Genomic DNA, 72,089 nt, shown 5'->3' on the forward strand with positions numbered 1-72,089 from the left:
TTTAGGTCTTCTGCCCATTTTTGGATTGGGCTGTTTGTTTTTTTTGATATTGAGCTGCATGACTTGCTTATACATTTTGAAGATTAATCCTTTGTCAGTTGCTTCATTTGTGAATATTTTCTCCCATTCTGATGTTGTCTTTTCATCTTGTTTATGGTTTCCTTTGCTGTGCAAAAGTTTTTAAGTTTCATTAGGTCCCATTTGTTTATTTTTGTTTTTATTTTCATTACTCTAGGAGGTGGGTCAAAAAGGATCTTATGTCAGAGTGTTCTGCCTAGGTTTTCCTCTAAGAGTTTTAGAGTGTCTGGCTTTACGTTTAGGTCTCTAATCCATTTTGAGTTTATTTTTGTGTATGGTGTTAGGGAGTGTTCTCATTTCGTTCTTCTACACGTAGTTGTCCAGTTTTCCCGGCACCACTTATTAAAGAGGCTGTCATTTGTGATGTATATTTTACATGTACAGCACATCTCAACTTCAAACTAGCCATTTCAAGTCTTTACCTGTCACACATGACTCTCAGCTTCCATTGTGGATAGTGCAGGGCTGAACTTCCCTCTCCCTGTGTCAAGCCTGTATGCACTTCCTTACTTCAACGAAGGCAGGAGAGGGAGCAAGAAAGGAAAACCTTTGTGCTTTGCACAGTGCCTCATGATGTTCTCTCAATTCCTGTTGATTTGTCCCAAACACACAGCCCCTCAAATACCCACTGCTTCTCTACAAGGAGCATCACTTCCAGCCCTGACCCTGGTGCCAGCAGTACGTGGGACAGAACAGAATTCCTTTCCAGACATTCTGCTTCCACACTACCATTTCAGGACATGTCCTAGGACCTTCTTCTTGGCCTGGCTGAATCTTGCTTCAGCTTTCTGCCTTCTCCCAGGGACAAAGCATTCTCAGTCTTCTGGCTCCTTCTTTGAGCCCTCAATATCCCTTGTCCTAAAGCATCTAATTAAGCACATGTTCTTCCTTCCTTCCCTTACACCTCTGCTCTGAGTGAGGCAGCAGGCGCAGGGCAGAATCTGACACTGACAGATTCTCATGCTGATTCCAAAGAGATGCCCAAACCAAATGTTACAAAGACAAACCATATGGGAGCTCTAGCACTCTGCATCATTAATAGGAATTTTTAAATGATTTTGATTGATGGTCCAGCTCTTACAAGTCCAAGATCAATGAAAATGCATCTTGATCTTTTGAACTCCCTCCTTTTTTCTTGGATCCTTTTCCTGTACAATGAGGCCCATTTCTGTGATGCCTAAAGGCATCTGGGGCCGTTCCAATGGATTTGCCATCCACACCCTTGCCAGCCTGCCTGTCAGTAGAACAGCAGAGGGTGAGGTGAGGGTCTTGGAAACCAGAATTCTCATCATGAGGTTAAATGCCAAACCAGGCCTTTCAGAGTAGAAATTCCACATCCTGCCTAGAAAAGGACTCTGGGCCAAATTAGGAACATTGCTCACCTTGTTACAGACCAGGGGGTAATAATATCAAGATAAACATTTATGTTATTGATTTTCTTTTACTGCACACTCATTTACCTGTGTATGAAAGGAACTCCTTCCCCCAGCCCCCTGCATTGTACTAAGGTATTGAAGAGGGGTTTTGGAGAGAATTGCCTTACTTTAGAGTCTTGGCCTTCTCTTCATATCTGAAGATTCGTTTCCTAAGAATACATATGCAAATGCAATTTTGCACCCAACTTCAGGACATTCACAAACCTCCTGTAACCCGTCCATGGACTTCACATTAATGACAATTGGTGCAGAGTAACTGTTACTGGGTTGAAGTGAAGCGGTCAGATTGAGGTGGTATACTGTAAAAAGGCAGGAAACCACATCTTTTTTCTTGTTTTATGTGGTTCTCAGAAAGCCACAACCATGCTTTACAAAAATAGGTTCCTTGGCAAAATGAGTTTGGGAAACACTACCGAATTGTTTCTCCACTTCCACTTTGGAAATTTATGATGGAAAAATCACATATTACATGCTCTAAGAAATCTTGGAGAAAATCCAAACTAATTTGACCAAAGAACCTTATTTTTGTGTAACACCTCAAACATCTCACAGAATATACTCTAGGAAATACTGGCCCACATTAAATCTGGACCAATGTGTAAGCCATTCCACATCTTGGTTTCTCCCATTGGAATTACTAGGTCCTACTCTTCTTTCCACTTCCAACTATGACGTGAGCTTCTGCCCCTTCTGTGTCCCGAGTAGCATGGCTAAGTGCAAGGAGGTAGGGCCATGAATGAATATAGTAGAGCTGCCTTTTTGCACACACCCAGGAGACATCATGCAATTGTTTTAGCTATAGAGGGTGCCATTCTCATAGAATACAGTGTTACCAATGTCCCCTGGAATTGTGCACTGGGGTAGTACTGAAGCACAGACTTAGTTCTCAGAGGTGTTCACTGGCCTTTGCTCTTTATCTGGTTTGTGGACAACTAGGATTTCCCTTTGGTGCCAGGTGTCTGGAGCCACCCGACAGGAATCACAGTTGTCAGGCCATGTGGGAGACCTGGCTGAAAGAGGGTCAAAGACAATGTCCCAAGAAGTTGGCACTGGAGGTGTGCCTTGAGAGCCATGAGAGGTGAAGGGCCTCCTTGGCAGGGAGGATGGTGTTAGCAAGAGTATGGAGGCTTGAATCTCATGGAGCCAGTGGTTCATGGAGCACATACTGGGAAACAGATCTATGCAACTCAGGGGCTTCTGACTGTATCTTTCACAGTTTATATTTTGGAGAAAGTGGCAGCAGAATACAAACTTAACTTCATGTAAGGCTCCATAGCTGTGGTGTGGTAGAAAATAAAGGACTTGACAGAGCTAGGTGTTTGGCGGAATATCCCAAATCCTCCTTCAATGGCCAAACATATTTTCCCTTCCTTTTTTAAACCTTTTTTTTTTTTTTTTGCTAATTGTTAAACCCTGGGCATTCTGTGGGAAACTTAATCCATCTGTTTCTGACTCTTTCACACTTAACTTATCGAAATGTTATTTTGTAAAAACTTTTTGGAGAGCCAAGCATCTTTCAGAACCATTTCCATAAGCCCTTAAAGCCCACTTACTTTGAAGCCGGAAGTTGCTATTTTGCCAAGAAGACATGGGTCTTGGGACTGAGAGCCCCACTGCAGGACATTCTGCCAACCTCATGGGGTTCCCCACCTGACCCAAAATGTCTCTCCATTCTGGGCACGAGGCTGCAGGATTTCCCCAACTTCCGTGACTTTGTAGGCAGAATGGATCCAATATTTTCTGTGCTTGCCATGGAGGTCATTGTACTTATGAGATTGATCAGTTTCTTGGCACCTTCAACTTGCTTAAAGCACCAGAGGAAGTGAGCTCAGCATGCAATTTTCAAATGCTTCCTCCAAATCAGATTTCTGCAAACAAGGTAACTCATAGGAACACGTGGATACCCATTTAGAGGGCAGCTGCCTCTCCAACTTCCCTTTGGCCATGATGTCAGGAACCATTTTTTACTTATCTCTTAATCTCCAATATTTAACACAGGGCTTGGCATAAGATAAATGTTCAGGAAATGTGTGCTCATGAACTGATTGCTGGCTAAGGGGTCAGTGTGTGAAAACAAAAATCACAGTTCTCTTCAACCAAACTAAAGTAAACTAAACCTTTCAAAAAAAAAATTCTCAAGGGATCCTTGCGTATATGAATACTAAAGCATATAACTGTTCTGGGGGCAAATTTTACCTTTACAATATAAAGAAAATAATTAGTGCTTCAGTGAAAAGAATATCATGCTTACCAGAATCCCAAGTGGTTTAATTTCCATGAGAGAAGATGGATGGACTCAGAAAATATAACTTTTTTTCCTATGGAAAGTGAAAAACTTGGGAGACTCTGTTGGTTCATGGTCACCAGTCTTTTGTCATAATGGTTTCGATTAACCTACTCAGAATTTCCAGGGGAATTTGAGAGTTTGAAATGTAAATGCTTCTGATCTGAGAACATGAAAACACCGAAAAGTGAAATCAGATTGAAGTTATGGACAGAGACAGCAGATAGAGGTGTTGACAACATAAGACTGAGTTTGATGATAATGGCCAACCCTTAGTAAGCACTTACCATCTATTAGACAGCATTCTAAATGTCTAATTTGCAATATTTGACTTAATGCTCACAACAACGTATGAGGAAGGAACTATGATTCTATTTTCCAATGAGGAAACCGAGGCACAGAGATGTTGTCACTTGCCTGAGGCCACACAGCAGAGGTAGGACTTGATCCAAAGTAGTTAAACTCCAGAAGCCATGTTTATAACCCCTGCCTAGTATCCTGCACTGCTCCTCAGCTATGCATTATTGAGCCTTAGTACTCAGGACTATGATGGGAATGATAATAATTGCTTTGTCTGTGTTACAGGGTAATTCCTGGGACTACTTCAGGTAGTAAATATAATCACATTTGTAATAAAGCCTGAGACACCAGTGCCTGCCTCAGAGTAATGCCTCAATAAATATTTTTTAAGTAAGAGAATGAGAAAGAATAATTTTATAATAAAGTAAAAGTTACTTTTCTCCCCAAATCTACTGTGCTATCTACTCACACAGGGTCTTTTAACAGATTTTAACACACAATAAATTTCTTTTTTCAAAGCTCTTCCCTGTGCCTCTGGAACTCAGTGTATAAATGGGAAATCCCCTTCTTCCTAATTTCCCTTTTACCCTCTTGTTTAACTGGCTCTTCCCTAAGGACACTGCTCCCTCTGCGGTCCTCTCTCAGGATGGCTGGTTTCTCTCCCACATCCCTGATGCCTGGGACAGGATAGGTGTCCTCCTTGCTTCTTAATGCTGGTCCCAAACCACTGTCCCACTTTCTTCCCTAAAAACATCCAGATTTGAAACTCAACCTCAGACGATGTCATCTGCCACTTTCCTTTAGGCAACCATCTGCTCGCCCCAGCATCACTTGCCCTCATTCCTGGTTCACAGTCACTTTCTCCATCACTATGCCCATTATATTCTTGGTGATTTCAATATCTATATAGCTGAATCTTCCAGGACACTGGCCTTTCAGCTCCTTCATCTCCTCTCCTCCAAAACATCTCATATTCCACCTTATCTCAGCCATTAACTCTCACAGTCATACCCACTTGATCCTGTCCTTACTAAGAATCTTATTCCCTCTAGAATCTTAATTTCAAGCATCTCAATATCTGACCACTACTTCTTATCTTGTTTATTTTGTATTATTTTATTTGTATCTACCTATATCTTCCTTCTCTATTCCATTTCCTTGCCTCATCTCTAGGAGTAACTGCTATCCCTAATTTTGTGCTTTTAATTCCCTTGGTTTTTTTTGCAGTACAGTTGATATATAATATTATAGTACTTTCAGGTGTACAGCATAGTGATCAGCATTTAACTGCATTACTAGGTGATTACCACGATAAGTCTAATAGCCACCTCTCTGCATACAAAGTCATTACAGTATTATTGGCCATATTTCTTATGATGTATATCACATCCCCATGATTATTTTATTATTGGAAGTTTGTACCTCTTAACCCCCATCACCTACTTCTCTCAACCCTCAACTCTTCTCCCCTCCTGCAACCACCCATTTGTTCTCTGTATCTATGAGTCTGTTTTCATTTTGCTTTGTTTGTTTCATTAGATTTCACATATAAGTGAGATCATGTGGTATTTGCCTTTCTCTGTCTGCCTTATTTCACTTAGTATAATACCTTCTAGATCCATCCATGTTGTTGTGAATAACAAGATTTCATTCTTTTTTATGGCTGAGTAATATTCCATTGTATATAAATAACACATCTTCTTTATTCATCCTTCTATCAGTCAACACTTAGGTTGCTTCCATACCTTGACTATTGTAAATAATGCTGCAATGAACACAGAGGTGAATATACACTTTTCGAATTCATGTTTTTGTTGTCTTTGGATAAATACCCAGAAGTGGAATTGTTGGTTTGTATGGTAGTTCTATTTTTAATTTTTGAGGAACTTCAATACTGTTTTCCATAGTGGTTGCAATAATTTATAATCCTACCAACAGTGCATGATAGTTACCTTTTATCCACATCCTCACTAAAACTTTTTATTTGTTGACTTTTTGATGATAGCCATTCTGACAGGTATGAGGTGATATCTCATTTTGGTTCTGATTTGCATTTCCCTGACGATGTCCTATAGGGCTGAGCAGCACACTCCCCTCTGGCCACCAGAGCTATATGCTTCGAGGTTGTCCCCTATGTGGGCTGCATGCATTCTTCTGTTGTGGCAAGGTGAATTACTGTGGGTGTGCTTGTAGGTGGAACTAGCCTCCCCACCTTGCCTCATGTGTTGCTGCAGAAATGTTGTTGAGCAGAGCAGGCCCCTGCTATAACTGTTGTGGGCGTGTTTGTGGGCAAGACAGGGCAGGGTCCTCGTGCAAATAGGCTAGTGGTGCCTGACAGTGCAAGTATCAGCACAGTAGGATGAGATCACAAAAATGGCTGCCACCAGTGTCTCAGTTCCCAGGAGGAGTCTCAGTTGCTCCCTCCCTCTCTGAGAGGCTCTCCAAGATCAGTAATTGGGTGTGGCCTAGGCACCTCTCAAACTACTGCCTCTACATTGGAAGTCATAGCATGGGAGATTTTGCCCTTGCCCTTTGAGAGCAGAGTCTTGATTTTCAAAGCCAGATATTTTGGGGGCTCAGCTTCTGGTGCAGGACCCCTTGGCTGGGGAGCCCAATGTGGGGCTTAGACCCCTCCCTCCTCAGGGGCTGACTCTGTGGTTGTGATATCCCTCCCACTTGTGGGTCGCTGACCTGGGATTGTGGGTCCTGACTACACCCTGTCTCTGCCACTCCTACCCATTTCATTATGGCTCCTTTATATCTTTATTTGTGGTAAATCTTTTCCGCTTGTCCTCATGTCATTTTCAGAGATAGTTGCTCTGTAAGTAGTTGTAATTTTGGTGTGGCCGTGGGAGGATGTGAGCTCAGGGTCTTCCTACTCTGCTATCTTGATCCCCTCTCCACATACAATAACTCTTGAAGTCATGTCTTACACTTGACATAAAAGTAGAATAGACCTAAACACCTCCCAAGGATCATCTGCATTTCAGTTGCAGTTCCGGGTCCTTCTTTTTTGAAATCATCTCATTTAATAGTGAGTGTCAGGTAAGGTGGCCATTTATGGACTTCTGACTAGAGAGAAGTAAGATTTGCACCCTAAATACTAGCAAACTTCATCTTCCACAGATTAAAAAATATACATCAAATATATGTATATTTATATACATGACATAGAGATAACCTATCTTGCCCTACTGGTGAAAATTTTTATAAATCAGAATTCAGGAGGTCGGTATCTCAGTGAAGAGCTCTGTGAGCTCCACGAGACCAGGAAATGTGTCTGTCTTTTTCAGGGTTTGATTGTTAGAGCCTAAAATAGAGGCTGACTCATAATAAATGCTCAGATAGCTATCGAATGGACTAATTTTATAGAGGTGATTCCTCTGTCTTTCCTCTTCCAGGTAGAAATGGGAGCCCAGGAAGAGGTCAAAGTTGGGGCCATAGCAGCAGTTAGTGGGACCCTGCCTGAGTGGTGTGTGGGGTGAGAGCTGTCCCAGAAGGCAGCCATCCAGGAGGCATTCATCCCATGCTCCTGCCTCTGGTGGCCTTCCTACTCAGCCACAGCCACTCAGCCCTGGCATGAGTGAGCAAGAGCACTGCTTTTCTTTTTATGAAGCTCCAGATGTTTTTGTGCATGCAGAGCTCTCGTTCAACAAACAACAGCTGAGTGCTAAGTGACAGGGTGAAATGCGCTTGAATAAAAATCAAGCTATGTATATCTGTGCCCATGCACATACTCGACACTTACGCATCCATATATACAACACGCACAAATACGTGGGCTCAGGCTGAACTAAATCAGCAACCCGTGGCTGAATTACTGAACTCAAACAGAAACCATCTATGAACCTCTTTCTGAATCTTGAACTGAATTGAAGCCTCTCCAACAATAATAATGACAATAAAAACTGCAACAAGTTAACCTTCAAGATGGTGGAGAAGTAAGATACGGAGACCACCTTCCTCCCAACAAATACATCAAAAATACATCTACATGTGAAACAACTCCTACAGAATACCTACTGAACGCTAGCAGAAAACCTCAGACTTCGCAAAAGGCAAGAAAATCCACATGTACCTGGGTAAGGGCAAAAGAAAAAAGAAAAAAACAGAGACAAAAGAATAGGAATGGGACCTGCACCTCTGGGAGGGAGCTGTGAAGGAGGAAAAGTTTCCAAACGCTAGGAAGCCTCTTCACTTGTGTGGACAGGGGCTAGGCAGGGGGGGAAGCTTCAGAGCCATGGAGGAAAGCACAGCAGCAGGGTGCAGAGGGCAAAGTGGAGCGATTCCCTCACATAGGATCAGTGCTGACCAGCACTCACCAACCTGAGATGCTTGTCTGCTCACCCACTGTAGTGGGTGGGGGCTGGGAGCTGAGGTTTGGGCTTCAGAGATCAGATACCAGAGAGGGGACTGGGGTTGGCTGCGTGAGGGAGTCAAGGAAAAAGTCTGGACCTGCCGAAGAGGCAAGAGACCATTTCCTTGGGGTGCATGAGGAGAGGGGATTTCTTTTCTGTGAGCCCACGGAAGGCAGAGCACCACCTAAGTGAGTTCCAGAGATGGGCGTGAGCCACAGCTATCAGATTGGACCCCAGAGACGAACATGAAATGGTAATGCTGTGGCCGCAGCCACCAAGAATCCTGTGTGCAAGCACAGGTCACTATTGCCCCCTCCCCCTGGGAGGCTGTGCAGCATGCTACTGTCAGGGTCCCAAGATCTAGGGACAACTTCCCCAGGAGAACACACAGCCCAACTCAGGCCATTGCAGTGTCATGTTAGCTTCTGCTGCTGCAGGCTCACCCCACATTCCAATTATGACTACCGTACCCCTCCCTCTCCCTGGCGTGAGTGAGCAAGAGCACCCTAATGAGCCACTGCTTTAACCCACTCCTGTCTGGGTGGGGAACTGATGCCTGTGGGCAACCTACACACAGAGGTGGGGCCAAAACCAAAGCTGAACCCCAGGAGCTGTGTGAACAAAGAAGAGAAAGGGAAATTTCTCCATGTGTCCTCAGGAGCAGTGGATTAAATCCCCACAATCAACTTGATGAACACTGAATTTCTGGAATACCTGAATAGACAATAGAAGTTCCCAAAATTGAGGTGGTGGACTTTGGGAACAACTGTAGATTTGGTGTTTGCTTTCTGCGACTGATTTGTTTCTGATTTTTATGTTTATCTTAGTTTAGTTTTTAGTGCTTCTTATCACTGCTGAATTTGTTTATTGGTTTGGTTGCCCTCTTCTTTTTTATTTTTCTTTTTTAATTAATTAATTATTTTATTTAAAAATATTTTTTTCCCTTTTTAATTTCCTTTTCTTCTGAGCCATGTGGCTGGCAGGGTCTTGGTGCTCTAGCCAGGTGTCAGGCCTGAGCCTCTGAGGTGGAGAGCCAAGTCCAGGACATTGGACCACCAGAGACCTCCCGCCCCATGTAATATCAATTGTCAAGAGCTCTCCAAGAGATCTCCATCTCAACACTAAGACCCAGCTCCACCCAATGGCCAGCAAGCTCCAGTGCTGGATGGCTCATGACAAACAACTAGCAAGACAGGAACACAACCCCACCCATTAGCAGACAGGCTGTCTAAAGTCAAACTAAGTTCACAGACACCCCAAAACATACAGCTGGATGCGGCGCTGCCCACCAGAAAGACAAGATCCAGCCCCCCCACCAGAACACAGGCACCAGTCCCCTCTGCCAGGAAGCCTACACAAGCCACTGAACCAACCTCATCCACGGGGGGAGACACCAAAAACAACTGGAACTACAAACCTGAGCCTGTGAAAAGGAGACCTCAAACACAGTAAGTTAAACAAAATGAGAAGACAGAAAAATATGCAGCAGATGAAGGAGCAAGGTAAAAACCCACCAGACCAAATAAATGAAGAGGAAACAGGCAGTCTATGTGAAAAATAATTCAGAATAATCATAGTAAAGATTATCCAAAATTTGGAAACAGAATGGAGAAAATACAAAAAACTTTTAACAAGGACCTAGAAGAACTAAAGAGCAAACAATGATGAACAACACAATAAATGAAATTAAAAATTCTCTAGAAGGAATCAATAGCAGAATCACTGAGGCAGAAGAACGGATAAGTGACCTGAAGATAAAATAGTGGAAATAACTATGGCTGAGCAGAATAAAGAAAAAAGAATGAAAAGAATTGAGGACAGTTCAGAGACCTCTGGGACAATATTAAATACACTAATATTTGAATAATAGGGGCCCCAGAAGAGGAAGAGAAAAAGACAGTGTCTGAGAAAATCTTTGAAGAGGTTATACTTGAAAACTTCCCTAACATGGGAAAGGAAATAATCAATCAAGTCCAGGAAGCTCAGAGAGTCCCATACAGGGTAAATCCAAGGAGAAACACACTAAGACACATATTAATCAAACTATCAAAAATGAAATACAAAGAAAAAGTATTAAAATCAGCAAGGGAAAAGCAACAAATAACAAACAAGGGAATCCCCATAAGGTTAACAGGTGATCTTTCAGCAGAAACTCTGCAAGCCAGAAGAGAGTGGTGGGACATATTTAAAGTGATGAAACGGAAAAACCTACAACCAAGATTACTCTACCCAGCAAGGATCTCATTCAGATTCAACAGAGAAATTAAAAACTTTACAACATGCAAAAGTTAAGAGAATTCAGCACCACCAAACCAGCTTTACAACAAATGCTAAAGGAACTTCTCTAGGTAGAAAACACAAGAGAAAGAAAAGACTTACAATAACAAACCCAAAACAATTAAGAAAATGGTAATAGGAACATACATATCGATAATTACCTTAAATGTAAATACACCAACGAAGAGACACAGACTGGCTGAATGGATACAAAACAAGACCCATATATATGCTGTCTACAAGAGACCACTTCAGACCTAGGGACACACACAACCTGAAAGTGAGGAGATGGAAAAAGATATTCCATGAAAATGGAAATCCAAAGAAAGCTGGAGTAGCAATTCTCATATCAGACAAAAAGACTTTAAAATAAAGACTATTACAAGAGACAAAGAAGGATACTACATAATGATCAAGGGATCAATCTAAGAAGAAGATATAACAATTGTAAATATTTATGCACCCAATATAGGAGCACCTCAATATATAAGGCAAATGCTAACAGCCATAAAAGCGGAAATTGGCAGTAACAGAATCATAGTAGGGGACTTGAACACCCCACCTTCACCAACGGACAGATCATCCAAAATGAAAATAAATAAGGAAACACAAGCTTTAAATGACACATTAGAACAGATGGACTTAATTGATATTTGTAGGACATTCCATTGAAAAACAACAGAATATGCTTTCTTCTCAAATGCTCATGGAACATTCTCCAGGATAGATCATATCTTGGGTCACAAATCAAGCCTCAGCAAATTTAAGAAAATTGAAGTCATATCAAGTATCTTCTCTGACCACAATGCTATGAGACTAGATATCAATTACAGGAGAAAGAAAACATAAAAAAAAAATTAAAAACTGTTAAAAAAAAACCCTGTAAAAACAGTGAAAAAGTGTAAAACATACAAATACTTGGAAGCTAAACAATACACTACTAAATAACCAAGAGATCACTGAAGAAATCAAAGAGGAAATCAAAAAATACCTACAAACAAATGACAATGAAAACACGACAGTCCAAAACCTATGGGATACAGCAAAAGCAGTTCTGAGAAGGAAGTTTATAGCAATACAATCCTACCTCAAGAAACAAGAAAAAACTCAAATAAACAACCTAAACATACACCTAAAGGATTAGAGAAAGAAGAACAAACAAATAGAAAAAAACAAAGTTAGCAGAAGGAAAGAAATCTTAAGGTCAGATCAACAATAAATGAAAAAGAAATGAAGGAAACAATAGCAATGATCAATAAAACTAAAAGCTGGTTCTTTGAGAACATATACAAAATTGAAAAACCATTAGCCAGACTCATCAAGAAAAAAAGGGAGAGAACTCAAATCAATAGAATTAGAAGTGAAAAAGGAGAAGTAATAACTGACACTGCAGAAATACAAAGGATCATGAGAGATTACTACAAGCAACTATATACCAATAAAAAGGACCACCTGGAAGAAATGGACAAATTCTTACAAAAGCACAACCTTCCGAGGCTGAACCAGGAAGAAATAGAAAATATAAACAGACCAATCTCAAGCACTGAAATTGAAACTGTGATTAAAAATCTTCCAACAAACAAAAGCTCAGGACCAGATGGTTTCACAGGTGAATTCTATCAAACATTTAGAGAAGAGCTAACACCTATCCTTCTCAAACTCTTCCAAAGTATAGCAGAGGGAGGAACACTCACAAACTCATTCTATGAGGCCACCATCACCCTGATACCAAAACCAGACAAAGATGTCACAAAGAAAGAAAAGTTCAGACCAATATCACTGATGAACATAGATGCAAAAATCCTCAACAAAATACTAGCAAACAGAATCCAACAGCACAATAAAAGGATCATACACCATGATCAAGTGGTGTTTATCCCAGGAATGCAAGGATTTTCAATATACACAAATCAATCAATGTGATACACCATATTAACAAAATGAAGGATAAAAGCCATATGATAATCTCAATAGATGCAGTAAAATGCTTTCAATAAAATTCAACACTGATATGTGATAAAAACTGTCCAGAAAGTAGTCATAGAGGGAACCTACCTCAACATAATAAAGGCCATATATGATAAATCCACAGCCAACATCATCCTCAATGGTGAAAAACTGAAAGCATTTCCTCTAAGATCAGGAACAAGACAAGGATGCCACTCTCACCACTATTAGTCAACATAGTTTTGGAAGTTTTAGCCATGGCAATCAGAGAAGAAAAAAATATAAAAGGAATCCAAGTGGGAGAAGAAGAAGTAAAACTGTCACTGTTTGCAGATGACATGATACTATGCATAGAGAATCCTAAAGATGCTACCAGAAAACTACTAGAGCTAATCAATGAATTTGGTAAAGTAGCAGAATACAAATTTAATGTGCAGAAATCTCTTGCATTCCTATACACTAACGATGAAAAATCTGAAAGAGAAATTAAGGAAACACTCCCGTTTACCATTGCAACAAAAAGAATAAAATACTTAGGAATAAACTTACCTAAGGAGATAAAAGCCCTGTATGCAGAAAACTGTAAGACACTGATGAAAGAAATTAAAGACGATACAAACAGATGGAGAGATACGCCATGTTCTTAGATTGGAAGAATCAACATTGTAATAATGACTATACTACCCAAAGCAATCTACCTATTCAATGCAATCCCTATTAAACTACCATTGGCATTTTTCACAGAACTAGAACAAAAAATTTCACAATTTGTATGGAAACACAAAAGACCCCAAAGAGCCAAAGCAATCTTTAGAAAGAAAAACGGAGCTGGAGGAATTGAGCTCCCTGACTTCAGACTATACTACAAAGCTACAGTAATCAAGACAGTATGGTACTGGCACAAAAACTGAAATATAGATCAATGCAACAGGATAGAAAGCCCAGAGATAAACTCACGCCCACATGGTCACCTTATCTTTGATAAAGGAGGCAAGAATATACAATGGAGAAAAGGCAGCCTCTTCAATAAGTGGTGCTGGGTAAACTGGACAACTACTTGTAAAAGAGTGAAATTAGAACACTCCCTAACACCATACACAAAAATAAACTCAAAATGGATTAAAGACCTAAATGTAAGGCCAGACACTCTAAAAGTCTTAGGTGAAAACCTAGGCAGAACACTCTATGACACAAGATCCTTTTTGACCTACCTCCTAGAGAAATAGAACTAAAAACAAAAATAAACAAATGGGGCCTAATGAAACTTCAAAACTTTTGCACAGCAAAGAAAACCATGAACAAGACAAAAAAAATTCCTCAGGATGGGAGAAAATATTTGCAAACGAAGCAACTGACAAAGGATTAATCTCCAAAATGTACAAACAAGTCATGCAGCTCAATATCAAAAAAACAAACAACCCGGGCTTCCCTGGTGGTGCAGTGGTTGAGAGAGAGTCCGCCTGCCGATGCAGGGGACATGGGTTTGTGCCCCGGTCCAGGAAGATCCCACATGCCATGGAGCAGCTGGGACTGTGAGCCATGGCCTCTGAGGCTGCACATTCAGAGCCTGTGCTCCACAACGGGAGAGGCCACAACAGTGAGAGGCCTGCGTACCACAAAAAAATAAAATAAAATAAATTAAAAAATAAAAACAATCCAATCCAAAAATGGGCAGAAGACATAAATAGAGATTTCTCCAAAGAAGATATACACATTGCCAACAAACACATGCAAGGATGATCAACATCACTAATCATTAGAGAAATGCAAATCAAAACTACAATGAGGTATCACCTCACACCTGTCAGAATGGCCATCATCAAAAAATCTACAAACAAGTGCTGGAGAGGGTGTGGAGAAAACGGAACCCTCTTGCACTGTTGGTCTGAGTATAAATTGATACAGCCACTATGGAGAACAGTATGGATGTTCCTTAAAAACTAAAAATAGAACTACCATATGATCCAGCACTCCCACTACTGGGCATATACCCTGAGAAAACCTTAATTCAAAAAGAGACATGTACCACAGTGTTCATTGCAGCACTATTTACAATAGCTGGGACATGGAAGCAACCTAAGTGTTCATTGACAGATGAATGGATAAAGAAGATGTGGCACATACATACAATGGAATATTACTCAGCAATAAAAAGAAACAAAATTGAGTTATTTGTAGTGAGGTGCATAGACCTAGATTCTGTCATACAGAGTGAAGTAAGTCAGAAAGAGACAAACAAATACCGTATGCTAACACATATATATGGAATGTTAAAAAAAAATGGTTCTGAAGAAACTAGGGGCAGGACAGGAATAAAGACACAGATGTAGAGAATGGACTAGAGAATACAGGGAGGGGGAAGGATAAGCTGGGAAGAAGTGAGAGAGTAGCATTAACATATATACACTACCAAATGTAAAATAGATAGCTAGTGGGAAGCAGCTGCATACCACAGGGAGTTCAGCTCAATGCTTTGTGACCACCTAGAGAGGTGGGTTAGGGAGGGTGGGAGGGAGGCGCAAAAGGGAAGGGATATGGGGATATATGTATACATATAGCTGATTTAGTTTGTTATACAGCAGAAACTAACACAATATTGTAAAGCAATTATACTCCAATAAAGATGTTAAAAAAAAAGACCACATATTTTATGATTACATTTCCAGGGAATGGAAGTCTATAGAGAAAATAGATTTGTGTTTGCTTAGGGCTGAGTGATGGGTAGTTGGGGGGAGGATAAGGAGATGATAGCTAAGTGTATAGAAGGTTTTTTTTGAGGTGATGAAAAATTTTCTTTTAATTGACTGGATGGCTATATTGATCTGTGAATACACTAAAAACCATTGAATTGTATACTTTAATTGGGTAGATGGTATGGTATGTGAATTATATCTCAATAAGACTAATTTTTAAAAGTCTATTAAAAAATACACTTTCATAAAAAAAATCCCGCAACACACACATATGCACACTGAAGAAATATAAACACTTTTCATTGTACAGTTTGAACTAGAATTGACCCTCATTTTCGTAAAAAGTGTTGAGCCCCTAGATCAAAATATTATCCAAACAGAATATTAAACAAATTCAAATTTCATTTATTTACATTCATTTAAATACAGCTACACGATATTTTATGCGAAAGGTATGTTCAGTGAAAGGTGGATACATCTAGTTTTTGTGAATCAAGCATGTTTTTAACAGTAGCAAAGGATGGGCTAAATAAAATAATCCCATTCTGAATAGTTTTATAGAGAAAGATTCCATTTGTGTCAGGGATAATTGGATACTGGTTTATCTTTTAAATCAATTTAGATTTGCATTTCTTGGCTTTTCTAAAAGTAGCCCCCATCATATACATGTAGATATATTTCAACACCCTGGATCAGGTTGAGTCTGGGTTTCCACTGCTCCTTGCAGCCTCCCTTGTCCCTGAACTCCAGCTTGACGTACTTTACTAAGCCGGGTCCAAAGAGATTCCCCTGCTATGGCCTCCTGTCCAGGTTTCTGGTCAAGGCATTGGGGACTACACAGCTAACTGCGTCTTGGGAAATGATGTCATTGTTTCCAAGATGTGAACCAAAGAATGCCTAATCACCATAGTGGTTGTATTGCCTCCAGCCCTGATCCAGAGGGAGCTGCTGCAACTCAGGATTTTATGAAGGAGTTAGGTAATAGTGGCATTCAGACTCATGCCAGGATACACTTGAGAGTGCATGTAGCACCACAACATACACAAAGTTGACTTGTGGCCTCAGGTCAGCCTTCAGTGATTCATAAACAAGTAAGTAGATGAACTGATTTCCCCACTGTGAAATGTCTGGTTTGTTTGTTTGTTTGAATTTATTTTATTGAAGTATAGTTGATTTACAGTGTGTTACTTTCTACTGTACAGTAAAGTGATTCAGTTATACATATATACACATTCTTTTCCATTCTCGTTTACCACAGGATATTGAATATAGCTCCCTGTGCTCTACAATAGGACCTTGTTATTTATCCATCCTATGTATAACAGTTTGCATCTGCTAATCCCAAACTGCCAATCCATTCCTCCCAAACCCCCCTCACCCTTGGCAACTACAAGTCTGTTCTCTATGTATGTGAGTCTGTTTCTGTTTCGTAGATAAGTTCATTTGTGTCTTACTTTAGATTCCATATATAAGTGATATCTTATGGTATTTGTCTTTCTGACTTCATTTAGTATGATAATCTCTAGGTCCATCCATATTGCTGCAAATGGCATAATTTCATTCTTCTTTATGACTGAGTAATATTCCATTGTATATATGTACCACATCTTTTTATCCATTCATCTGTTGATGGACATTTAGGTGGCTTCCATGTCTTGGCTATTGTAAATAGTGCTGTCATGAACATTGGGGTGCATGTATCTTTTCGAATTATAGTTTTCTCTGAAAAATGCCCAGGAGTGGGTTTGCAGGATCATATGGCGACTCTATTTTTAGTTTTTTTGAGGAGCCTCCATACTGTCTTCCATAGTGGCTGTGAAATGTCTGTTCATATATCCCTGGCCTGATGAAACTGTGAAATGTAAACCGTTAACTCATCATATTGCTCTGTCACTGAAATTCACCAACCTGATTCCTTTCTTTTGTAGGACATCCTCACAAACTCTACAATCATTTTCTAAACTTCATGAGTTATTGTTATATAAGCCTGGATATCTGTCAGTTGTGATTTTATGAAGGTTAATATATTTCACTCAGCACTATCTTGATACTTTTTCTACCTTAAGTAATTTTCAAACTGAATTTTGTTTTCAATTTGTTTTGTGATCATTACTCTTTAATTTTAATTTTTTACAGTTTCTATTGGAGTGTATTCCCCCTAGTTCATCTGTAAAAATTCACTCTAGGGATTCCACTGAAACTACCTGTTTGTTGTATCCCACTGTCCAAAGTCACAATTTTCAATAAAATTTTCCTAGGAATTTTATCTGGGTCTATACTAGAGAATCACAGTAAATCAGTTGTCTATCATTTTCAACTTTCAGAGAATCTTAAAGTTCAATGCTTATTTCTCCTACTCTGAAACTATAGCTTCTGGAGTTTTCTCTCTATAGATTTTCTTAAAAATTAAAAATAACTATACATTTAAAACATGAAAAATTCTTGCTGTAAAAATTCATGCTATATCTCTAGTAGAGAGTTATTATTTTCTTTCTTTCTTCAATTCCTTCTCAAGAAAGATCCTTGGAGTCTAATGGCCCTTGTGCCCAAACAGTTAAGTTTGTTGGAGTTTGTTATGTGAGTATTTCTAATACAAGAACTGTTCACTTGTTCTGACACTGTTATTCACTGTTTTACTACAATAATTATGGCTCTTTTAACTGAAGTAAATTCTCATCAGTAATACCTCCATCTTCTACTATTTAATGAGTCCTATCTTATGATTGACCCTGTTTTCTTTAGATCTATATTTTTAACTGTTTTATTTGCATTATCCCTGTTTGAAAGATGAAGGATATGAGACTCAGAGAGGTTAAGTAACTTGCCCAAGGTCATATAGGCAGTAAAAGGCAGAACTGGCATTGCAGCTTACTCTGTTTGACTCCTAAAATCCATGTGTGTATCAGTGGTATGATGAAGCCGGCTCATGCCAGTTTACAACTGTGGATTCTGCCCACCTCTTTCCAACTCTGCCTTCAGTGACACTACATTGGTAGTTTGAAATCCTATATTTACACCGTGGTTATCTGCAAATTCTACAAACTAATGCTTTTGTCCCTTTCAGGGAGACCTTATTTTACCACACTGTGTGTTGTACATTGCCAGACTACTCCTCTGAAGAGGAAGACCATAGAATTAAGCCATGGGAGTGGTGAAGGGAAATAGTTTCCAGAAACCTTAGCCAGAAACCCCAATATGTCATACTAGTTTTTGTGACTGAATGAGCTATAAAACATTCCACAGCTAGAGAGCTCCCATTGATAAGTACTCAGTATCCATCCTGGGTTCCCCACAAAGCACATTTTATGGAAGTTGTGTCAATGTTTGCACACTCTTAACAAGGCAGTAGCTCAACGCCTGGTACTTTACCATCTCCTCTGAATTTCTCACATGCTCTTGGGTGGAAAGGGGATTCTGAAAATCTAGTTAAGTCAAATCTTCAGGGACTGATTATACAGGTCGTGGATAATTCAGGCTCTCTTTCCTCCTCCTCCCCTCACTTTCTGGCCTTTTTACTGCTCATTAGCACCTCCACCAGAGACCAGGGCCTGGGAAGGAAGGAGTGGGTGTGGAACTCTCATCAGTCCATCTGGCTTCTTGCCAGCAACTCTTATGTAGATTTTGTTGGGAGGAGTAACTTAGAGACAAAGTCATGGATCCCTAGCAGATGTGAATTTTATTCAGCTCAACTACCCACTTCAGCCTCACCCACTCCTAACACCAATCATTAAATATTGGCTGCATTAACTTGTCCGGCTCCATGGCTGTTTTATTCACTTCAGTACATTTCACTGGTGGCCAATTTAATTAACTCCATTTGTGGATCTGGCAAAGCATTGTGCAAGGTCAGAGCACAGAGAAGAGTCAAATTAAATAATGTTCACAGCTTTGACCTGTGGATGAGTAAATGGCAACTATGGCAAGATTTCAGGGACATCTCATTAGCTGCTTCCCCTTAATGCTTCTTGAAATTGTGCTATGAGGATATATAGTAAACCCTCCACATACATTACATTATTAAAAAATAAAGGGAATTCCCTGATGGTCCAGTGGTTAAGACTCGGCGCTTTTCACGGCTGTGGGCCTGGGTTTGATCCCTGGTCGGGAACTAAGATCCCACAAGCTGTGTGGTGTGGCCAATAAATAAATAAAAATAAAAACATTACTCAGGTCTTTGGACATGGCTGTTTACTTGGCTATGAATTTACTTCTTTCATTAAGGGATTTATTTATCAAATATATATGAGCATCTAAGTCAAATACAGTGCTGGGATGTATGCTGAGTGAAACAGACGTGGTCCCTGCTCCCACGCTGCTTGCTGTCTTTTGGGGAAGATAATCAAGCAAATAAGCTAAATAAATGTAATTATAAGTTACAGTAGGCAGTACAAGGCTAATACTTAGAGTGCAGCTACGTACAATAATGGAGGGTCACATTTTGGATATAGTAAGTATGGTCAGAGAAGACTTCTCTGTGAAGAGACGTTTAAACGGAGACCCAGTAAATGAGGGGGGACCAGCCATGTGAAAAGCTGGGGGAGAGCATCTGATTGAGGGACCAGCAAGCCCAGAAACTCTGGGGTGAGCTTTACAGGCTGAGGAGCTGAAAGAAGGCCAGTGTGTATGATGAAGGGTGAGTGGCAGGAGACTGTTGGAGAAGTATTTGGGGATGAGGATGGGATGGGGGCAGGTTATGCAGAGCCTCATAGATCATGGCAAGGAATTTAGACTTTGTGTTCTAAGTGCAACGGGAAAGGATTGAAGAGTTTTAAGCGGGGGAGTGACATGAAATGTACATTTTAAAGCCCACTCTGGCTGCTGCATGGAGAATTGCCCTTTAGGGATCAGGAGTGGAAATAAGGAGGCCAGTTAGGGGGCTGTCGTGAGCTTCTAGATGAGAGAGGATGGTGAGAAGCACCATGATGGTAGCAGTGATGATAAAGACAGGTGGATAGATTCAAGGTACTTTTTAGAGGTGGGATATATGGGACTTATTTGATGAATTGCATGCATGTCTGTGTGGGGATGAGAGATCAAGATGATTGCCAGGTTTCTGCATAGATGGTGGTTATCATCTCTGAGATGGGGCAGACTGGAGTGGAATTAGGTTAGATGGTAAAGGGGGGGATTAAGAGCTCTGTTCTGAATATGTTCAACTCTAGACACTTCATACCTGAGCTCCAACTCATCATGCCCATAAAGACATTAGGAAAGGCTTACTGAAATACAAATAAAAGAACAGCTGTTAATGACAACTGAAATGTTTGAAGTCTATGCATGATGTATTGTGAATGAACCTACACTGGCTTCTAGTGATATGTTTTTTTTCCTGAGTACTCATAATCTAATGAACACATCAGCTCTAGAATTTTAGAAATCATTTGAGTTTCTGGAAAGCATTGTTTTGCTCTTTTTGAAGATTAGTTGTTATAGTTATCTTTAGTTTCTGCCACTTTTCTTCTACTGTGAATGCATAGAGACTCCCTGATGCTGATTCTGAGCTCTCACCTGCCAGCTCTTTCAGCATTAATAAGAACTACGCCCAAGTATTGGGGACTTACTATGTGGCATGAGCTTTTCTAAGCTCATGCATTTACTTATTTAAACATGACAACAACTCTGGGAAGTTATTAATGTTACCTCCAGTTTTAGATGGGGAAATTGAGGAACAGAAGAATCTATTTACTTTTCTAAGTTCATGTAGCCAACAAGTTCAGAGTCAGGATTACATCTTAGACTGTTAGGATCTGTTATATCTTAAGAGAACCCAGGCTCATAACCATCAAGTTCCATTGCCTCTTGATGATACACTTAGCGAATAATCCATGTGAATTTGCCAACTTAAGCCATTTTAAACCATTAAAAACTATTTTCATTGTCTAAGTCAATGTTCCAGAACTAACCGCTTATCAGAATCACCTAGAGAGCTTATTAAAATAAGACTCCCTTTTCCATCCAGACCTAAAGCAGTGTCTGTTAGAATTGGGGACTAAAATCTGTGTCACAAGTTTTCAAGTGATTTTGATGTAGCCAATCCATGGAGCAATATTTGTGAATGAGAGACATGAGTTCTCTTTCATCACCTTGTCTCCTTCTGAGAATAAGTTTCCTTCTTAATGGCACGTGCTCTGTTCTTCCTAGTTTTCAAACCATTCTCCTTGATTATAAGATAGAAGCTCAATAAGAACTGGTAACTTTGATTTCTGTATTCATTTGAGATTACTCTTTGTCTCTCCATGTATTCAAATTCAATGTACAGTCGAGGAATTGTGTTTTTACTTGCTGCTACTCATGAAACAGAAATTCAGGCTATCCCAAAGACATTTTCAATAGCCCCAGTATTTCACCACAAGGGCTAGTTGTTTTCCATTGACAACAACTAAAGTGAAGAATAAGGCCTTCATTTTATATTTTCTTGTCAGGAGCATCCTAAAACATTCCTTTCCAGAGTAAAAGAAAGGTTTTGAATATTATTCCCGTTTTGTAATTTGTATACCTTCTAGTCCCAAACGAAAAATGGACTAAAGCTTTTCTTCAGTTAAGACCTGAGCCCCTAAAAAATGGTGATGGAGCAAAGTCAGCTTAGTATGTTGTTTCATTTACCATTTCCATACCACTCCCCCGTCCTGGTGCACCTGCTCAGTGGTGGGTCAGGACTGGATTTGGTGTGCTCTGATAGGATGGCCAGCTCTGGCTTATTTGGGACAGAGGGCTTTCCTCAAATGTGGGATTTTCCATGCTAAAACTGGGGCAGTCCCAGGGCTGGGACAGTTAGTCACCCTACCTGTATAGTAGCGAGAGGGCCATCAGAAGGAAGGATTACTATTCTCTTCTGTGTTCCTGAGATGCTATCAGCAGGTATCCCAGAGTAAGCGTAGGTTGACATTCTAAATCTGAAAAACACCAGTTGTTAAAACTACACTTAGACAAACCACACTGTTGGTGGACCTGCTTGGGTAAAGGAAAGTTGAAAACTGAATAAATTATCCTGGGGGGACCCTCTTTTCTCTATTCTACCAAGGAAAAAAATAGTTTCTTGGTGTGTATCTATATGAAAAGTGTGGTCCAACCTTTTCTGTTTTAACTTCAGGGCATTCCCACAGTCCTTTGTGTATTTTGACTGCTGGTTCTTTCACAGCAGATGGGTAAACGTTTCTCACTAGGCCTGAGCTCGACTGCTTAATCCTGGTATTCTGAGCCTAGATTTCCATTCTTTGCTGCCAGTAGTTACAAGAAATTTATGGGTAATAACTCAGTCCCCTCATGAAGAATCACAAGCAGATTTTATACCCTTCTTAATGTCAAAAGAACTGACAGGATGTCATACATAAGCCCTAAACAAATTTATCTTTTGCTAATGGGTCAGACATGGACTCTTTCATAAGCAGGCTTCTTCCTGGAATGAAAGACATGGGGCATCTTGGGAGAGTTCTTGGGAAAGTTCATCTCCTTGGGTGCTTTGGGGGGAAATGTTTTGACCCATAAATAAATTTCACCATAGGGACTTAAAGAGTGAACGCTTAGTGCATGAACATCTATGCTTTAAAACTTGGTTTCAGGATTTACGTCAATAGTTTTCTAAAATATTCTTCTGTATATTCCATATAATCTTCTATATATGCTTTCAAGAGGTGATACATGTGAAGGTGGTGTTTAAATGGTAAGGGGATGAAAACAAATTGAAAGATGGTGTTGGGAAATTGGTTGTGAAGCTAAATGTGGCATTTGGGGTAAATTTAGAGCTCTCCCATGAAGAGGGCTGGAAACCCTTACCAGCCTTTCTTACGTCATCCATCAGTCACCCTCTCTCACTGCACTGCGATCTGTTTCTGTAGAGTGTGTATCATGAATTGTAAGTGTATGTTTATTTGTGTATTTATCTGTTTAATGTTCAGTCCTCATTTAGCCCCTGATCCTGTCCCATGTGCTTTACAATGTTGTCTATACTTCTCCAGTCTACTAGTTACTTAGTTTCTTCCTGTTTGTGGGACCATGTAATAAGCCCTTCAGAAATGGGAGTTCGTTGTGTGAGTGTGTTGGGGGCTGGTGGGTTGGGCAAGGGGTTAACTCCTTTTATGCAAGAGTTAGATATAAAATAAATTAAGGCACTTCTGGAGCTGGTGGAAGTTCTAGATGTCATCTTCTTTAACCACACTTCCCCTATTACTTGATAGATATATAACCTCGTTGTCATTTAGCTTTTCTTATCTTTGCCTTAACTTTTCCCCAAGTGCCCCTCCTCTGTCCCTACCAAGTGGGGTGGGTGAGGAGGAATGCACCTAGCAGTAGAAAAGAGGCTGGGCCCCATTACACTGAGTATCAATCTCACTTCAATCTTTCCCCTCCACCAGGGCTTATATCCCCTTCCATGGCCTTGTCTCTAACTAATTTCTACTGCCCAGATTCCACCCCTTCTTCACTGTGCATCTCAAATGCTATCTGTTCCTTGAAGTCTTCAAATTAGAAGCCACGGCACCCTCTCCTTTTATTTTCCATAACATTTCATTGCTGCTGATCAGATTCTAACTTGCCCTGTCACCATCTGTGGGCATATCTCACTTCTCCTGTTTTGTAATATCCTTCAGGCCTGGGACCTTGTCTTTACGTCTTTGCTTCTCCATCTGCACTTAGCACAAGTCCTGGTTTTAGTAAAGCCTTGTTGATTGTTGCCCCTACACCTTAAATGTTCCCACTTCCTTAAATATACTCCAAGATAGGTGGGTCTTCCACGGGTTTTTCTCACTCATTTTTGCAGCCACTTATAGTTTCAGCTTGCATCCCTTCTTGGGAGTAATAAGTTCCATAATCATAGAATCTATCATGGAAAATGACATATTTATTTATTCCCTCTAGGTTTGCCTCTTTCCAGCTTGAGGCAGTTGTCTTCTAAGAAAGAGTGTGTTCACCAGGACAGACATGATTCAGTAGACCCCACCTTGTTCCCTTTCAGCCTCGCTCAAAGTCTTAACAACTCATCCAGTCACCTGCCCCACAGTTCCTTCATCATGTCAATTACTCTTCTCCCATTCTTCAGCTCCAAATTGTGTTTCGTCTTGCAGGTGGAGCCTTATACCAGGAATAACATAGAAATGAGATGGGAAGAAGTAAAGATATAGAAGAGAGGCAAGTTGAGTTGCATGTTCTCATAGAGCTTACAGTATTGGGGGATGCTGTATTTTTGAGGTATAGGTACCTCTTCTCTTTTCTGAATGTGGGGTGGTGGAAGAAAAGTAAAAGTGGAACGCTGAGCATTTTGGAGAACAAGCCATACACAGGTATCCACTGACATGTGAAGGTGAATCTATATGTATAATTTACTATCTGACCACATGTGTGATTGTACCATTTTATATAGCAATAGATAATGACAATAGCTATTATTCACAAAGCACCAATTTTGTATCAGATTGGTACTATGCACTTTTATCACTTCATTTCATTTAGTTTTCCACAACACTACAAGGTTGGTGTTATGCTTTCCATTTTACAACTAAGGTTACCAAGCCTCAGAAAAAGTAATTAACCAGGCTGAGTATCTGTGACAAACATCAGGTGAAGCCAGGATGTGAACCCAGATCTGTTTAAATCCAAGGTCCATGATCTTTCTAATATACAATAAACGCTTTTCCCTCAGGAGCTCAGATGGTAGAGCTGCAATTTTAGGACTTTTCCAGATATAAGACTTTGGAAGACTTATTTTTTCCTGAAAAATCATTCCTAAGTGAGCAGCAGATCTGATGAGTTGTCAAGATTGACAAGGAAATTCACCCAGCCTTCTTAACGGTAACTGCCTGGCCCTGCTTGAGGAATGCCTAACCTTCATATTCTTTAAAAATAAGTTAGACTCTTTGACTGAAATGCATTTACTCTTTCAGGCCACTGGAGTACCATTTAGATAATATGAGAAACCAAATATTATTATGAAATCAATATGTGGATCAAAATATATTGAGCAATAATGTAACCTGGAGAATACATGAAGTTTAGCAGGGCTGCTGTCCAGCAGCGCCACACTAGGATGGCTGAGGTCCGCTCTCACTGATGAGTGTCTCTGCTGTACTAGCTGGTAAATATTTTGAATATTACGCCTAAGTATTAAACATAATTCCCATCCTCAAGGAAATTCCAACCCAATTGGAGAAATGGGATACAAACATATAAAACTTGAAATAATGACAACAGAGTTAGAAAAAAACACTGTCTACTTTAATATGCTTCGTATCTCTTCCTAGCATGTATCCACCACTGAACAAATTTTATATTTGTTTATTTTCTTATTGTTCACTGCTGTACCTTCAGTACCTACAACATTGCTTGGTCCTGTTGAGTAAATGAATGAATATGATAGGTATTTAAAGCAGAAAGCATGGCTAGAGTGGTCAAGAAGAGTGTCACGGGGAAGTGGAGATAGGAGCGGAATCTGGAAGGAAGAGGTGGCTTTGGAGAGAAGTGGTCCAGGCAGGGAGAATGACATGGGCAACAGCATCCACGTATAGGTCAATGAGCAAACTACTTTGGCTGGAACAAAGGGGACCCTTGAAGTGGCCAATTGACATCCAAATGTATGGTGAACAATCCATAAGAACTCCATAGAGCCTTAATTTGAGGACTGACTATAAATCACCGTGGAGACGAAACTTGTCATGGCTGATACCTGTCATGTTAGGGCTGAAACTCCCTCCCTTCTGAAACTCCCTCCCTTCTTATCCCCTTGCATAGAGTAGTGTGGATTAAAGCATCGTTATAGAAAACAACAAATGGAGGCTATAGATCTTTCTAAGCTGATGCTTAGAAAAGAATGTCATCCATGAGAAGTGTGCAAATGGGTAGTGCTGACTGAGATTTTCAGGATGTTGCATGAGATTCCAGTTTTTCGATTGAGGTTCTGCTTTCTTTTGGTGTCCCCTTGTTGTATCACGACTTTTCCATTTAAAATTGAACAATTTAATAACAATTTAAAGACAGACACATGCGCACATAATTGTGCACTTGCACACAAGCACACACACACACAAACACACACTCTCACGCACATGCTCATGCTCCGAGGCACACAGCTTCCTTCAGCGTAGCTTCTATTTCCTCTCATCTGGCAGCTTTCAGAATAATCTCACCCACCTGTTAAATCAGAGCATGTCAAGTTTAATTTACAACAGTGAGTAGAAACAGGATGCTACAGAAAGCATTTTAATTAAAATCCTTTAATTGGATACATGCTTCTTGTGAAAAGGGAGCTGTGGAGAGGGCCTCTTTGTCGGCACCTTTCACTCCAGTTGCCAGAGATTGTTGCAGGAATGGCCTTGCAATTGGAACCAGCCCTCTGGGATGAGGGAGGGGGCGGGGTGGAGGCCGAGAGAAGGAAATTGGGAGCAATAGAGGAAGGACAGTGGGGGCGAATGGCCGTGGATTTGGGGCAGAAACATAGCCTTGGTGTTTTCCGGAGGCAGTTCTGCCAAAACCTATTGGTATCCTTTCAAGTTGGTTTCTCCTTAATCCTTTCATCATCCTTAGGATGGGACAGTCTCCAGGAGGAATCCACAAATACCCTGACTTCACACACTGGCTTAGGAAATCTTGACAGTATAGGTCAACTGGTGAGTGTGGGAGGTGGACAGATGACAGGGTGGGGTGGGGGAGGCCCAGCTTTTGCTCCTGGGGTTCCTTAAGTGACAGCGCTTAGCACTGTCCAGCCCACACTGCAGGAAAGAAAATGTTGGACTCAATTAGAGCCCAGTTTAAGGAAGGGACTATGTGCTAAAGTGGGGGGCCCAGCATGGAAACCATCCCAAGAGCTCACGTGGGGTGACAAAAATAGAGCGTGCCAAAAGAGCGGAATGGCATGGAAGTATTTTACTGGAAACACTCAAAGCAGCTGAGAGAAGTGGGAACTGGAAGTAGTTTTAGTGTCAGGTATGTTGCCAAGGAAACAGAAGACCCTAAACTGAGCTCATTAAAGACAGGGTCAGGTGTATGGATTTTTACCTTCTTGGTTTTGCTTCAGCTTGCTGTGCCAGAAGGTGATTCAAGAGGTTCTAAAGGTCACTGATTCTTTCCTGTGAGCTAAGAAAGCCAGTACTATGACCTCCTGGTACAGAGAAGAGACACACCTTGAAGGATTTTTAGATGTAATTCATCCATTGCTACGGTCTGGCTCCTAGAGGCCCTGGTTGCTAAGGAAACAATGATAGTTTTATTTGTTTACACCTCTTGGTTCCTTCTATTGGTGTGCTGGTAAGTGTTTAACAACTGGCTCTTAGGGCAGAGAGAAGTCTGATTTGTAGCATTTTCCAATTTCCATGGTGTAAATATTTCCATCATGGTCGATTTCAAAATACTGATGATTTAACAATCAGTTGGCCAAATTCCTGAAATTAAAATATTGTCTGTTGCAAGCTAGTATAAGGTGGCTCCAACACACCACTGGCTCTTTCCTGTCCTTGTTAAGATTTCTTGTAGGAGGTGTTTATTTCCCTCTCCCATATGGGTTTGGCCATATGACTTGCTTTGGCCAATGGAATATAAGCAGATGACGCAAGACACATCCAAGCAAAGGTTTAAATGTACTTGTATGGTTTGGCTCTGCTCTTGCCACCCCTTTTGAGTTTCTGCCCTCCATTCTGAGAATAGCTCCAGTTAGTGGCTGATCCTTCAGCCTGGGTCTCAGAATGTGAAGACACATGGAGCTGCCTGAATTAAGCTGTTTTCAGCATAGTCTGGCCAGAACCACAGCCAAACTGCAACCCTTGTGTAATGTGAACAAAGAAAGAAATGTTTGTTGTTCTAAGGCACTGAGATTTGGGGATCTGAATAATACAGAAATCTTCACCTAATTAATAAATATTGAACCACTCTTGTTATATATGGAGCAAATGCTATGGAACTGTATCTAGTTCATGAAAAGGAATTAGAGGTTCTCAGTTCTGGAAGAAACCTAAAAGCCCAATCATTTCAACTATCATATGATACTTGAATCCCTTCTACAACATTCTTGCCAAATGTTTGTCTGCTTTCGTTGTCCTCTTTATACATGAAGGCCTCTCCAGTGATGGGGATCTTAGTATCTCTGGAGAGTGTCCACACCATCTTTGGCAGTCTGAATGTTGGAAGATTCTTCCCTATGTCAACCAGAAGTCTTTTCCTTTTAGCAGACATATCACAGCCCTAGCTCTATATCACAAGGTGACATGGAAAGTTTAATAATTCTTCCACAGACGAAATCTTCAGATATTTAAAAAGAATCTATATTATCCACATTTAGTCTTTTCTCCGTGCCAAACTCCTCAAGCTTCTGAGGAGGAAAAATGTAAGCCTAGAATTTTTTAACTAGTAAAAGGGTTATTGGTTCAAGAGTGAGGATAAAATAAAGATATCTTCCAGACAAATAAACCCTCCACTGGACATGATTTTGAGGCTTGTCACCATCCAAGTATATCCGCCTTGTAGATATTGACATGAATGGCTTTACTGGAAGTACAGAGGGATATTGGACTCAGATATAGGCCCAAGAAACTAGAAGCTGAAGTTTTAATATGCTTAAGGCATTAGGAGACATAGCTGTAGACCCATGAAAGGGAATGGCTGAAATGCAAACCCCTGGAAGAGTAGAGATGAGGAGATTGCCCAGAATGTAGCATAGATATATAAAAGGATAGAAAATATGAATAAGAGAGTAAGAAATATGGAGGTTAGGATTAAAAGGATAATGTAATATCTAGTAGAAGTTCCAAAGAAGGAAAATGGAGAGACTAAAGGACAGTTAATATTAAAACGTAAATAATAGCTAATAATTTTTTAGAATAAAAATCCTGAACATCTGTTTAAAGATGTACTTGAGCAAAATTAAGAAAAATATATTCATACTTTGTATTGATAGTGAAACAAACTGTATTATGAAGAGTTAAAAAAAAAAAACAGTTAAATGTAACCACAGACCAAAGAAGCTGCCTAAAAGAAAAATTAGATAGGACTTCCCTGGTGGCACAGTGGTTAAGAATCCGCCTGCCAATGCAGGGGACACAGGTTCGAGCCCTGGTCCGGGAAGATCCCATGTGCCACGTAGCAACAAAGCCCGTGCACCACAACTACTGAGCCCACATGCCACAACTACTGAAGCCTGAGCTGCTAGAGCCCATGCTGTGCAACAAAGAGAAACCACCACAATGAGAAGCCCATGCACTGCAATGAAGAGTAGCCCCATCTCGCCACAACTAGAGAAAGCCCACATGCAGCAGCAAAGACCCAAAGCAGCCACAGATAAATAAATAAATAGATAGATAGATAGATAGATAGATAAATGAAAATTTAGTTAAAGAAGTCAATAGACTAAAACCCTTAAAGAGCTAAGGAAAAAAAATCAGAAATCCCATCGGCCTAGAATTCTAAATTCTTATTCAAGAGTGAGTATTGAGGGCTTCCCTGGTGGCACAGTGGTTGAGAGTCCGCCTGCCGATGCAGGGGACACAGGTTCATGCCCCGGTCCGGGAAGATCCCACATGCCATGGAGCGGCTAGGCCCGTGAGCCGTGGCCGCTGAGCCTGTACGTCTGGAGCCTGTGCTCCGCAACGGGAGAGGCCACAACAGTGAGAGGCCCACTTACCGCAAAAAAAAAAACAAAAAAGAGTATTGACCATTCACATATTTCACTGAAAGACTTTTGCAGGAAGAAGGGACTCAGAAGGAGGGAAAAGTGTAAGAAGGAACAGAATGCCAAGGAATTAGTAAACATGTAGATTTTTAAAAATCACAGAATATGGGAGGTAGGTATCATGGTTAAGGAACTCAGCGTCCTGCATTTTTCTGGAGGACAGAGATATTGATTAGCTTTAGACTTTGTTTTGTCAAATATACATGTTAAAATTTGAAGGTACCTAATAAAAGAATAGTAATAGAAGGTCTAACATCCAGACCAGTGGAGCAATTAAAAATACAAATTCAAATCAATATAGGTAGCAGTATAAAATTACTGAGAAGAATGCATACCAGCTCTAGGTTATTGGTTACTTCCTAGAAGGAAGGGAAAGGAATGAGATGTAGTAGGGGGAGGAAATTCATCAACCATATTTGCAAATTTTATTCATTAAAAAAATCTGAATCAAATCAGGCAAAATGTTAATGTATTAAATCTGGAGAGGGGGTACATTGATTACATTACTATGTAACAGTTTTCTTTTTTTTTACTTTTTGTATGCTTCCACTTTTCACAATTAAAATTCTAATAATTAAGAGTAAATCCAAATGGCAACAAGCTGATGAAATGATGCTAAAATTCACCAGTAGAGAAATACAAATTTAAATAATAATGAGATATTAAATTTAGACCATCAGATAGGCAAAACTTTAAAAGAGCTCTAGTAAGATTTGGTGAAAGAGATGCTTGAAAAATCATAGGTTTTTTTTTGGTTGGAAGCATTATAACTTTATTGGAAATTAAAATCAAGATACATAAACTCCTTTACCTAGCAATGCCAACTCTGGGAATCTATCTCATCAAAATAAAAGATATTTATTGCAGTAATATTAGTATGGTTGAAATATGTTTTGTTAATTCAAATGTTATTTTCTGTAGGAGTGGGAAGGTTGTATACATATCTGCCTGGCCAAGTGTTGTCTAGAATATTCTGTGTTAATAATTAGGAACTCTTTTCTTTTTGTATACTCCCTTCAGATGTCCCCCTGGCTGTGGCATCAGAAATAAAATGGTATCCAGTTAGTGTTTTGCTGGGAGCTTGCTGTTAATGATTTTCCACCTAAATGGGGTTTGCATCCATCTAGTGGAGTCGATGTGATTTGTGCAGGAAACTGAGCAAGGCTGATGGCCAACCTCTCAGTGTAGACCAGAAGTCCTCCTGAAATTGTAATTAATCCTAATTGCTCTTACTGCTGGCTTCTCTCTTTTTACCATGGAGACATGGCTTTTAAGTGAAAAAATATCTGGGATAAATTCTATGTATAAAATTCTAGAGCTCAGATAATATCTTCAGAAGTGGATGCCTCTGTAAATTTTAGTTTCCAGAGAGGTCTTCTTCTTTCCTCAGCTTCCTTATTGGGAAAGAGTAGTTATTTCTGTTGACATGCTTTATGATCTAATAAATATTTACTTAAAATTGGAACCATCAGGAAGAGATTTTTTAAAAGACAGAAACTGCGGGGTTTAATTTTGTGATAAATTTATTTTTAAATAAGAGGTCGATATTTATTCCCACCCTGAACAATCATAAAAGAGCTACTTTTATGCTCTGTCGGGGGTTGAATTTTGTTATTCCCTTCAAATGTGGCAATGGATGTCTACATAATCAAAATGTGTAACTTCAGGCCAAAGGGCCATTTATTTTTTCTGAATCACCCATTACAGGTAGAATACTCATGCTTAGTGTATAAATATATAGACCTTAGTGTTCATGTAGCAACAATCTGATTGAGGTGAGATGACTCATGTGAGGTCACAAACGAGGTGAGGTCCTGCATAGATATCTTTTTCTATGATAGGTTTTTCTATGAAGATAGGTTTTTCATTCTGTATGCCTTCCCTTAGATCCATGATTCTTGTAGTTTTGTTTGAAAGGCCTCCAGGTAGACTGAGGGTTGATCTTAGGTAATGTTTACATTTTTTATAATATAATATTTGATGCTACTATTATGAATTAGAGATTTACTTCTGATGTTTAATAAAACCTAAGCATTATTTTTCAGCTCCACAAAACACAGCACTATATATTTTTGGGGGATTTTCCTCACAATACAGGATAGCCATCAGGTCAACAATCCTATTATAGTCCACAGGCTAATGGTCAGAATTCTTGAGTCTGACCAAGATGCACCTATTAGGACATTTAAATTTAGAAGTTGGTTTTAGTTTCATAGGCTTATTGATTAATGTCCCATAGTAACTTCTAAGATCTGTTAGTGTTCTGAGGTATTTTAAAAATCATATTGGGTGTGTCAGTCAAAAGATGGAAGGCATTATGGAGAGGCTATCTCACCTAGTTTTATTCATTCCATGGTGCCCAACATGAATACAAACAAAGGGAAGATAATTTTACTCCCAAGGGTTCTCTTAATAAATATTATTTACTGATTGGTCCCCTATTATTTACAGCTGTGGCCCCCACATCACCTCATCAAGTCCTAAGGGATCTTCAGTCAACCTCAGAAAAAGTTAATTTCCATTTTCTTCCAGAATAGATATGTCTAGTCACTATCAAAACAAGTTGATTAAAAAACAAAAACTTTAGTCAACCGAACAGGTCTTTTTGCAATCTAACGCTTTGCTGAATCTGTTTCTGTCACTTTCCTTCTCTCCACCTCATTTAGCTAGTAGCTATGGCCATTAAGAAGAATGTTCAAGCTTCAAATCCAACAAAGCCTATCTCTTTTAATTAGAGGCTATTAATAGCTGTGTATTTCCATCCTGGAAGATCTTAAAGCACTTTAAAATTCTCACCATGCTCAAGTATAAATTCTCATTGTTAGAATCATTTTACCTTCCACTACATGTGTCTACATTAGAGGCGGAATGTGGCAGCTGTTTAACCCTGCTTCCTACACTTGAAGACACGGAATGAAGAATTCTGTATCCTATTTCCTCTATGGTTTCAAGAGGCAGAGTTGAAATATGTTGTTGCCAGACTGGAATCTGCCGAGCCTTCTAAACTAGTATTACCTAATCAATAGGAGTTGAATAAATGCAAATGATCAAGATCTTGTATTCAGGGCCTTATTGCATACATTGGTAGAGGATGGAGAAGAGGGGATTTTAGCTACTTACATTTACTGTCATTGAGAAAGTATGTGGGTCCAGAAGCAATTCAGAGGTAGATTCCATGCAGTCAGTACTTAGAAAGGGCTGACTAATGAAAGGTGTGGGGGAAGAGTTCAGGGTTCTGAATATGAAGACTTGGGTATCCTTCATCATGTGTGAAGATGAAGCATTGTAGACAAACTCTAGGGAACTGAGTCTCATCTAGATAGGGAAAACCCAATTAAGTGGGAGCCCTGGGGCTTAGAAATTTCCTTTACATTTCATGCTCTTTTTGATCTGTCTCCTTTTTGTATTTTTTTCTACCTGCCCCGCTTATTTGAAAAGTGATCCATTATTCTAGTCAAAAAACTTGAAAATATTAAAAACAAATAACTCTTTATATCACTATCCCTAGTTAATTGTTATTAATATTTGGATGAATTTTCTTGTAGGGTTTTATACGCATATGAAGAAAAGAAGGAAGGAAGTCCTTAGCATTTGTGATCTGCCCAGGCACAAAGAGCAGAATGTGATTGGGGTTGTGTGGGTCATCATCGTCATCTAAATATAATATTATCTTTAGTAAAAGAGGAGTTTAGGAGAGGGAACCTACTGTTGATGATAATATTCTACAATGAATTATCTGGAAAAATTTTTCTCAGTTCTTTAATCCCCTACAATAGGCATGCCTTATGATTTTGTAAGTATTTATATATCAGGGCTTGGTTGGGATAAAAACAAGACAAAAATATTTTGAAACTCTGAAATAATGGGGAACTTATGATTTTATTTAGTATAAATAGACATCTATAATGACACAATCTTCTGATACAACTTTAATTAATTAATTAATTTATATTTATTTATTTATGCTTTTGGAAGGGAGGCTGGTAGGGAATAGAAGATTTTGTGAAACAGTACCAATTTAGAGGGGCTCCAATTGAAAGATAAACCATCTCTGGCTCTTACATTTAGTGTTCAGACTTTATGTGTCGTTTTTGGTTCTGTTCATCTATTCAGAAGGAATACTTTCATTTTCACCATTTTATCCACAGTGGGTTTGGCTGTAAGAATCATAATTAATCAGGAAGATAACAAAGATAATGTACTGGTGACAGCTCAAGCTAATTATAAAACCTCAGAGATGCCCCTAAGGGTCCTGTTTTATCAGATGCTTATTATCCTAAACTGAATCAAGATGTTCACTCATCATTTCAGGTGCTGGTAAATGTGTTAAATAGTGTGGAATTTTATGACTATAAAAGGTCAAGTTTCAAGAGTTTTATTTTTAAAGGAAATTTCATGGAATCTAAAATGTGAAGTCCAGTCACACTGAATTCATTGGCAACCAGACTTGCTTAAAGGTGAAACCTTATTTCCCCAGGGGTTTCAAGTCAGAGAGGAGAAAGTCCCCTAAGGTTGCTCCCCCTTCTGCCAGGTTTCAGTTATAACAGAGAATCTTTTCACAAAATGTAGTCAATTTATATTTCAGGAATTTAAAACATATTTCATTGGCTCATCTGGACACTGGAAAATCTTACATTCTTTCACCAAGTGATTTGGCACATTAGTTTGGCACACACTGAGAATTTACACACCTGGCAAACCACCTCGACTTTCCTGATGCTCAGAAGGAGGTCTTCAAACCTAGAAGCATTTTGGATGGTGAGCTCTGTTGAATGTTCCCAAACACAAGAGGCATGAAAACAACGATTCACATTCAGAGATGGGGAGATGGGCCTGAGGATAAGGGAGAAGAGGAAGACAGAGGCTCTAGTGAGAATAGAAAAAGAGATATAGATATAATTCTTTGGTCAAAGTTTACTAAAGTCAAAGACTTATCCCATAATGTTCATTCTCAGATACTCAAGTCATCCCCTGTGACTAACTTAAAGTCGGATTTCTTGTCAAGCCTAGGAGTAATGCAGGTCTAATCTCAAAACATAGAATAATATCCCAAACCAATGTTTACTCTGGTGGGATCAGAATTCTGAAAACACAAGCAAGTTCTGTGACTGTGTAGTTACAGCTGCTTCTATTAGCTGTGACTCATTTATTGGCTTCACAGCAGCCAGGGGACCCTGGAAGTGTGGGGAGCTGGAGGAATCTCTTGGACACACAGACCCAAAGTAATAAAACAGTATCCAAGGACATTGTCCATGCTCCATAGTAATGATTTTTTATGACATATGGAAAGTGTCCAGTACAGTGCCTGGCACATAGTAGAGACTCAGTAATGGTGGTTTCCCTATAATCATCATCAGTGAAATGGGATTCAGCACTAGGAGTAACTTGGTACTTCACCACTAGGAATAAATTCTTTTTTGCCAGAGTTTGATTACTGAACGGTAACTCCTGGATGTATCTTTGTATCGGTATAGCTAAGAGTGCTGAGAAGTCACACAATGTTTCAATTTTATATGTTTGTTTATTTATTTATATTTTTAAAGTTGAGGTATAATTGACATATAATATTTGTGACAAGAATGAATGAACTACTACATGAATGCATGAATGATTGAAATTAGGGTTTGAGTGGGGACATAGCAAGGCAAGTAGGTATTTTTCCTGGGTGCTGGTTTCTCTTGAAAATGTTTTAATTTTGCTCTGAACTTGGAGATAGAAGAGTGTCCAACTTATCTGTGGGGATAGTAAGGACTAGAAGGAGGTTGAGAAGGGAGAAAGGAGATGTCCTGGTGTCTGGAAACCAGGACCAGCTTGTGAGGATGGGGGAAAGAGTGCTGGAAATCCAGATAAATCTTGAGCATAGAGCTAGATTCTAGGGTTTGGAAAAATAGGTTTTCCATGGAATTTGTGGGATAGCAGGTCACAGTTAAGAAGAAGAGTCATAACACATTTCATTGACCCATTGACTGATTTATTATTTATCCACATTTATTCATTTCAGAAATATTTATTGAGTATTTACCATATCTTAGGCACTTCATTACTTACCAAGACACAATAGTGAACAAGACACATGACGGTCCTTTAAAGTCTAGTTGAAGGAAGAAGGCAAAGGGACATCATTTTAAATTCTTTTGTTCACTCATTGAGTTCTGCATTCTATGATTTCTTGCGAGAGACAAATATTTCACAAATAGTGTCTCTTTTGTGAAGGACTCCACTGAGAGGAAAGCACTCTTATCTAGGCTAGTACTCCAATTAGGAACTTTTCTTTTCTTTTCTTTCCCTCCCTCTCCCTCTCTCATTCTCCCTTTCTTCCTTCCTTCCTTCCTTCCTTCCTTTCTTTTCTTTCTTTCTGAAAAATTTCTAATCGTTCCAGTGCATTTTCTTCTAAAGCCAAAATATGAAACCTTTACTTGCATGGTGTAATATGTGGGCAAGTTGGTTCATGAGAGCACTCACTGGTAATGAGAAAAATAATATCTTGTGGCCATGGCTAACAAGGAAAAAAGAGATGGAAATATTTTTTTTCTAGCAGAAAGAGAGAATGTGGTATCATAGTTGGCTCTGGCAGGAAAAAGGAAGACATGGCAAAGGAGTTAGGTATTACAATATCCACATTTTTGAAAATTATAGTCTGTGAGCTATATATCTTGAGTCATAGTTAATTCAAATAGAGTCTATTTCCTTGGAATGGTTTTCAGGTATTTGGGAGTGATCTTGAGCAATATTTGGTACAACCAAATTGCAGAACCTTGGAAGCATTTGAACAGCCCTCCACACTCTTTGAAGCTCATTGTCGTGGGATTTGACCTAAAAATACTCTTTATAGCAGCCAACTCTTAGTCATTTGCGGGAATATAGGCCAATGTTGGTATACTTTTCTCTGCCCGTTTGAGACAATTCCAGGTGGTGTGAAGGACTAGCAGAAGTGTGACAGCACTAATTTATTTCTGGTCCAAGTGTGGTTTTATGATTGCCTCTCCAAGAACTCCATGCCATCTCCTCTATCTCTGTCCTGCCCCTAATGCTAACACCTTATATAAGAGCCATTAAATGTCTAACACAGCAGAGTAGCATGCATGGAAAGACCATTTATCAAAAGGCAAAAATAAATTATAGTTCCTAAAAAATTACATTTCTTTCAATTACTAGTTCCTAACTGCACTCTATTTTAGTACCCATTACTATTCTTTGGCTACTATATCTTACTTTCTGTAATTCGCTCTTTGAATTGCTGCAGGATAAGTGTAGGTCCTGGAAAAATGGTGATGTCAGTGATTTGACTTTCACTTCCCTGGAAGCCTCTCCCATATATTTATTTATTTATTTTATTTATTTAATTTTTTTTAGATGTTGGGGGTAGGAGTTTATTAATTAATTTATTTATTTTTGCTGCGTTGGGTCTTCGTTTCTGTGCGAGGGCTTTCTCTAGTTGTGGCAAGCGTGGGCCACTCTTCATCGCGGTGCGCGGGCCTCTTACTATCGCGGCCTCTCTTGTTGTGGAGCACAGGCTCCAGACGTGCAGGCTTAGTAGTTGTGGCTCATGGACCTAGTTGCTCCGCGGCATGTGGGATCCTCCCAGACCAGGGCTCGAACCCGTGTCCCCTGCATTAGCAGACAGATTCTCAACCACTGCACCATCAGGGAAGCCCCTCCCATATATTTTTGTAGAGTCTTTCCATTTTCTATTTGTTGTCCAACCTCTGTGAATGTTTCTTCTCAGGAAAAGATCTGTCACCAGTCATTCACACCTTGATGCAAATTTAGACCAGCATGTTACCTCTCTCTGGGGTGTATGTACTTTTAGATTTTCCTCTAAATGTGTAACAGCATTTTGCCTATTTCTAGAGGCATTTAACTCTATTCACCAAGCAGTGAGATTAGTATTTCACTAGATAAGAACCCTCCCTGATGTTCCTGATATTCCAGGCAGCTCTTATATTTAAGGCTGACTCTTCCCATAACTGTACTTCAGTTTCCATTTGGATGCAGTCAAAAGGCTTGAACTCACCCTGACTTAGGCTCCATGGAAGCCAAGAAGGGGCCACTATTTATCTCTGTAAAGATACAAACGGTCCTAGAGAGAAGGATCTGGAGAAGAATGGCTGGGTGTGGCCTATCTTCTTTGTTTATATGATAGCCTCCAAGGAGTTCCTTAATGATCCACATCTCCTAGGATTCACTCTTGTGTACTGCCCTCCCACCTTGAATCAGAGCTGGCTCTGGGTGACCAATAGAATATGGTAAAAGTGAAAATACATGACTCCTGAAGCTAGGTCATAAAAGGAATTGCAGGTTCCACCTTGGTATCTTATATCTCTCACCTTGGGGGAACCTAGCTATTATACTGTGATGCATTCAAGCAGCTCATGGATATGATCATGTGGAGAGAAACTGAGGTCCCCACTAACAACCAAAACCTACCTGGCAACCATGTGATTAAGACACTTAGGAAGTGGCTCCAGCCTCAGTCAAGCCCTCAGATGACTGAAACCCCAGCTGACGTCTGACTGCAGCTGCATGAGAGACCCTAAGTAAGAACTGCTAGCTGAGCCCTTTATGGATTCTTAACCCACAGGAACCGTAAGCTATGATAAATTATTTTCATTGTTTTAAACCCTAGGTTTTGGCATAATTTGTTACTTAGCACCATCTCTCAGCCTCCCAGTGGTAGTCACCTACACTGGAAATCTTGATATAAAATGCTGACAACAAACTTGCTCCAAAGTGAGCTACATTTCTTTTTTTTCCTAATGGGATAGGGTGATTTAGCTGATAGCAATTTTGTCAAATGGAATTTCTTATGAAGTAACCTGACCAATTTCTTATGAAGTAACATGATAATGTGTTGGAATATGAATAACCTGTCTTTAGTTCCAAGATATGGTTTATTTTGGTATATAATGAAAAGTTTTTTTTGCAATTACTTATGAATCGTCAGGAATTTTCATCTGCCTTTCAGGATTTGGGAAGGTTCTACTTTTATTTGCTTTTATATTTCTTTTTCTCCAGTAACTGGGATGTATTTTGACCAAATTGTTGTTGAACCACTCTAATTCATCAATATTGCTTTCAGTCCAGATGGTTTTGGCTAAATCATCATGAGGTAGTCTTTCTTATATCTTACCTCTAATGGATCTATAAAACTTTAAGAAACACATTCTGTAAATTCATGCAAAAATCAAAACCTTTAAATTAAAATGAATTTAGATCGGGGATGTGGAGCAGCCTCCAAGATGATCTTAATCATCCCTAGTATTCAGGCTCTTCTGTAATTCTCTCTTCTTCAATGTGACCTGGACTAATTGATGTACTTCTACTGAATAGAATATGGCAAAAGTGTTGGGATATAACTTGTAAGTTACATCCTTCTTTTATAGCCTTTTGTAACCTTCTAATATTAAGTTACAAAAAGACTGTGGCCTCTATTTTGGGAATACTCTTTTGCCATCTTTCAGATTACTCACCCTGGGAAAAGCCAGCTGGCATATTATGGGGCATTCCTGTGGAGAGACCTCAATATAAAGATCATATAAAAAGCAGATTGGGATTGGAGAGAAGCCTGAATAATTGGACTAGTCATTGTTTTTCTGTTTCAATTACAACAAACTCCCCAAACCATAGGCCAGGTCTTCTTGAGGGTAGTTGGACAGGTTCAGTATTATTTGCTGGTATCCTAGTCTGCACAGCCACTGGACCTAGAAGTATCCCTGGTGTGAGAGATCATGTCCTGCCAGCAACCTTGTGAGTGAGTTTGGAAGTGGATCCCTCCCAGCCAGACCTTCAGATGAGACCACAGCCCTGGACTATAACTGCAACCTCATAAAAGAATTTGAGCCAGATGTACCCATCTAAGCTGTGCCTACATTTCTCATCCAAAAAAACTGTGAAAAAACAAATGTTATTTTTGAGCCTCTTAGTTTTAGAGTAATATTTACACGGTAATAAAATACTAATACAGGGGATGAGAGAGTAGAATAGTGTCCTAAAAGGTGGATTTACATCTTTGCTTTATACTTTCTGTAAAACCAAGAGTTACTCCTGACCTTGGCTACTGATTCAGCAAATCGGCTTGCTGGAGTTCATTACTAATTCTTCCCTCTTCCTTCCTACTCCTTTTTTGAGCCGGTCACACCCTAACATAACATCTGCTTTTCTCTATAATCTCACCCTCTCTCCCTCCACCCCCTCCCACCTCCTTCCTTATTTTTATTCAGAGTAAAGGAGGGATAAAGTGATTTGAATTAAAGTGAGACATTAGTGATCCTGAACAGATGCACTTGGGAGTGATGTGACAGAATGTCCAGGAGAATGTGCTGGAGACCTTGGAGTCTAGGCTAAAATGTGGCTGATGATCACCCAAGATGGCATGTAGAAGCTGGGAGGTGGGGGTGAGGGACCCAAGTGACAGCTATTGTTTTTGTGACCTGACTTTGGTGACAGTTTGGGAAGGATCTATTCTGCTGTTTGGGGGGTCAGGATTTAGGTCTGTCCTTAGAATCTAGAATCTTTCTGAGTAGCAGTAAAAGCTGAGTTGGAACTCATTCTCTTTCTTTTTCCAGAATCACCTCTGTTCCTCATTTCTTGGGTCAAGGGAAGGGGTGGTTGCTAAGTGAACAACATTTGTGTTTCTACTGAACAAATCTTGAAGGAGGGAAAAAGGCCTACTTAGGCAACACACCCTGACTTCCTTTGCAAGCTTCAGAGCATACGTCTTAAGAAAAATACTTCCATTTGATGTTTGCAAAATTAATAGGGGCACTCAAAGTATTTGATAGGGACATTCAAAAGACACCTACAATGCAGGAACTCAGAAGGGCAGGGCTTACTAATGACATTGATAGTTCTTGGTGGCAACTAAACCTCTAATCCATGACCTTAGCACAGAGAAGCTCCTATTAAAGGATTATTGCAAACATCAGTGAGATGAAAATTAATCAAAGTAAGAAGGTTGATTATTAATCAAGCATCTCTGATGGGACTTCAGTTCCAAGAACAGTGTGTACAGAAGTAATCACCTTAAGAAGATGGTTTTTTCACTTTCTCTGAATGCATGGCTGGATGGATCACTCATACTGAGAATAGGTCAGCTGGGATCAGAATCCTGTCCAAATTATTACTGTGCCTCTTGTCTTTAAGCGACATGCTTATTAGGCTAATTAGGGTTTTTCATCAGTCTATGTAAAATAATGTGACAACAATACCATTTAAACTTCAAATACAAATTATTTGTACTGTTACACTATATTATTTACATAGTAATGAATGCTTACATTTCATTTATCCACTAAATTAGTTTTCCACAGAGATTTCATATTTGTTTCCTTATTTAATCCCTATAAAAACTCTGCAAGAAAGGCATACCCACTTTATAGCTGAGGAAACTGAGGCCAGAGACATTAAGGATAAGGTGGGCAGAGCCAGGATTGGAATCTGTGTCTTTTAAATCTAAAATTAAGGCTCTTTCTCCCTCTGACATGCTGCTTTGTGATCTATAATATGAGAACATCTGCTCTACAAGTAATAAAATATATTTTTAAATACCTAATGAAATGAAGTTAATTCCCTCAGCAAACTTTATTGACTATCTACTAAATGCCCGGTATGTTCCAGACCTTCTTGAATCCGGAGTGCCTGGCAGAGCTGAGCCTGGCCTGTCTTGATTCTGCCTTAGATGGTGCCAGCTTTCCTTGAGGAGGTAATTCAAAGCCCATTTGTTTCAGATCTTCTTCCTTCAAAGGACTGAAAGAACAGGAGATGTCCTCAGGGAACATTCTAATTAACAGTCTTTCAAGTTGTGGGCAGTGGGCAGGGGCTACCTGTGTGATTATAAAGCTCCCAGTTGACCAGGCAAAGAGGATGGTACATATACTCCCTGAGATGCTTCGGCCAGGAATCTCAGCTTCCTGCAGCTCGTACCTGTGTCTCCAGAGACACAGATGCAGCAGTGCTCTAAGACTGCTCCTTCACCTTAAAATTTGCCTGTCTTACTTCACTTTCCAAAATGACTGAATAAACAAGATTCAGTCACTCAGGAAATACTTACTGAATACATGTGTGCTGTGCTGTGCTAACTTATACAAGTGTGCAAATAAGCTAGTATTTGTGCTTTTTTATGGGCACTTTCTAGTAACACTTTCACAGCAGGAAATACTCCAATATCAGGAATATGGCACCTGAATTATGCATTCATTTATTCAACTTCTTTTAAAGGAACACTGACCATGAGGGAAGGTACTAGCTGACCACTGGTCACAGAGGTGGGAGCAAATGTTGACATGGTTTCTGATAACGTGGTTCATGATTTTGGAGAAGCAAAGCTTTCTGTATCTTATGAATCATCTAATACAGGGAGTCATCCCATATTGTCTTGCTACAGGGCAGTTCTGCATATAAGGATGGGAGTTGGTGGCTTGAAAATCTCTTTTGCCTTCACAGTGCTTCCAAGAACCCAATAAGTGCTTGTTGATCCACTGACTGAAACCTCACAATAAGTTATACGGACCCACGCTAATTACGAGCCTTATTTTTTGTTTCTTGTCCAGACAATTCTAGTTAAGTAAAGATGGGGACAGTGAGTCAAGGACGTTTGGGACAATAAGGCATGGCTGTAAAGGACACCTCAAGCAAGCAGACTCTCATCCAACTTTGTCTCCAGTTCCTAAATCAACTGATTTCCTTAAGCCTCTCAAAGACCCAGATTTCTGAGGTGTGGAGACTGAAGGTAGGTCTCTCTTCATAGACACTTGTTGCTTATGCTCTGCAGGGAAGGGGGCAGTCACTTGCCAACAGCAATTTTTCATCATTTCCTCCCGGCGTGCAGTTCCGAGGCCTGCAGAAAGCCGTGCATGACCCAGGCCTTTCTGTGAGGCAGCTAATGATCATCCAATCCACTGGAGAAAATTGATTGTGTCACAGCTCATGAAGAACTGCGGGCTGATCAATGTCGCGCTAAAGTCAAGTTTCACACGAAAGTGCCCAAAGCTGGAATTAAATGTCAGGTACAATTTAGAACTGATGCCCTAGCAGTGCCTTTGGAGAGGGGGCCTCGAGGCTCATTCTGCACATCAGATTAACTCCCCTACGGCGGGCTCCCCGGGCTAAGTGATCAGGGCCTGGCAAACTGCCACACCACACGTCTCTCAGGAAGGTCTGCAAAAGTGGGAGCTTGATGCTCAGTCTGCTCTGTGGCCGTGCATCCTGTCAAGGCTGGAAGGGAAATGTCTTGGGGAAGAAAGGAGAGAGGTGTTGGGTGTCAGGTCTGATTTAAATAAGGCCATGGCATTGAGTGGGGAGCCATAAATGGGAACTCCCTGGAAAGAGTCCTGTCGGAAACAGGAAGACTAAAACGGGAGCTGGAGGAGGTGTGCTTCCGGCCACGTTGTGACCAGCATCCAGGTCCTGCGTGATTTAGTTCTGCTTAACTTCTTGCACTGATGCTCTGCTAATGTTCCTTATGTGCCTTCCGATCTAGTCAAAGAGCTAGTTTTCTCTAGAAAAGCCATCTTCTCTGTACCTTTGCTTTCTTTTTTCTCTTTCCTTCCTTCTCCATATATCAAATCCTACCATCCAAATATTCTTTCTTTCATAAATCTCACATTGATTTCTCTAGTTTTAAGAAATTTCTCGTCTTCTGACATCCTATAGAACCTAACTCTCTCATCTTTTGTGTCATTTTTAAATTTCTATTTTGCATTATAGTTATTTATTTATGTGTTTTATCTTACCTATTAGGTATTTCTATTTTAATTACTTCTAAAATGTATATCACACTTTTTATAATGGGCTTATGATGTTGAATTTCTAAATATTTCTTTCATAATTCTTCAGTAGGGTCCTGTTTTGGTCAGCTTGGGCTGTTATAACAAAGCATCATACACTGAGGGGTTTATAAACAACAGAAATTTATTTGTCACCATTCTAGAGGCTGGAAGTCCAAGATCATGGTGCCTGTATGGTCGGGTTCTGATGAGGTTACAGACATTCAACTTCTTTTGTATCCTTACATGATGGAAAGAGTGAACTCTCTGGCTTCTTTTTATAAGGACACTAATCCGGCTCATGAGGGCTCCACCCAAATACCCCCAAAGGCCCCACCCCCAAATACCATCACAGTGCAATTAGTGTTTCAACAAGTGAATTTTGCAGGACACATTCAGTACATTGCAGAGCCAGAGTCCTGAGGTGCCCAACTGAGAACATCTTGCCTATCATGCTGATTAAGCCTTTTCTCCATATTTATGTCCAGTATGTTGTTTGTAAATGAGAGACTTTGTTGCGGCTGAAGTGAGACTGCCTATTACTTGCGGCTGAAGTGAGACTGCCTATTACTACAGGGTCTATTTTAGAATCAGTCTTGCATTTCTAATAAATTCAGAATACACCTTTCAGCTTCTTCTGGGGTCATGTTCAGTTTCTCTGCCAGCACATTTAATGCTGATATGCTGATGGATGCAACAAAAGATCTCAAATGTGAAGGGAGAAGCATTTTCAAAGAAATCCTCAAGAGCAGCCATCAAGAAGAAGTCCTTCATAAGCAACTACTCACATCTCTCTGGCCCCATCAAACTCATTCAACAAACTGAAATAGAGTCTTTACATGTGAGACAATCTCATTCAATAACGTTGACTAGGTCTTTTATCACCTGCCTGCATTTTCCAACATCTTGACTGTGAAGAATATGTGCACACATGGTCTGAATTGTTTTAAGATACTGTTGCTGGTAAAAGAAGAGATTAATAATGTTGTTAACTGCCTTTGGGCTGACTGAAGAGAAGAAGAGACCAGTGAATGAGCCATGTTCACTGCTAATGAGAGAAGAGTGGATGGATGAGAGGATTTTTACCAGTGGTCTCTTTTCATCGTGTAAGTCCTTCCATGGCTGCATTAGGATTTCAGCGGCCATTTTCCTCAGAGTGAGCTCAAAGTATTTCTATTCATTACTGAAACAAACTCTTAAAAAAGTAAAGATATCCTGCTGCTACTGATTGCCATATTCATGTTGTAATTTTACATACTTGAGATCCTGTCTAAATGTTTCTTCTTAAAACACTGTTCATCACCAATGTGGTCAAACAGCATCCAGCCATCTCTAGTTGACTGCATTTATTGTGTAATTTTTTGACCATCAAACATCTTCATAATTGGTTCCATTTCTGCTTGACACTATTTCAGTTGTGCAATAACTGTGGTATTTTTTTTCTATTAAATTGTGAAGATTTCATCAGAATAAAAGTTTTTGTAAATGTCCATAGAAGAGCTTACCATGCAACCTTCACTAAAAAGATCCAATTTCCCTCATAATACTTATGTTTTATTGTATGTCTTCCTCGTTAAAAGCAACTCAATCAGCGGAAAGTCTAAATCCTAATCAAGAGAATGTGCAATGTGAGAAGTCAGGTCCTACTCTGCCATCTTGCCAAAAAAAGGGACTGCTTTACTTTTATCTTTTTTTCAACTTTTAATCATCAGTTTATTTAATTTTGTTGAACTATAGTTGATTTACAATGTTGTGTTAGTTTCAGGTGTGCAGCAAAGTGATTCAGTTATACATACATATATATCTATTTTTTTTCAGATTCTTTTCCCTTATAGGTTATTACAAAATATGGAGTATAGTTCCCTGTACTATACAGTAGGTCCTTGTTTGTTATCTACTTTAAATATGGTAGTGTGTATATGTTAATCCCAAACTCCTAATTTATCCCTGCTCCTCCCCTTTCCCCTTTGGTAACCGTAAGTTTGTTTTCTATGTCTATGAGCCTATTTCTGTTTTATATATAAGTTCATTTTTATCATTATTTTTAGGTTCCACATATAAACAATATCATATGATATTTGTCTTTCTCTGTCTGGCTTACTTCACTTAGTATGATATACTTTTATCTTTAGTACTTAGTACAACCCCTTGCTCAAGAGTGGTGTTCAGTCAATATTTGATTAATACTTGAATGGGGAATGATTGTAAATTCTGAGAGTTCTGTTTCCCAATGCATGGAGTTGGGAGTGACTTAGCTAACACTAATCTGATGAAAATTTACAACACGGTAAAGGCAACTCTTTGCCCCTACACAGACACCTTGTTAATAAATATCTATCACAACAGGAAAAAAGTTCCCAAGGGATGAGCAGTCAGGGCAGCACAGCATTTGTTTGTACCTACTCAATCTTTTTTTAAAAAAAAATCTCCTAACAATCATAAAGTTTTATATATTTTTTAAAGGTTACACTCCATTTACAGTTACCACAAAATATTGGCTATATTCCCTGTGTTGTACAATACATCCTTGTAGCCTGTCTTACACCCAGTAGTTTGTACCTCCCACTGCCCCACCCTCAATCTGTATTTTGTTCAGTGGTTCACATATAGTTAACAGCACAAAAGATTCAGGACAAGCTGATTTTGCTTGCATTAATCAGTAGAAACTATAAATGATTTGCATTTGATTAGTTAATTGTTATACTAAAACTTTGAATAATGAAAGAAAAGAAAGAAAGGATGGGAGATAGAAGACAAGAAAGAAAAAGAAAAGATTATTATGGGACTAGCAGTCGAACAAGATACTTAAGTTGAAATTTGGACTTTATCTCTGACTTGCTATGTGATTGCAGGCAAATTCTGTAACCTCCCTGAGGCTAGCTTTCTTTTCTAAAACTTGGCAATAATAACCCCCTGGTAGGTTTGTTGTGAAGACTAAATTAGCTAATGTTTGTCAAATGTCTAGCACAGAGCCTGGCAGCTCATATAGAGGCTCAGAAATGGTAGCTGTTTGTTGAACAACTGATGTTTGGATATGGCGATGTATATGTGTTCATGGCCATTGGTTTTTCAATTTTAAGAAGAATGCATTTTTTAGTGATTTCATGAGTAAACTCATGATCTTAGGAAAAGAGAATGCCTAATTTGTGTGGATGAAGCCAACAAAAGGACCTTCATTGCACATAACAGCAACACACATTTATTTTGCACTCACTATTTCCAGGAATAGGTCTAAGGTCTAAGTATTTACATACATTATCTTGTTTAATCCTTTACTGTGGCACCAAGAGGTACGTACTATTACTAATCCAACCTTACAGCTAAGGAAACCAAAGTTTAGAGAGTTTACGTTACTTGTCTGAAGTCAGCTAGTAGGTCTGGAAAGGGGATATAAAGATCTCTAACCTCGAAGCCTGATCTCTTATTAAAAAACTTTTTAATGCTTTCTTTATGCTTTCTAGGCTTAGAATTAAGACTCTTACATTTACACAGTATTTAACAGTTTACAGAGTAATTTCATATAATTCCTACTTGGTCCTCCCAGCAGCCATTTCAGAGAGTTGGCCAACTCTTTAAGATCAATCATTTGGGAAAGTAAGATCTACAGAAACTGAGACCTGTTCAAGGTAGTAGCACAGCTGGGAAGAGGCAGACCTGAATTCAACCTGAGAACTTCTGACTCCAATGCTGGGCCTCTTTTTACTATCCTACAGTTGTTCATGGGCTTTAGAAAATGTACCTATCTTGGAATTGATTTTGAAGACTGAAGCACAATCTTCAATTAACATTAATGGAACAAAACATTTTTCTCTGGGAAGCACTGTTACTGTGTAACGCCAGTGAACCCAGTGCTGATCAAAATGAACAATCCTGTTTCAGTAAAATTGGAGGTGTGACTCTTGTCAAGAGGCTGGTTTTATACGTTTGCATGTGTGTAAGACTTGTCAAAAGAACTTTACAAAATGCCTTGCAAAACAGCATTTGGGGGGTTGATCAAGGCTGCTGGCTGGGGAATGAATATGTACCAAGGTTGACCATACTTTTTGAGGAGTGACCTTATGTATTTCTCAAGTAATCTAGCCCACTGATGGACAGACACAGTATATCTTTACTCGAAAACTGCCTGGGGCGTGAAAGGAAAGTTAAAAAGAACAGAAGAAAGGAGATGACAGACTTGGCCCTTGAGTGGTTTAAAAACAAGTTGGGAAAAGACGATGGGCAAAACAGGAGTACACAGATTTTGGCCATTCCACTTAGATGCTCTAGGACAGTACTTTGGCTTATTTTCTCCCATGATCACATCACGGATTCTGATCACTGGTCACTGAAGTACTAAACTTTGGCTCCTTGCTTGCTGCCTAGATTTGGGGTTCCAGCAGACAGGTGTGGAGAGATTTCAGCCCTGGGAAGCAGCCCTCTCTTCACTGGATCCTAATCACTATGGACAGTTGCCATGAAAGCTTTCTCCCTTTCCTGCTGGCACCTGTGGGAGAGCCTGCTTCCTGAAGGCTGCTTATGCTGGACCACATGCTAGTAAAGAGTACATTTTCTTTGTGAAAATGTGCAGTTGTCACACCTTTTGTTTAAGCTTATTATTACTTAAAAGTTTTCACTGTGAATAAGTTATAATATAAAAGTCTATGATATATATGTACCATTTAAAGAATAATAATAAAGCAAACATCTTTCATTCACCACTCAATTTGAACACTAGAACATTATCAGTGATTCAAAAATCCCCTTTAGCCATCCCTGATCACACTTCAGAAAAAGCCACTATTATGAACTTTGTGTTAATATTTTCTTGCTTTTTACATAACATTATCACCTATATATGGATCTCTAAGAGACAGATTCTATAGTTTTGCCTGTTTCCAAACTGTATATGAACTGTGTCATACTCTGTGTATTTGTGACTTCTCTTACTCCAAAACTTTTGCTTTTGAGATTCATCCATGTTAATGCTGTGGGTAATTTATTTCCACTAGTATATAGTGCTCCATTTTTATGAAGCTGCCACAATTTATTTATCCATTTTGTTATTTACAGCTATTTTTTTTTGTTTTTATGCACAATGTTGCTTTGGACATGTATCTTAGTATACACATATACAAGAATTTCTCTCTTGGATGTGTTCATATTATAGAAGTTCATATTATGTCATCAAATTTCTAGTCACAAAGTATAGGCAGGTTTAGATTCACTAGGTAATGTCAAACTTTTTCAAAGTTGTTGCACCAAATTATACTCCCAGTGTTAATGAATGAGAATTGCTTTACATCCTAGCTGCCTCTTTGTGATTTGAATTATTCAAATTTTTGTTAATCTAGTGGGTATAAAATTAGATATCACTGAGGTGTTTTAATCTGCACCTTTTTCTGATGATTAATGAGGTTGAGTATTGTCATATGTTTAAGGGCCATTTGTGTTTTCTATTCTGTGAACTTCTGGTTCATGTTCTTCTACCCATTTTGTAATGGGTCAATCATCTTTTTCTTTTAGTTCTTCGAATATTCTGGGTACTAATATTTCCTCTACTTAATGTGCTGCAAATAATGCTTTCCAGCAAAAGATACTACTTTTCAGCTGTATTGATCTAACACCTCAACCAATGATTACCCTGCTTCTGCCTAAATGTACTGTGATCAAAACACTCGTGTTTTCTGACCTACACCTGATTTACATTGCCATGCTGTTCAGCAGGGACCTTTGAATTCTCTTCCTTGTTGCACTGATTTTGATGCTTCAGAAATGGGGTGGGCTACCAAAAGAGCACAGGCCTTCGTGCCTGAATAGGTTTGGATTCAGATTCTATCATTAATTACTTGTTATTGGATCTTGGACAAGTTCTTATTTTAAACCTTATGTGCCATTAAATCTATCTTAGAGGGATGTTGTGCTCTGATGCTATGTTTGCAGTTAGTGAAATTTTTTGACACATAATAGGTGTTCAAACAATAGTTGGTGTTTAGCTTTGTCTCAAATTCATTTGCATAGGCAGTTGTGGTATCTACAACTGAATAAAAGAGTCTTTAACTACTCAGTGCATTTGAACAATGAAAATAGCAAACTTTATGACGTTCTTCTAATTCAGAATTTTCAGATCCATTTTGTTTGGAGTTGAAATCATTAGTGAGATAACATAAGAAATCCAAAATGAATAGGGCACAGTCTCCTCCATTAAGGTATGCATATTTTGCTTTTGAGATTCATCCATGTTAATGTTGTGGGTAATTTATTTCCACTAGTATATAGTGCTCCATTTTTATGAAGGTGCCACAATTTATCCATTTTGCTATTTACAGCTGTTTTTTCCCTTTTTGTTATAATGCACAATGTTGCTTTGGACCTGTATCTTAGTATACACATATACAGGAATTTCTCTCTTGAATGTGCTCCAAATTTCTCTCTTGGATGTGTTATCCAAATAACAGGATATTTGGAGAGTAACTTTTTAGAGGTTTGAACCCCTTACCCTCTCCTGTGTAACTGACTGCAGAAATTGTCTTGAAACAGATGCTCTGGATTAAAGAAGTCACTGAAATTGTTCCTCTTAATTACAAAAATTTATCACTAATGTCAATGGAAATAATAAACAATCTATAATAGGAATAGAAAAGAGTTTTATTTGAGCCAAAAACTGAGGACTTAGCCCCAGAAACAGATTCAAGAGGCACTTGGGGGGGACCTTCAACATGGCAGAGGAGTAAGAGGTGGAGATCACCTTCCTCCCCACAAACACATCAAAAATACATCTACATGAGGAACAACTCTTACAGAACACCTACTGAACACTGGCAGAAGACCTCAGACTTCCCAAAAGGCAAGAAAATCCCCACGTACCTGGGTAGGGCAAAAGAAAACAGAAAAAACAGACAAAAGAATAGGGATGGGACCTGCACCTTTGAGAGGGAGCTGTGAAGGAGGAAAAGTTTCCACACACTAGGAAGACACTTCACTGGTGGAGACGGGGGGTGGGTGGTGTGGAAGCTTCAGAGCCACGTAGGAGAGCTCAGTAACAGGGGTGCAGAGGGCAAAGCAGGGAGATTCCCACACAGAGGATAGGTGCTGACCAGCACTCACCAGCCCGAGAGGCTTGTCTGCTCACCCACCAGTGTGGGTGGGGGCTGGGAGCTGAGTCTTGGGCTTCGGAGATCAGACCCCAGGGAGAGGACTGGGGTTGGCTGTGTGAAGACAGCCTAAGGGGGCTAGTGTGCCACAGCTAGCAAGGAGGGAGTCCAGGAAAATCTCTGGAGCTGCTAAAGAGGCAAGAGAGCATTGTTTCAGGCTACGTGAGGAGAGGGGATGCCTGCTTCATGTGCCCACAGAAGACAGAGCACCACCTAAGCAAGCTCCAGAGAAGGGCATGAGCTGTGGCTATCATCCCAGACCCCAGAGATGGGCATGAAACGCTAACACTGCAGCTGCAGCCACCAAGAATCCTGTGTGCAAGCACAGGTCACTACCCACACATCCTCCCCAGGAGCCTGTGATGCCCACCACTGCCAGGGTCCTGTGACCCAGGGACAACTTTCCCAGGAGAACACAGAGCACGCCCCAGGCTGCTGCAACGTCACACCAGCCTCTGCCACCACAGGCTGACCTCACGTTCCAATTATGACTACCGTACTCCTCCCTCTCCCTGGCGTGAATGAGCAAGAGCCCCCTAATCAGCCGCTGCTTTAACTCCCTCCTGTCTGGGTGGGGAACAGATGCCTGAGTGTGACCTACATGCAGAGGCGGGGCCAATAGCAAAGCTGAACCCCAGGAGCTGTGTGAACAAAGAAGAGAAAGGGAAATTTCTCCATGCAGCCTCAGGAGAAGCAGATTAAATCCCCACAATCAACTTGATGTACCCTGCATCTGTGGAATACCTGAATAGACAATGAATGTTCCCAAATTTGAGGCAGTGGCTTTGGGAACAACTGCACACTTGGGGTTTGCTGTCTGTGACTAATTTGTTTCTGGTTTTTATGTTTATCTTAGTTTAGTTTTTGGCGCTTGTTAGCATTGGTGGGTTTGTTTATTGGTGTGGTTGTTCTTTATTTTTTTTATTTTAATAATTTATTTTTTATTATTATTACTTTTTTTTTCTCCCTTTTCTTCTGAGCCATGTGGCTGACAGCGTCTTGGTGCTCCAGTCTGGTGTCAGGTCTGTGCCTCCAAGGTGGGAGAGCCAAGTTCAGGACATTGGACCACAAGAGACCTCCCGGCCCCATGTAATATCAATTGGTGAGAGCTCTCCCAGAGATCTCCATCTCAATGCTAAGACCCAGCTCCACACAATGGTCAGCAAGCTCCAATGCTGGATGCCCCATACCAAACAACTAGCAAGACAGGAATACAACCCCACCCATTAGCAGAGAGGCTGCCTAAAATCCTATTAAGTTCACAGACCCCCCGAAACACAACACCGGACATGGCCCTGCCCAACAGAAAGAAAAGATCCAGCTGCACCCACCACCCACCAGAACACAAGCACCAGTCCCCTCTACCAGGAAGCCTACACAAGCCAGTGAACCAAACTCAACAACTGGGAGCAGAAACCAAAAACAATGGGAACTACGAACCTGCAGCCTGTGAAAGGGAGACCCCAAACACAGTAAGTTAAACAAAATGAGAAGACAGAGAAATATCCAGCAGTTGAAGGAGTAAGGTAAAAACCCACCAGAACAAACAAATGAAGAGGAAATAGGGAGTCTCCCTGAAAAAGAATTCAGAGTAATGATAGTAAAGGTGATCCAAAATCTTGGAAATAGGATAGAGAAAATACAAGAAATGTTTAATAAGGACCTAGAAGAACTAAAGAGCAAATAAACAATGAGGAAAAAAACAATAAATGAAATCAAAAATTCTCTAGAAGGAATCAATAGCAGAATAACTAAGGCAGAATAATGGATAAGTGACCTGGAAGACAGAATGGTGGAAATAACTACTGTGCAGCAGAATAAAGAAAAAAGAATGAAAAGAATTGAGGACAGTCTCAGAGACATCTGGGACAACATTAAACACAACAACATTCAAATTATAGGCATCCCAGGACAAGAAGAGAAAAAGAAAGGATCTGAGAAAATATTTGAAGAGATTATAGTTGAAAACTTCCCTAACATGGGAAAGGAAATAGTCAATCAAGTCCAGGAAGCACAGACAGTCCCATACAGGATAAATCAAAGGAGAAACACACAGAGAGACATATTAATCAAACTATCAAAAATTAAATACAAGGAAAAAATATGAAAAGCAGCAAGGGGAAAACAACAAATAACATACAAGGGAATCTCCATAAGGTTAACTTCTGATCTTTCAGCAGAAACTCTGCAAGCCAGAAGGGAGTGGCAGGACATATTTAAAGTGATGAAAGGGAAAGACCTACAACCAAGATTACTATACACAGTAAGGATCTCATTCAGATTCGACAGAGAAATCTAAACCTTTACAGAGAAGCAAAACTAAGGGCACTCAGCACCACCAAACCAGCCTTACAGCAAGTACTAAAGGAACTTCTCTAGGCAGGAAAAACAAGAGAAGAAAAAGACCTATAAAAACAAACCCAAAACAATTAAGAAAATGGTAACAGGAATATGCATATTGATTACCTTAAATGTAAATGGCTTAAATGCTCCGACCAAAAGACATAGGCTGGCTGAATGGATATGAAAACAAGACCCATATATATATGCTGTCTACCAGAGACCCAATTCAGACCTAGGGATACATACAGACTGAAAATGAGAGGATGGAAAAAGATATTCCATGCAAACACAAATCAAAAGAAAGCTGGAGTAGCAAGTCTCATATCAGACAAAATAGCCCTTAACATAAAGACTATTACAAGAGACAAAGAAAGACACTTATAATGATCAAAGGCCAATCCAAGAAGAAGATATAACAATTGTAAATATTTATGCACCGAACATAGGAGCACCTCAATACATAAGGCAAATGCTATAAAGGGGAAATCGACAGTAACATAATCATAGAAGGGGACTTTAACACCCCACTTTCACCAATGGACAGATCATCCAAAATGAAAATAAATAAGGAAACACAAGCTTTAAATGACATATTAAACAAGATGGACTTAATTGATATTTATAGGACTTTCCATCCAAAAACAACAGAATACACTTTCTTCTCAAGTGCTCATGGAACATTCTCCAGGATAAATCATATCTTGGGTCACAAATCAAGCCTTGGTAAATTTAAGATATTTGAAGTCGTATCAAGTATCTTTTCTGACCACAATGTTATAAGACTAGATATCAATTACAGGAAAAAATCTGAAAAAATACAAACACATGGAGGCTAAACAATACACTATTTAATAACCAAGAGATCACTGAAGAAATCAAAGAGGAAATCAAAAAATACCTAGAAACAAATGAAAATGAAAACACGATGACCCAAAACCTATGGGATGCAGCAAAAGCAGTTCTAAGAGGGAAGTTTATAGCAATACAATCCTGCCTCAAGAAACAAGAATAAACAACCTAACCTTACACCTAAAGCAATTAGAGAAAGAAGAACCAAAAAACCCCCACAAGTTAGCAGAAAGAAAGAAATCATAAAGATCAGATCAGAAATAAATGAAAAAGAAATGAAGGAAACAATAGCAAAGATCAATAAAACTAAAAGCTTGTTCTTTGAGAAGGTAAACAAAATTGACAAATCATTAGCCAGACTCATCAAGCAAAAAATGGAGAAGACTCAAATCAACAGAATTAGAAATGAAAAAAGAGAAGTAACAACTGACACTGCAGAAATACAAAGGATCATGAGAGATTACTACTATATGTCAATAAAATGGACAACCTGGAAGAAAAGGGGGAATTCTTAGAAAAGCACAACCTTCTAAGACTGAATCAGGAAGAAAGAGAAAATATAAACAGACCAATCACAAGCACTGAAATTGAGACTGTGATTAAAAATCTTCCAACAAACAAAAGCCCAGGGCCAGATGGCTTCAGAGGCAAATTCTATCAGACATTTAGAGAAGAGCTAACACCTATCCTTCTCAAACTCTTCCAAAGTATACCAGAAGGAGGAACACTCACAAACTCATTCTATGAGGCCACCATCACCCTGATACTGAAACCAGACAAAGATGTCAGAAAAAAAGAAAACTAAAGGCCAATATCTCTGATGAACATAGATGTGAAAATCCTCAACAAAATACTAGCGAACAGAATCCAGCAGCACATTAAAAGGATCATACACCATGATCAAGTGGGGCTTATCCCAGGAATGCAAGGATTCTTCAATATATACAAATCAATCAATGTGATACACCATATTAACAAATTGAAGGGTAAAAACCATGTGATCATCTCAATAGATGCAGAAAAAGCTTTTGACAAAATTCAACACCAATTTATGATAAAAACTCTCCAGAAAGTAGCCATAGAGGGAACCTACCTCAACATAATGAAGGCCATATATCAAACCCACAGCCAACATTGTTCTCAATGGTGAAAAACTGAAACCATTTCCACTAAGATGAGGAGCAAGACAAGGGTGCCCACTCTTATTACTATTATTCAAGTTTTGGAAGTTTTAGCCACAGCAATCAGAGCAGAAAAAAAAATAAATGGAATCCAAGTCAGGAAAGAAAAAGTAAAATTGTCACTGTTTGCAGATAAAATGATACTCTACATAGAGAATCCTAAAGATGCTACCAGAAAACTACTAGAGGTAATCAATGAATTTGGTAAAGTTGCAGGATATAAAATTAATGCCGAGAAATCTCTTGCATTCCTATACACTAATGATGAAAAATCTGAAAGAGAAATTAAGGAAACATTCCCATTTACCATTGCAACAAAAAGAATAAAATACCTAGGAATCAACTTACCTAAGGAGACAAAAGACCTGTGTGCAGAAAACTATAAGACAATGATAAAAGAAATTAAAGATGATACAAACAGATGGAGAGATATACCATGTTCTTGGATTGGAAGAATCAACATTGTGAAAATGACTCTACTACCCAAATCATTCTACAGATTCAATGCAATCCCTATCAAACTACCAATGGCATTTTTCACAAAACTAGAACAAAAAATTTCACAATTTGTGTAGAAACACAAAAGGCCCCAAATAGCCAAAGCAATCTTGAGAAAGAAAAACGGAGCTAGAGGTATCAGGCTCCCTGACTTCAGACTATACTATAAAGCTGCAGTAATCAAGACAGTATGGTACTGACACAAAAACAAAAATACAGATCCATGGAACAGGATAGAAAGCCCAGAGATAAACTCACACACATATGGTCACCTTATCTTTGATAAAGGAGGCAAGAGTGTACAAAGGAGAAAAGACAGCCTCTTCAATAAGTGGTGCTGGGAATAGTGGACAGCTACATGTAAAAGAATGAAATTAGAACACTTCCTAACACCATACACAAAAATAAACTCAAAATGGATTAAAGACCTAAATATAAGGCCAGACACTCTAAAACTCTTAGAGGAAAACCTAGGCAAAACAGTCCATGACATAAATCACAGCAAGATCCTTTTTATCCACCTCCTAGAGACATGGAAATAAAAACAAAAATAAACCAATGGGACCTAATGAAACTTAAAAGCTTTTGCACAGCAAAGGAAACCATAAACAAGATGAAAAGACAATGTCAGAATGGGAGAAAATATTTGAAAACAAAGCAACTGACAAAGGATTAATCTCCAAAATATACAATCAGCTCATGCAGCTCAATATCAAAAAAAAACAAACAACCCAATCCAAAATTGAGCAGAAGATAAATAGACATTTCCCTAAAGAAGAGATACAGATTGCCAACAAACACATGAAAGGCTGCTCAACATCACTAATCATTAGAGAAATGCAAATCAAAACTACAATGAGGTATCACCTCACACCACTCAGAATGGCCATCATCAAAAAATCTAGAAACAATAAATGCTGGAGAGGGTGTGGAGAAAAGGGAACACTCTTGCACTGTTTGTGGCAATGTAAATTGATAGAGCCACTATGGAGAACAGTATGGAGATTCCTCAAAACCTAAAAATAGAACTACCATATGATCCAGCACTCCCACTACTGGGCATATACCCAGAGAAAACCATAATTCAAAAAGAGACATGTATCACAATGTTCATTGCAGCACTATTTACAATAGCCAGGTTATGGAAGCATTCTAAGTGTTCATTGACAGATGAATGGATAAAGAAGATGTGGCACATACATACAATGGAATATTACTCAGCCATAAAAAGAATCGAAATTGAGTTATTTGTAGTGAGGTGGATGAACCTAGAGACTGTCATACAGAGGAAGTAAGTCAGAAAAGAAATACCGTATGCTAACACATATATATGGAATCTAAAAAAAAAAAAAAGTTCTGATGAACCTTGCGACAGGACAGGAATAAAGACGCAGATGTAGAGGATGGACTTGAGGACATGGGGAGGGAGCAGGGTAAGCTGGGACGAGGTGAGAGAGGGGCATGGACATATATACACTACCAAATGTAAAATAGATAGCTAGTGGGAAGCAGGTGCATAGCACAGGGAGATCAGCTTTGTGCTTTGTGACCACCTAGAGGGTGGGATAGGGAGTTTGGGAGGGAGATGCAGGAGGGAGGGGATATGGCGATATATGTATACATATAGCTGATTCACTTTGTTACACAGTGGAAACTAACACAATATTATAAAGCAATTATACTCCAATAAAGATGTAAAAAAAAAGAAGCACTTGAATTTTGTTCCACCAGACTACAAAACGATGTAGGATTATAAAGGCAAAACTCTCAAAATTGCGTAAGTTGTTTGTCAAGAATTACAGGTTCTTCTTAAGCAGGGATTAGTTGGGGTTCTAAATTGTTGCACAGTTACAAGGGGAGACCTTGAAGTCATGAGGTTGCAGCTGGCAGCTGCCAGCAGATATTGTTTTGAGAATGGCTGGTAGTGTCCTGGAGTCTGATACAGTTCAGAAAGTTCAAGTTCTCAGTAATACAGGAATGTGTCTGAAACCACACCCAGTGGCCAACCAGCTCCATTTTGGATGTCTGAACCACAGTTAGTCCATTTTGATTTTTAAATGCAGTCTTTTCTTTAAGGGTTAAAGCGGATGTACAAAGCATGTTTAATAGGCCACAAAACAGGCTCTTTTAGTTGGCAAGTTTAGTTCAAGTTAAATTATGTATAAGCTAGAATGACTTCCCCATACCTCAATATGTGAAAATTTCTTCATCACTAATACACACCTGTTACTCGTTGTTTTTCTATATTTTTTCTTGTGTAGCAAATGCCACCCTCTCCACTCAGAAGACAGAGCTCTAAGAGAGGGTGGTTTTGGGAGTCATCCTCCACTTCTCACTTTCATTATTCTTTTATATCCAGGCTCTGACCAAACCCTCTAAATTCTCCTTCCTTCACCAGTTCTCAATTTAGTCACTGCACTGTGTACCTACTGCCACTGCTTTAATCCAACCTTTCTTATCTCACTGGAAAATTGGAATGGAATTCTATGAGGTCTCCCTTCCTCCATCATCATCCCCTCTCTAATTTATCCTTTATCCTGCTGCCTGAGAATGGCATATGTTTTAAAATCAGAATCTCATTATAACACCTCCTTGTTTAAAGCTTTTTAATGGCTCTCATGTCCCCCAGAAAAACGTCTTGTGTCCTTAGTATTGCACATAAGACCAACTTGCCTTCTCTCCTGCTTATTCCTCACTCTCCATGCCAAACCCAGCCACTCACAGTCTCTGAGGCTGCCCTATGGGTACATGCCCTGTTCTCCGACTCATGCTGTCCTCACCACCTTGCATACCATTTACCACCTTGCTTGCCTAGTAAATACTCGCTTATTCAACACTTAGTCCAAGTGCCAAATCTTCTCTGAAATTACTCCTGAACCCACCAGGTCACATTGACAATTTCTCTATGGTTCATTTCACTATGTAAATATTTCTATTCAAATCACTCTTACTTGATTATCTTTTGTCTCTCCTCACTAGAGCGTGAGTGTCTTAAGGGCAGGAGCTTTACCTCATACATTTGTGTATCCTTTGCATTTAGGAAAGGTACAAAAGAACCTTTGTACATGGTACATGTGGTCATGAGGTCATGAGGTTGCAGGTTTGTGTGGTACATGGAACACAACAAATGCTCAATATATATCTGTTGGTAGTATAGATAGATGAGATGAATGTAGGTTAGAGGGAAAAGTGTTTTTTGAGCTAATTTTTAAGGATACATAGTATTTCATGAGGTGGGAATGGCTGGAGGGATTTCAGATGGAGTGTGGGGACCTTGGAGGCAGTGCAATTCAGGGATGATATGAACTATGTAGTAAAACTATAAAGAGAGATAAGAACTTTGGATTCAGTTTAGGTGCTAGAAGACCGTAAATGACAAGTTTGTAAGTTTGAATTTCATTTGGGAAAGAAGACATTTACAAAAAATAATTGAGCTGAAAACGACGTGATCCAAATTTTACACTTTAAAAAGAGTTATCTGGAGCTCTGTATGAATTGAATTAGACAGGTAAGACACAGGAGGCACAGAGATAAGTCATGGCGCTGTTGCAAGAGCCCTAGCAAGAGGTAATGGAGACAAAACCTTACATCTTTATATCTGTCACAGGACTTAGCTGAGTTCCTCACTCATGGTAAATGGCAATAAAATGTTTTGACCAAACAAAAGAATAAAAAATTAATCAAAGCAATGTAGCAGAGTTGGTGTTTCGATGTGGGGCAGTACAATGATGGCCTGTTGTTCTCATTCAGTTTGCTAAAGAGGAAGATTGGCTCTGTGGGACCAACTAGGGTTTGCTGTGGGGCAGCTAAGTAATAAAAGCCTGACTCCAAGAAAATACAATGTCAGCATCTCTTGTTTCCAACCGGTTAGCAACACTACAAATGTTCGAACACTGACCCAAGCTGGGGGAGTGCACCGAATGTGTTGTACAACTATTCAACTAAGAACCTGTATTGAGCCCTTTATGTGGCAGGCATGGTTTTATGCATTTTAATGAATTATTTCATTTAATTCTCATTACAGTGCTATGAGGAATGTACAGTTACTTTCCTCATTTAACAAATGAAGAAACCAAGGCACATGTAGGTTCAGTATTTTTCCTAAGGTCACAGAGCTGGGATTTGAACTAGGTAGTTGAACTTCAGTCTCATTCTTAACCACAATGCTGAAAGAGTGATGGTTTAAACGTGAATGAAGCCATCACAGCTTGTTACTAGGAAGCTTTTGAATCATTAACCATTGCCTTTTCACTCTTATTCTGCGGCTTAGCCAGTCACCATATGATTTCTTGTGTGTCTTGCTCTTTTCCACCTTTGGGCTTTCAAGCATTTTGTTTTGGTAGATTATGAGTACCCTGCTGTTTCCTTCTGGTTATTTCATGTTTGAGTTCTCCAAGAAGCCTCTCGAGACTAGCTCCTCACCATTCTGATCCTTTACTTGTTCTTTCCTTGAAGCTTACAGGAATGAGGGTGGGGAAGGTAATAAAGTAACAGCTTTAGTGCCAGACAGAGCTGGGTCCAGGTCATGTTTGCCATTTACTATGTGTGTGACAGTAAGCAAAACATTTAATCTCTAAACATGAGTTTCATAATTGGTAAAGTGGAAATAATATTTGCCTTGCAGTTTTCTTGTGAATTTAAACGATGTGACGTATGTTTAGTGACCAGCACACAGAGGGAGCTCCCCTCGTAACTCATACACACACTACGTTGGCTAAAAACAAATCTGTGGGCCTCTGTGGGAGGATAACACTAGGCATAAAATAGGGATATAATTGGACACAGGAGCACTCTATCTTTCACAGTGTGGGGCTCCTCCTCCCTAGATACTGCTTGGATAAACTTGAAAATAATTTTCTTTCTTGAATCTACTTTCTCTCTGATTCCATGAGGGGGAAAAACTAGGTAGTTTTGGGCTTCCCTGGTGGCGCAGTGGTTGAGAGTCCGCCTGCCAATGCAGGGGACGCGGGTTCGTGCCCTGGTCCAGGAAGATCCCACATGCTGCGGAGCAGCTAGGCCCGTGAGCCATGGCCGCTGAGCCTGCGCGTCCGGAGCCTGTGCTCCGAAACGGGAGAGGCCACAACAGTGAGAGGCCCTACCGCCAAAAAAAAAAAAAAACTAGGTAGTTTTTTTGTTTATAGTGTAAACATCACTTTTTATTTTACTAATTTTTAAATTGAAGTATAGTTGATTTACAATATTGTCTTAGATTCAGGTATACAGCACAGCGATTCAGTTATATGTATATAACTTTTTGAGCAGAGTTTTATTATTTTTTTAAAGTCCAAAATAAGACAAAGGGAACTATATTCAGTATCTTGTAATAACCTATAATGGAAAAGATTCTAAAAGGATATATACGAGAATCCCTTTGCTGTACACTTGAAACTAATACAACATCGTAAATTAACTATACTTCAATTATTAAAAAAACAACACTATATACAAAACAAAGGCCATCCTTTTCCCACTCTTCAGTCTTTAAATACTTTCAGTTCTTTCAACTGTTTTTACTGGTATTTACCTCTATAATTGAAAATAATATACTTACACTACTATTTCATAGTTTATTATTATACATTACGACTCCCTATGGTAAATGGTAAATGGGATTGATGTCTCTTTCACACACCTCCTCTACTTTCTTTCCTTCAATTCTTCCATAATAGTGATGTCTTACAATTTTTTGGTTAATTCAGTGTTTGGAATTGTTTTATCATGACAACACAAGTATTATTTACTGCTGAGCCAGGTAGTATACTGGAAAATATTTCCTTTTTGTATAACTGTTTGCTTTCCTAGAGTTAATGGGTACTTTTTAAAAAATAAACTTTTAATTTTGGAATAATTTTTGATTTCCAGAAAAATTGCAAAGATGGTAAAGAGCATTTCTATATACCTTTCATAATGAAATATTGTCTTACATTATCACTGTCAGAACAAAGAAACCAATGTTGGTACACTGCTATTAAGTAAACTTTAAACTTTATTAGGATTTCACTCATTTTTTCACTTGTGTCTTCTTTTGGTTCCAGAATTGCATCCGGGGTGCCATATTGCATTTAGTGCCACATCTCCTTAGTTTCATCTGGACTGTTACAGTTTCTTAGTTTTCCCTTGCTTTTCATGTTAAAGTTTTGAGGAGTACTGGTCAAGTGTTTTGTAAAATGCCCCTCAACATGGGTCCGTTTGATGTTTCTAATAATTACATGGGGGTTACAAAGTTTTGGGAAGAACAGACACAGTGATGAAGTGTCCTTTTCATCATCATATCAGTGGATACGTGCTATCAACATGAATTATCACTGGTGGTGCTAACCTCAACCACCTGGCCAAGATAGTGTTTACCAGTATTTTCCAGTGTAAAGTTTTTGTCGCCACCACCACCCCTTCTCCCCTCCCCCCCATATTCTACTTTTTGGATGTGAATCACAAAGTCTGGCTCACACTCATGGAGAGGTATAACTAAGCTTCATCTCCTGGAAGGGAGGGATATATCTATTTAAGTTATTTGGGTAATCTTCTGTAAAGGAGATTTGTCTCTTCTCATTTATTTATTCAATCATTTATTTATATCAGTATGAGTTCATGAATTTCTATTTTATACTTTGGATTATCATCCTATATTAGGTTATTTATTTTGTTACTCAAATTTTTCTAGATTTGGCTGTTGGGAGCTCTTCCAGGTTGACTCCTGCATCCTTTTGATATGCTTCCATCCTTATGTTTTTTGAGTACTTCCCCACTTTCTGGCACTACAAGATGTTCTAGTCTTATCTTGTATTTATTTTCTTGGCCCTAGAATCAGCCATTTCTCCAAGGGTTTTGGTTCCTTGTATTGGGGAATGGTATTTAGAAATCATGATCTAAATGTAGGTTGTTTTAGTTTTCATTTGTTTGGTTTTCTATGTGTCTATCACTAATTTTTCCCAAATATTTCAATAGATCTGTAAGCTGCCTTTTAATTTTAGTTACAGAAGCTCAAACAATCATATAAGCTGTCAATTTCATTTCCCCTTAGATACCAGTCTCCCAAAGTCATCTATCATTTTGATCCCACTTACCTTTAATACCGGGCCTGCTTCACTGCTATCTTCCTGGAGTTTCCTCCACTATCAAAATAGGACTTTTCTTTGTTGTTAAATTAGAATAGAATTCCTATCTCCTGGATCCCAAATCTCATTCCATTTTGGTTTTACTGGAGCATACATTCATTTGCTGGATCGAATCCTTAGTAGGTATATCTAAAAAGGTGTGAAAGAAGTAAAGATTTTGACCCATAGTTCTGAAAATGTGTTTATTCTATTCTTATACTAGATAGATCGGTTGTGCATCTGAATGTTTAAGGCATTATTCCATTGTTCTGTTTTCCTCTGTCTCCAACATTTGCTATTAGGTTATCTGAAGTCATTCTGATTTCCAATTGTATGTCATTTGGGTTTCTTCTCTTGCAATGCTTCTGAATTTTTCTGATTATATGCTTTCTTCATTCATAGTATTTTTTTTTAACCCATTACTAAAGCACAGGATAGAATGTTCTAATCTGGAAGCTCATGTCTTTCAGTTCTGGGACGCATAATTTTTGCTTGATAATTTTATTCCCCTCCTTTTTTATCTTCTGTTTCTTTGGAGTTACTATTAGTTGAAAGTTTTTTCTGAATTGCTTATTTTTCTTTTATCTTCTTGTCTTTTATTTTAACTTGTTATTTCCTCTATTTTTTTGAGACAGTTTCTTGACTATCTTCTAGCCCTTATTTTTGAATTATTATATTAACCTTCTTAAAATTTTTTCAAGAGTTCCTTCTCTCTCTCTTTCTTTCTCCTTTTTCACCTTCATCCCTTTTCATGGCATCCTGTTTTTGTTTTACAAATGCATTATCTTTTCTCTCTGAGGATATTGATGGTAATGTATCATTCTTCCATCACCCTAGATAATTAGATTGTTCCTACACAGAATTCCAAGTTGAAAATCACTTTTTTCTTTCAGAATTTTTAAGGCATTTTTCCATCCTTTTATAGCTTCGATGGTTGTTGTTGAGAAAGTCTGACATCATTCTGGTTTCCAATTCTTTGTACATTGTCTGAATTTCCCCTCTCTACTAGACTCCTTTCTTTATCCCTGTTATTCTGAAAGTTCATGATTATATGCCCTTTTCATTCATAGTACAAGGCACATGTTGGTGTTTAAACATATGTTATCTGTGGATGTTAATGGCAATAATTCCTAACATTTATTGAGTGTTTATTATGAACCAGACATTATGTTAAGTGCATCTTTTCTCTGATACTCCAAACAATCCTATGAGATAGATAGTATTATTGTCATCTTAAAGAGGCGGAAACTGAGGTACAAAAAGTAAAATGTCAAAGGTAAAGTAAGGGAGGAAGACAAGAACTATTTTTTTTTGGCCACACCGTAAGGCTTGCAGGATCTCAGTTCCCCCCACCAGTGATTGAACCTGGGCCATGGCAGTGAAAGTGCCGAATCCTAACCACTAGATCACCAGGGAACTCCCAAGACAAGAACTCTAATATTGTAATGATGTGCTGCATATAGCCACTATTAGGTTTACAGTAGAGTCTCCTAGTCTTGGAAGCTATCATCACATCAAGGCGATTTTTTAGATCTTTATTATATGTGGATTTTACAGTTTAATTCTCAGATACTAATCTTAATGTCAGTATCTTGGAAAGGGGTTGGGGGGGAACCACCTAACAGGAGAACTTATTTTTTAATTTTAATTTTATTTATTTAATTAATTAAATAATTAATTAATTTGCCTGCCTTGGGTCTTAGTTGCAGAATGCAGGATCTTCATTGTAGTGTGTGGGACCTTTTTTTTTTTTTTGGTTGCGGCATGCAGAATCTTTAGTTGTGACATGCAGGTTATGACCAGGGATCTAACCAGGACCACTTGCATTGGGAGCTCGGTGTCTTGCCCACTGGACCACCAGGGGGGAAGTCCCCTAACCGGAGAATTTAAATCTGATGCAGATATTAATTAAAAAACTGTACCTTTTGGGCAAAAAATTAAAATAATGAATTTGGCGATTTAGAAACATTATGCTCAAACACCTGAACCTCCTTGGTCCTGAAAAGCCTGCTGGTATCAAAAGCAGTAGCTGTGGTGATGAGGGGGTGTATGGACAGAGTTTCACCCTTATCTTGCTTTTTAAGCGATCCCTCTGTTGTAAGCACCATAACATGGCTGCTCAGAAAAGTTGTGCCAGCAGCGCAGCAGCCAATGGGAGAGTGGTTCAGATATTTATTGAGACATTTTTTTCAGGGGTGCTGATATATGTAAGTAAATGAATCTTTGGAGACACAATCTTCTTGGATGCCAAGGATCCTACAGAGAGGAGAGCCAGGAAGGAGACTGGAAAGCAAACCAGTTTAGTCAAGTGTGATGTCTTTTTACTAAATTGTCATCCAACTAGAGTGAATGGCCTTCCTGAGTAAAGCTTTTTGAACACAAGTCAAAATTGCTAGGAAGTTAATGGTACTTCTTTAGAATAACCCTCTGAATTATCCAAAATAACCATTTACACGCAGGCACTTAATTCTGAGTAATTAATGTCTGCCCGTATAACCCAGCAGCTTAATGAGCTGGGGTGTATCTGGGACACATTGAGTCACTGGAGAAGCCCAGAGGGATGACTATGAAAAGAGCCCCTCAGCTTGCCAGAGTGTTTGGTAATAGCTGGAACATTTTTTATGGGCGCATCATTATTGAGTTCCAGCCTAAAGGCGTATTGGCTCTAGGCAAGGTTTCATGTACCCTATTATATTGCAGATACAAATGCATCTCTAGATTAATTGTGACAGTCAACTCCTACATCCTCTATGGGCAAACATTTTGAATGCATAATTCTCTGTAGTAAATTAGCCTTGAGCTGAGGGATAGGTTTGGCCTAAAAACTGAAATCGTCAAGTAGATAATCTTTGATGCCTCCCTTTGTGGGCCTTTTCTCTCTGTCTTTTAAATCATCCTCTGGCACACTCCCCAGCCCCCAATATTTTCATCTGATCCTGGTCCCTGTCAAGAGGAGTGTTTAATAGTTTACCAATAATAATTACTGAATTAGTATTACACCATGACATTCTACCCAAGAGGATATGCACTTAAGAAGAAGCTTTGTAGAAAAGGAATCCGAAGGAATGATGTATGATAGAATCTCAGGCACTATATTCATTCATGGAACGTTAATTGATCCTCTGCTATGTGACAGATGCTGGGGAAACAAAGATAAATAAGATATGGCTCTAACCTTTGAGACTTTCACTGTTCAGCAGGGGAGACAGAAACATAACTAATTGTACAATAGAATATGGTCAGTTTTAATTGTAGAATCAAGATGAGGGGTTGATTTATTACATCTGAAGCGGGAGGCTGAAATGAGTGAAGGAAATTATGAGAGGCTTCATGGAGAAAGTGACATTTGAGTTAAATGGTCTATGGTGATAAATAATAATAGGGGAATTTCAATCACCCAGTACATCCAAAGGGTGAAGCTGATTGGCTTCTAGGAGGGGAAAGAATTTTGGGCCTCAGGACTCCCTTGAACCCTGTTGAATCGTTTTGGGTAGAGGAACCCTTACTCTGCCTGTCCTGAAGCAGCACCAACAGCAGCAAAACCTGAAACTGACAGCAGAGCCAGTTTGCATGACAAAGAGCAGGAGGTGTTTTACTTAGCTCTCTCTAGGGGAAACAGCAATGTCCATAACATTAAAAAAAATGTTGGGAAGGCTACTCTACGCCCTCATAAGTCCAGATTTATTAAGTGCACAAAAGTGGTGCTGCCAAAAGGAAATAACTGGAGAATTTTCTGGAGCCAAGACAGGCAGAATACGTAGTGATGATTAGTTAGAAAGCAACATTATCATTTTCCAGACTGGATTTCGCTTTGTTCCTCTTCAACCAGTGACCGCCATGGTCCAACATGAAATTTAAAACAAGACCATAGCAAGCCTTTGTTCTGAATGAGAAGATGGAAAATAACAAATACAACAGAAGAGAGGAAATCCTTCTGCAAGCCTTCTTGGCAGGAAAACGTGCTAGGGCAAGGCAGGGAAAAGGTGGAGGAGGAGAGAAGGAAGAAGAGTGGAACCAGTGGCTATTAATATTTTACACCAAGGCTTTGTGTGATGGTTGCGTACATTGTTGAAATGCACAATGGTCAATAATTCCTTACATCAAAATTGACTGTTTACTTGGCTAATAATTTTCGTGATCCAAAGCTATGTTTGAGGCAGCCCTCAGTAGTAATGAAGTGGTGGTTGTGGGTGCTGAAAGGAGGGTGCAACAGTGTGAATTTGAGCTGCTTTGTTTATAACATGTAGATTCTTGTCTATAGGAAAGCAAACATGGAATCTAAAATAGTTTGTTTACTGTTTGGGGCTATCACAACTGCTAAATAGGCTGCACAGATGACCTGATATTTTTGGACTGAAGATGGTTGAAGAAGTTAAAGAAGTTTCTGAGGAAAAAATTTATTGCTCACAAACATGGCTTACATATCTATGTTTGCCAAGCACAAATTATTTTCTATCAGTAATTGTTCTGTTCAATGTATTCCTTATGTTTGGTTCTGCAGGATGGCTTTCTTCACTAAACAGATTTCTTTTTCAGTACCCATTATGTTCAAGAACTATTTTTTATCACTTAAGATGATACAAATATGAAGTAGGTTTGGATTTTATTTTCAAGGAGGTTAGTGTCTAATAGAGGAAATACACATAGATCAAAGTAGAGAGTGACAAAAGTTTTGAAACGAGCATAGTTACTGCACTTCCAGCATTCAGATAAGGAAATGTTGTTCCATTTGTGATGCTTAGAATAGATTTGTGGATAAAAAGGGCTATATTTGGCCTTGAGGAATGCTGAATGTATATAGATGGAGATAAATAGGAAGGTCATTGCAGTAGACCATAGAATGGTGTGAATAAAGGCCAAGATACAGGAAAGCTCAAGGTGAGACAGAGTCAATGAGTAGAAAATGACATCAGGAGAGCAGTCATCCAGGGGAATAGTGGGAGCCAAGTAAGATGAAGAAGGATATCAGTGGACTTCAGAGAGTCTTGAACACTAGGTCAAAACATTTGATCTTAAGTCAAAGTAGGAAGTAGGAAGAGGTCAATGGATTTTTTTAATTATTAATTTTTATTTTATTGTGATAACAACATGTAACATGAGATCTACTCTCAATAAATTTTTAGATGTACAATGCCTCACTGTTAACCATAGGCATGATGTTGTACAGATTTCTAGAACTTATTCATCTTGAATATCTAAAACTTCATACTCATTAATTAGCAGCTTCCCATTTTTCCCTTTCCTCAGCCCCTGAAAACCATCATTCTACTCTCAGCTTCTGTTTGATTACTTTTAGATACACTGTATGTATGGAATCTTGCAGTATTTGTCCTTTTGTGATTGAACATTGTCCATTTTGACACATACTGCAGGATTTCCTTCTTTTTAAAGGCTGAATAATATTACATCATATGTATGTATCATGTTTTCTTTCATCATATCCATTCATCCATTTTCACGTATCCCTTCATCCATCAATAGACATTTGGGTTGTCTCCACATCTTGACCACTGTGAATAGTGTTGCAGTGAACTGGAAGTGCAGGTATCATTCTGCAATCTTGATTTAAATTCTTTGGATATAAACCAAGAGTGGGATTACTAGATCTTATGGTAGTTCTATTTTTAATTTTTTGAGAAACATCCATACTGTTTTCATTAGTGACCACACCATTATATATTCCCACCAACAGTGTACAAGGGTTTCCATTTCTCCAAATACTCATCAACACTTGTTGATTTCTAGTTTCAATCCATGTTGTCAGAAGATACTTGGTATAATTTTAATCTTCCTATATTTGTTATAACTTATTTTGTACATATCATCTATCCTGGAGAATCTTCTATGTGCACTTGAGAAAAATGTGATTTCTGCTACTTTTGGGTGAAATGTTCTGCATATGTCTATTAGGTTCATTTAGTCTATAGTGTGGTTTAAGTCTGCTGTTTCTTTGTTGATTTTCTGTCTAGTTGTTCTATCCATTATTGAAAGTGGAGTATTGACATTTCCTACCATTATTGTATTGTTGACTATTTCTCCCTTCAGTCCTGTCAATGTTTGCTTTATATATCTTAGGTGCTCTGATGTTGGGTACATATATACTTACAATTTTTATATCTTAAGGAGTTGAACATTTTATTATTATTATATAGTGTCCTTTTTGGTCTCTAGTGACAATTTTTGACTTTGTCTATTTTGTCTGATATAAATATAGCCACCTCTACTCTCTTTTGGTTACCATTTGCATGGACTATCTTTTCCCATCCCTTCACTTTCAGCCAATGCATGTCCTTATCTATGTCTTTCAGATATAATTAAAATGAATATCCTGTAGGTGGATCTTGTTTTTGTAAATTCATTCAACCACTCTACATCTTTTGATTGAGGAGTTTAATCCATTTCCATTTAAAGTAATTATTGATAAGGAAGGGTATACAATTATCATTTTATTAATTGTTTTCTATTCATCTTGTATTTCTTTTGTCCTTCTTTTCCTATCTTGCTGTCTTTATTTACATTTTTTTTTGATTTTTTTGGATTTGTATGCTTTGATTCCTTTCTCTTTTTTGTGTGTGTTTAGAGGTATTTTCCTTGTGGTTTCCACAGAGCTTACATAAAATATCTTATAGTTATAACAGTCTATTTGAAGCTGATATCAACTGAATGTCAATCACATACAAAAATTATATACTTTACTAATGTCCCCCAAACTTTGTTATTGAATTTACAATTTACATCTATTTTGTATTTCATATGTATGTATTATTCTGTGTATCCATTAACATATTTTTTGTTATAGTTATATTTGTACTTCTTTCTTTTAACTTTTACACTGGAATTAAAAGTGATTTGCCTACCACAATTATACTAATACAATATTCCATATTTGTCTATGTATTTACCTTTACCAACAAGTTTTATACAGTAAACCCTGTACAACCCTGTACCAGTCTGAAGTGCGTGGGTCCTCTTATATGTGGATTTTGTTCAATAGATACTACAGTACTGCACTCCACATTTGGTTGAATCTGCAGGTGCTGAACCACAGATATGGAGGATTGACTATAAAGTTATGTGTGTATTTTGACTGCATAGGGGGTTAGTGCCTCTAACCCCCACATTGTTCAAGGGTCAACTGTACTTTCTAATGCTACTGTGTTTCCCTTTATTGTCCTTTCTTGTCAAATTAAAGAACTCCCTTCAGCATTTCTTATGAGGCAGTTCTAGTAGTGATGAACTCCATTCTCAAACTCCTTCTGCTTGAGAAAGTCTTCATCTCTCCTTCATTTTTAAGGACAGTTTTGCCAGGTATAATATTCCAGGTTGGCAGTTTTTTTCTTTTGTTTCATCAATTTAAATATATTATCTCATTCCTTTCTGGCATGCAGGGTTTCTGCTGAAATATCAAATAATAGTGTTATGTGACTTCCCTTTTCATGACAAATTGTTTTTCTCTTGCCTGTCATAATTCACGTTTTGTCTTTAACTCTTGGCAATTTGATTATAATGTATCTCTGTGATTTCTTTGAGTTCATTTTATTTGGGATATTTTGGGTTTCCTGGGACTGGAAGTCCATTTCCTTCCCCAGATTTGGTGAGATTTTAGCGATTATTTCTTTGAGTAAGGTTTCTTATCTTTTTGCTCTCTCTTCTCCTGAGGCTTTGCTAATATGTATACTGGTCTGCTTGATGGTGAACCATCAATCCCTTAAGCTTTTTTCATTATTTTGGCTGTCTGGGAAGATAATTTCAAATGACCTGTCTTTAAGATCATTGAATCTTTCTTTCTGTGCTCTAGTCTGCTGCTGAACGCCTCTATTGAATTTTTCAGTTCACTTATTTTATTCTTCAGCTCCATGATTTCTGTTTGGTACTTTTTAATGTTTCTTTCTCTTGAAATTTTCACTTTGCTCATGCATTGTTCTTCTGAGTTCATTCAGTATTTTTATGATGGTTGTTTTGAAAATTTTTTTAAGTAATTCATATATTTCTGTTTCACTAGGGTCAGTTCCTGGAGATTTATCTTGTTCCTTTGTTGGCATTGTGTTTCCCACTTACTTCAATTTCCTTGATTCTGTGTTGTTATTTATGAATTAGAAAAACTGCCACCTCTCCCAGTTTTTACACATTGGCTGTGTATAGAAGACCTTCACAAACCAACCTGGCCACAGCTTCTGTGGGTGTCTCAAATTTTCATGCTCGTCTAAACTGCCATCTTTATTTTTAATGGCCTCCAGATTATTCCTCTCATGGATATGATAATCACCCCACATTGGGTCAGAGGGGCAAGGGGCTTTGGAGGGCTCTTGTGTTCTAGTTCAAAGCAACTTCTTTTTTCTCAGAGGCTCCCAGGTATCTAGAATATGTTAGATCCCATAAGCACTCCAACACAGAAGCCTTGTTGTTTGATATGAGGTACAGTTCATTCCTTCCCCAGGGAGAAGCTGGGAGCTGGGTTTTTCTCCCCTACCTGCTTGCTCTGTACTGAGACAGGACTCCTCCTCTGACAAGTGTCTGCTCACTAGTTCAAACTGTCATCTTTGTTCTCTGCAGCCCCCAAGGGTTTAGCATATGGAGGGTCCCATTTGTTCTCTGAAATGGGCAAGTTAGAAGCCAGTCCCTTGGGCATCATCTGGAAAAGTTGAGATGTTAGATGTGTAGCCCAAATCTTTGGAAAAGTTGGGATATGGGTTTTTCGTCGTGATCATATGGTACTGTAGTGGGCGTGGGGATTATGACAAGAGGGTGTCTCCCATGTTCTTACCAGTTTTGATGTGGCTGGTTTCACACTTGTCTGGGATGCATGAGCCTCTTAACTAGCTTTTGGCTTTCTCACAAGGAAAATTAATACATGTTTTGTCATTGAATTTTTGTGTCAACAAATATGGGGGAAAAGGAGAGTTCAGGGCTTCCTATCTCACCATCTTATTGATGTTATTCCCAATGGTTTTTTTTTTTTAACATCTTATTGGAGTATAATTGCTTTACAATGGTGTATTAGTTTCTTCTTTATAGCATTGTGAATCAGTTATACATATACATGTATCCTCATATCTCCTCCCTCTTGCGACTCCCTCCCATCCTCCCTACCCCACCCGTCAAGGTGATCACAAAGCACTGAGCTGATCTCTCTGTGCTATGTGGCTGCTTACCACTAGCTATCTATTTTATATTTGGTAGTGTATATAAGTACATGCCACTCTCTCACTTCATC

The sequence above is a fragment of the Orcinus orca genome, chromosome 1 (assembly GCF_937001465.1).
Source record: "Orcinus orca chromosome 1, mOrcOrc1.1, whole genome shotgun sequence".
Classification (NCBI taxonomy): domain Eukaryota; kingdom Metazoa; phylum Chordata; class Mammalia; order Artiodactyla; family Delphinidae; genus Orcinus; species Orcinus orca.